Source organism: Fomitopsis serialis (genome assembly GCF_022376445.1).
Source record: "Fomitopsis serialis strain Sig1Antser10 chromosome Unknown B0H18scaffold_213, whole genome shotgun sequence".
Taxonomy (NCBI): domain Eukaryota; kingdom Fungi; phylum Basidiomycota; class Agaricomycetes; order Polyporales; family Fomitopsidaceae; genus Fomitopsis; species Fomitopsis serialis.
This window is the reverse complement of record NW_025955173.1, coordinates 3,004-64,741: the sequence shown is the minus strand read 5'-3', so window position 1 is coordinate 64,741 and position 61,738 is coordinate 3,004. Positions and strand designations below refer to the sequence as shown.

Genomic DNA, 61,738 nt, shown 5'->3' with positions numbered 1-61,738 from the left:
CACGAGGGACAGGCCGACAGTCCGCACAGTGGTAGCGACCTCACAACCCATCAAACCGAAGCCGAGAGCACCGCCACGCCAGTCGCTCAACCCGCTGTCGGCGCACCACCACACGCGCTTGATAGTGGAGATGAAGGACGGCCCGACGGAGAAGGAGAGGCCGAGCGAAGTGGAGATCGTAAAGTACATCAACGAAGTACTCAGAGGAAGCAACGAGAGTAAACATTTGTGGGTGGTGACGTGAAGTTCAACGCCCACAATAACTGTATCATCTTCACGCGTTCTGACCTGTCGGCAGGGGAGCTCGCTCCTTTCGCGCCCAGTTTTGTAGGCTTCTTCGCGGGCGACCGAGAGACAAGGATACGGGCGGACGAGAAATGGTTCAAGGTACAGCTAAACGGGTCCGCACGCATAACGATAGTACAGGAGACATTGCAACTCCGGAGGAGGTAGAGGCGGAACTCCGGAGCTTGAACCCGGACTACGCTAAGATGGCAGTATGGGACCTTCCACGCTGGATGAGGCACAGGGGAGACTTACTGACCAGAGCCTTCTCGTCCGTCGTCCTCGCCCTCAAGACCCAAGCCGACGCCGACATTTGGTGAACCGAGTAAAGAACATGGCCATAGCAGGCCAGTTCGCAGACGTTAAACGCTACGCTGACAAACCTCCAGTGTTACAGTGCGGGAGGTGCTGGGACTTCGGACATACACGATCGCGCTGCCATGGAGCCGAGAAATGCCGGATATGCGGAGAATCGGAGCACAGTGAGGAGAACCATGTCTGCAAAGAGTGCGCAAGTGAGAAACCAGACGGGGACACAAACATGGAGGAGTGTAAGCATGATTTCAAATGCGCTAACTGCAACGGACCGCACTCAGCAAACTGGCGAGAGTGCGCCAGCCGGTCCAGAGCAGCAGGCACCACAAAATCCAGACCGTCGCGCGTACCAGAGGGCGTAAAAACCAGCTCCGCGGGCCCAGGGTGGAAAGAGGCACGAGGCCCAAAGTCGTCGTCCAACGCCAACAAGGCCCAGGAGAGGGAGAAGCAGGGCCAAGCCAAGCAAAACGCAAGGAGGACGCGCGGACCAAGAACCGCTACGAGGCCCTCAACCAAGAGAAGGCGAAGAACGACCTGGCATCGCTAGAGAAGCGATTCCCCAGTTTGAAACATCGTTCTGCCAAACCGCTCTAACAATCTCTGACGACGATTTCTCAACAGCAGTTGCGTACTTGGAGAGCAGGCTCTCGCCAAGCCAAATCGCAGCGAGAACCAGGGACCAAGAAAGAGAACAAGTCGAGAGCCTCGCAGCAGCCTCAGTATGATGAACACAACCAAACCAATCCGGGTGCTCCAACTCAACGCCAACAAGCAGAACTCAGCGATCCACGCGCTGCTCAACACGGCGACAGACGAGGACTCAGCTGACATAATCCTCGTCACTGAACCGTGGTGGGGCAACATAGGCAACGACACCAAAGGACCGGTATCGGAAGCGGCGGCGGGCTGGACGCCGATACTTCCGGTATCAGCAGTGAAAAAGGGAAAGCGTCCCAGAGCCATGGCGTATACACGCCGGCGAGGGGACTTCTCTGTGACCCTCCGATCAGACATAGCTAACGATCTCGATATGCAGGTGCTCGAAATCGCCCAGGCCCCGCACCCTCCTACCATCATCATCAACATCTACAACGATGACAAGAAGGAGGGAACACGGTCAGCAGCGAAGCGACTCCAGAGGCTCGACATCCCAGCACAGCTACCCGTAATCATCTCGGGGGACTGGAACCTCCACCACCCGCTCTGGTCACGCATCGCGGACCCGGCCACAGAGAGGACGGACCAGACGGTGGACTGGCTAACGGAAAGGGGCTATGTGATCAAAAACGAGAAAGGCGAACCTACCTACTTCTCACATGACCACAGGACGCAATCGACGCTCGACCTGACGTTCACCAACCCGAAGGCGACAGAACTCGACACGGCTCGACACTGGCGCATAGACCAGGACATGTCGTTCGGGTCGGACCACTTCGCTCTGAGATGGGAGATCGACCACGGAGCCGCGGAAATCGAAAACATCGCAGGAGAGCGATACAACTTCAAGGACACGGACCCGAAGGAGTGGGGAAAAGCCTTCAGGACAGCGCTCCAGGGACATAGTCGGGCACTAGGCCGACTGCAGGACCGGCGGACTATACTTACGCCAGACCAGGTGGACGAGGCGGCTGACGCGATAACAGCTGCCATGCAGGAAGCGAACACCACGGCAGCAAAAGTCAGGAAACCGAGTGATAGAGCACGGCCGTGGTGGAACGCGGAGTTGCACGGCGCAGCAAAAAGGATCGCAGACTTACGTTCACAGAGCCTAGCGCACATCCAGCGCTGGGGGTCCCAGGCAACAGCGACAAACGTGAAGATAAAGAAGTCTCGGAACTACTTCAAGCGGCTATACAGGAAGGCACGCCAGAAGTGGATCACGGACACGCTCGAGGAAGCGACGTCAGCGGATATCTGGAGCTTCACGAAGTGGGGAAAAGGCGTGCGATCGTACCAGTCCCCAGCCATCTCGAGAGGACCAGGCCAAGAGCCCGCGGTCGCGCACAAAGACAAGTGCGACGCGCTGCGGGACGAGCTCTTCCAACCACCACCACCACTAGACGGCATCCCCGACAATGACCTGGAGAACGCGCACGAGGAGGACTTCCCAGACGAAGACATCACAGCCGATGAGGTGAGGCGTTCCATATTCGAACAAGGCGCAGACAAAGCCCCCGGCTGTCGCAATGCCAGTTTCGTGTCATACGATGGGCCTGGAAGGAGGCCCCGGACTTAATCACTACGCTGATGCATCACTGCCTACAGACTGGATACCACCCACGCGCCTGGCGAAAGGCGATTGCCATCGCCCTGCCGAAACCCGGTAAACCAGACTACAGCAACCCACGGGCGTACCGACTGATACAACTCCTCGAGTGTCTAGGGAAGACACTCGAGCGCATCGTCGCAAACCGCCTGGCGTATCTGGTGTCAACACACAACCTTGTCCCAGCAAACCAATTCGGGGGTCGCCCCGCAAGCTCTACGGACGACGCGATCCTCACCTTCGTACACGACGTCGAGGCAGCCCATAACCACGGCAAAGTCACGTCCGCACTCACCTTCGACATCAAAGGATTCTTCGACTTCGTCAACCACAAGCGCCTGCTCAACGTCATGCGAGCAAAACATCTGCCACTCCAACTCGTCCGATGGACCGCGACGTTCTTATCAGACCGCGAAGCCGCCATCTGCCTAGACGGGATACGCGGAGACATGAAACCAGTCACGAATGGCATACCCCAAGGCTCCCCCATATCCCCCATCCTATCCATCCTCTACGCCGCCGAACTCCTGGAAATGTTCCAAGAGAAAGCCCGCACCCATGTCGAAGCAATGACCGCCAAGCTCAAGCTCCCCGACAACCCCTGCGAAACCAGCCTGATCATGTTCATCGACGACGGGAAGATCTACGTCTCGTCAGAGTCCCTCGACACAAACATCCGGATACTCACCCTGGCATACAACGACGTAGAGGCCTGGCTGACGAGCGTCGGGCTGTCGCCCGACCTCGTTAAACGAGAACTCATGCATTACTCGATGAAACAACGCAAACCAAACGACTCACCGTCAATCACCCTACCAGGAGCAAACGGCATACGCATAACCATCCAGGCAACACACACGACCAAGTGGCTCGGAGTCCACCTGGACCGCCGCCTAAACTTTGACCACCACGTTAAACAGATGGCTGGACGAGCGGAGAAGACCGTAAACGGCATGGGGATGCTCGCAAACACGGTACGAGGGCTCTCCCAAGAACACCTGAGGACGCTATACACCGCATGCGTACGTCCAATACTGACATACGCGTGCCCGGCCTGGTGGAGAGGCAAGAAGGCACACGAACACGCACTGGAGAAGGTACAGAACCGAGCACTGAGACTCATCTGTGCCGCCTTCAAGACGACGAAAATCGTGGCGATGGAAATCGAGGCCGCTATCCTACCCATCCGACACCACTTAGAACTCACGAAAGACCGCGCCGCCATAAGATTCAACAAACTCAGCGCCCACAGCCCGATCATCCGACGCCTCCCAGAGGGATGGAACATACTACCAACCTCGACACCAGCTCCCCCGCGTCCCACTCACCGCAAAGTGACAGCCCGCCGCAAGACACCCCCTGCCTCCACTCGACTCTGCAACCTTGCGAAGAGATCGGACCCCAGCGACGAGCGCATAGTGCCGCTCGCCGTACCGCCATGGAAGAAGACCCCGGCCGACTTTGGAGGCCGACTGGTGATCACGCCGGCAGTCAAAGGAGTGACGAAGAACGAGGCAATGAAGATGCACAACGGAAAGTTAAGCAAACTTAAACGGTCACGAGAAAATGTGATGATCTACTCTGATGGCTCCCTACTCACAGAGAACGGCCAACGCCGTGCCGGCGCAGGCTTTGTCGTTGCCCAGCAGAACAAGATTCTATTCAAGAGGATAATAGCCATGAGCAGGAAATCGGAGGTCTACGACGCGGAGATGCTAGGACTAGCAGAGGCGGCCGTCGACATGGAAGAATACCTCCAGTGCGACGACGCTCGAGACATCAGCCACCTACACTTCTTCGCCGACAACACCGCCGCGATCTCAGCCATCTTCGAGGCGAAACCAGGCCCCTCGCAGATCCACTCGATAACCTTCAGGAATTTCGCCATACGATTCCTGGAAGCAAGCCCCAAACATCGAATCACAGTGGCGTGGAAGCCAGGCCACAAGGGCATCGTCGGAAACGAAATTGCAGACGTACTAGCAAAGAAAGCTACGGAGGAAGAAGGCCCGAACCAGTACGCGACACGAGCCAACGCATTGCGCAGAGCGAAAGAACGTGCAACGAACGCGTGGATAGACGAGTGGAAAAAGACACACCCAACAGGCCACTTCGCAACAGCGAACCGTCTACCACCACAAACCAAACCAAGAAAACCCTTCCTAACTCTTCCACGAGAGTTATTCGGACGTACGCTCCAATGCCGAACGGGACACTGCTTCATAGGCGAGTACTACAAGTCGTTTGTACCTACTGAACCGGTCGACTGCCCATGCGGCGACCCATACCAGTCACGCCGCCACATCCTCCAGGACTGCCCACGATACGAGAAGCACCGACACATCCTACGCGCGGTGAGCACGACGATCGACTTGCCGACCATCCTCGGCACAGAGGAGGGGATAGACGCCCTTGCGAAGTTCATCGGAAAAAGCAACGCGTTTACGAAGACGGGAGACCCGCCAGGCGGATGGCGCGAAGAAGACCAGGACCAGGAAGCGAGAGAAGAAGACGCGGAAGACGAAGACGACGAAGACCCGAGCGGAGAGGAAGACCAGGACCAGGACGGAGGAGAGGCGGAGAACGACGAGGGCGACGAAGACTAAACGGTACTAGCTGCACGGCGAAGTACCGTCCCCACACCCTACCCAACACCACCATCGACACATCGTGCACTAGGGGGGCAATCCCGGCTTGCGCCCCTAGGAGAAAGACACCGGAGTGCCGAGATATGGACCGTATGCTTTCCCCTCATTTCTCGCTTCTTCATTATTCTCTATCTTTATTACCATGCGCGTTACGTCCCGACCTCAGACCACACCATTAGACCCCGTCTCACAACCCGATTAGATTGCCTGCCCATTACTATACACACATCACGTCTATAGACTACTATACCACCTCGAACGGGACGCAGGTCTGGGTGGCGCGTTTTAACGCCCACATTTGTACAGGCCGGCGTCCGCCGCGTCTTAGCACGTTGTTTGCTTGTTGCGGTTAATAAATGCTGAGTTCATCATCATCATCATAGATCCCCAAGTCCAGCACAGGTAAACGCCTGCCGCTTATTCAGAACGGCCGTGGTCTAGGGCAAAAACTATGGCTGATGGGGCTTGGCCAGAACACTGTTGCCTACGCGATGAGAGGTACGTCACCGTTATCCGAGGACTCGCTCCTCGTGTGTCGTCTGTAGTCAGCGTATGCGGCACAGAGACGATGCCGATGCCGATGCCTTCACCGGAGACATGTGCCGGAATGGGAACGCCCTAAATGGGGCTCAAATGCTTTCCCAAATTGTGACCGATAGGACGCAATTTGGGGTCAGCGGATATTCGAGCCTAAAGTATCCATATAAGGCAGGATATTGGCCCGCCGAAAATCTCGGGCGTAAACGTAGAACACGGGACGGGCGTGTATTCAAGTTAAGAGACGACGGATAAGGGGTGAGACAATATGCAAGACCAAAGTTCAAAAACGGGATTACCATACGAGGCCACCGTAAACTCGGCCGAGAATGCTATCAGTAGGTTCGTCGTAAATGGTGTCTGAAATGCAAAATATACGACACTCGTAAATTTTGAATTTGGGCTCGTCGCGTATTCGAGCGCAAATGCTGGGCTTAGGACGAGATTTGGGCAACTCGCAAATCTCGGGCAGAAATGCTGGATTTTCGGCGGCCCTATATGAGCGTGTCGATCATAGCCCCCTGAGTGGCCCGCTGAGCGGCGTCGTGATCGTCTATTGCAATACCTTAGTGTAGAGGAGTCTCTCAATTTCACATCAGTTTGTCATAAAACACGCGGAATGACATTACGGGTCCAGAACAGTATCTATAATGCATGAACACGAGCACAACCACGATCAATCAGTCCAAGCATGTCAACCAATCCAAGCACAATCAACCAGTCCAACCATTCGTCCATCTCGAGTGCACACATTGGCGTGCAATGAAGTTCAATTTGACAACTACAACAACGTGGTCAGTGATTCACATTATGACAGTGAAGAAAATGAACATACCAGGTTACACTGCGTGCACCCAGTCTTCCGTTGAACTCCACATCAACGTTACGAACGACGGCTTCGGAGCAGGCGGGCGATGATAGTACGGACGGAGTGGTGAGACGTCGGCATATTGGACATCGGTGTGGAACTGGAAGATGGCTAGCCACTTCGAGGGCATAAACCACTTCCGCATCTTCGCGGCTAGAGGTAGCTCGCACGCTGCCTCCTCACATACGAGGAGGTAGGAGTCACCGAGGTCGGACACAACGCGGAAGAGAACTTTCGACGCGCCTACGGCACAGATTTGAGCGAGGCGACCGTAATATGTGCGGTTATTGTCTGCCACCACGAGACAGATGGGCTGGCCCAGGCCGAGCGGCTGGCTGAGGCTGGTTGCGACTGCACCAAAAATGTAGCTTCCGCCGAAGCGCGGGGAGATGGCGGCGATGCGATATGCGCCGATCGACGGGCAAGAAAGAGGATCGAAAGAAAGGTCTAACGAGCGAAGGGGCGGCGTGCAGCCAGCTAACGACGACAGGGAGCGGAGAGGCATTGTGGGGGGTGCGTCGTTGAGAGGACAAGCGACGCACCCTTGACTATATAGAAAAATACTTACGGCATGCGCTCAAGCGCCATCCCATGAGAGGCTCGCTAATTTGTATGGGGCGATCATGACTACGGTACGAAGCGATCAGAAGCGTACATATGGACACTAGTGGGCGCCACTTACATACTGATGGACCGCCTAGCCTTCGTAGTCGAGCTGGTCGCCGATGGGTGCGCTTGTGTCTGCAGCGCCTGACCCCGCCAAGAACTCTCACGGTTGTTTGACAAAAGACGCATTGTATATTGTCTACAAGTTACGCGACGACAGCTTTGTCCGTACTAGTAATTACGACGCCCCTGACTATATGAAGGTCAGAATTTTTCTGTTATACAAGAAAAACGCACACTTACATGGAGTGGGAGGCCCGGAATATAGACTGGCCTGCCTACAGCAAGTGTATGCTTCACCGCCTGACCTTGGGCTGCATACCAATGACGGTCGTAGAAATTAATGGGCAACTTGGGGATCACCTTGCGACCCGAAATCGGCGCCTTGAGAAGATCGAACGTCCTGAGGTAGGGCTTGTTGCCCGCTGCCGAACCCCCCACCGGATAGCTTTCCAATGCTTGCATCAGGTCTGCTACTTCCGCTGCACGCCAAGGGGTTCGCGCGCGCGTAACGGTTTTCCTCTTGGGGGTAGAGCCATCGTCCGTATGATCGGAACTCATCGCGCCGACATTGAGGAGGTCGACGACCTTCGCAACCTCCTTCCATAAATCGGGGTCGGTCTCGAAGTTGAGGCGAACGATGCGCTGCCGACGCTCGTATGTCTGAAATATTGTGTAAGTAAAGCCAAGAAAACACGAATGCAGGCTTACCCCATTTCGCCGGACATTGCGCCTAGTCTCCGCCTTGAGTTTGCTTTTCTCTTCAACGTAAGCTTCGGCAGTAAGCAGCCGGTGCTTGTTGTAATCCGTCTGCACCTTCTGTAGCTTCTTGGTTAGGTTGACATATACAGCCGGACGGGCTGGGCAGTCCCTGACTGTGAGCGGAAGGTGCATGTTCACCGCGATCTCCCCGAGGAAGGCGTTAGAAAGTACGACAATCGTCTCACTGTTCCACGCTTCACTCATTGGAGTATCCCAATCGAGGAGCGGGTGAGACGTATCAGGCCCTGGCCCATGACCATTCAGCCACGATTGGACCGTGAATAGGGTTGCCGAGATTGGTTTGACTCGTTCGTATTTCAGCGGCACATTCTTGGCTTTCAGCCAGTCACGGAAATACCGCTGACAGATCATTAGCATTCGTAAGTAATGAAAGGCTCCCGGAACTCACGTTGAACATATTGTGATCACGCGGACCCCGCTTCACACCCTTAGTACGAACCACTTCGTCATCTTCCTCATCATCGCCGTCCTGGTCAACGGGATCGCCATTGTTGGCAGACGTAGTCTTCACTGCAGCAGATGGTGATACCTGGGTCCCGCTCTGTATACTTCTGGTCAATATCTGCATTGAAGTTACAACAGAATGAATACCTGATCCTTCGCTCCCTCGGGCAACGTCTGCTGGACTTGCTCGATCAAGGATCTCTGTATTTTCGGTCAAATACGCCGCCGGACCGCCAACTCATTACTCACCGCCTTATCAGGATGGTCCATAGCTAGGTTGTTTAATAGATCCCTCTTGGTGGCGATCAGCATGGGAGTGCAAAACGAGGTATACTACAGGCACACCAATTTATCCACACGCTGGTCTGGTGTCAATGGGGCCAACCGGGGCGGCGACGATGCCGCCAGCTAAAGGAGTGTACACATTAGCGTTAGACTAAATGCTACGTTCTTCAATACTCGCCATTGGCTTGCGAACGGGCGTGGCCAGCACAGAACTATCCTGATCGATAGTTTGGAACCGCGCGTCCTGGACAGCGCCTTCGACCTCCCGTTCTTCCATGTCGTCGTTGTCTGGACACGAGATGCTCAGCTACAGTAGTTTTTTAAAGAAACAGGTTGAGCATACCTGTATCAGCCGACCGTCCAGCACCACCGTCCATGGGTTCATCGCCTTCGGGCACACCAGCCGCTGCTGCATCGGCATGCTTCCAGTAAACAGTTAGTGAGTGTAGAACGCGACATAATGAACTGATCTGAGTACCTTGTTCATCCCCAAGAAGTACCATCCATTGGTACCCCTTAACAGCTCCCTCGGTTGCTGGCGATCATCGCTCATGGTGAACTGGGGCGAAGACGGCGGGACCTGAGATATAAATACGTCCTAAGGACGGGTAACTTAGTACAGCTGCACGACGATAGACAATGGGACTGTCGTGCCGCAGACCGTGGTGGGATCGGTTACAAGCGGCGGATCATCAGCAAGGACAAAAGGACACGCTTACCAGTCATCTTTTGACGATTGGTGCGGCCCTTCCCCGAAGGGTAGACAAAGATTAAATATATGGGAAGCGATCACAATGACTCATACAATGTACACGGGTCTTAAAACGGCAACAGCCACCATATCCGGTCCGTACTGAGAACGACTACAACTACGCTAACAGTACTACATGCTCCAGTAGATCCTCAAATGGAGAGTCGTTACCGTCAAAAGGCTTCACTATAACTTGTTTTCCGGCGACGCGTGTCACCTGGCCTGCTCGTCCTTTATGCTGGCCGCGGACAACCAGCACCTTTTTGCCTTTACCTCCGGGTATAGTATGTAAGTAACGGATCGGAAACTCGGCGATCCGGGCAGGCGGAGCTAAGCTTCGTATAACGACCGCAGGCTGAGACTTCACGGTACACAGCTCTGCGGTCTTGTCCGTCTTCACCATTTTCGACTCCCACTCTCCACCGAGAAAGACTTCCGGGCTCTTGGTTCCACGGATGATAACGCGGACTTCGTGACTTCGAAGCGCAGATCGCATGTCGGGATCATACAACCACGCACAGGATAGATCTAACATCGCGTGAGACGATTGAAAGGTCAATAAGCTCATAACATACCTGGGTCCACTCTAGGCCCTGCGCCAAGTCCCCAACCCAACTCCTCTGCCCTCTCCAAATAATCCGGCGCCGATGGATCAAGGTCTGACATCTGGGGCTCTGGCGTCCGCTCGCGCCTAAGCCGTGATCCCTCCACTTCCCCTGGTATAGTGAAGGGTGTTGACTCCTTACTCGGGTCTAGCGGCACGAGGAGGCCGTCCCTAAAAACCTTGAGAACCAGTAGATACCACGTTGTACGTCACTTACCATATCAAGGCGAGATGTCGCCAATGCACAGGGTATGTGCGCCCTCTGGGCGCGTCCAGCTCTACGATGAAATGGTCTTCTTGACCGAGGGCCTTGACTATCCCCTGTAGGATTTGAAGGGGCCGTGGGTAATGGCAACGCGTTTGCTGATGCACAGATGTCGCCGTGATCGCAAGTCCGCCACCGTCTGCACCTCCAGAAGGGACGGATGCAGGGTGGACGCATCAAGGTTGGGCGCAATGGAAAATTGGTTCCAGCCGGCCCGTTTACCCCTTGCAGCATGACGGGGGGGATCGTAGAACTGTACGAACCGTGCATCCACAGTCACCTGTCGCATAGTAAGTACTTGATGCGTATATGGAACAGAGATACGTACGTCAGCCTCACCGTTAGGGGAAACAATGCTGAGCAATCCACCATCTATCTGAGTGACACTGCCCCATTTCCCGTTGTTTACGCCCACGACCACTGCGACTGTATCGCCGACGACGATGTGTCTGCGCAAATGACGAAGCGGGACATGCACGGATAGATCGTAGATGTCGAGCTTGACGACGGCCGACTCGCCATCCACGTTTTCGATCCACGCCGTGCTACCTCGCTGCTCCCCTCCACAATCTTGACACGTTCATCGATTTGAAGTCCCTTCGCGTAGTGGTGGGCAAAGTACACCTCGACCTGGTCTTGTTGAAGTGAAAGAGGTTTAGAAGGGCTTGTTAGGCCAGTGGAAGTGAAGGACAGTAGAGTGGAGTGAACAGACCTATCCCAGAGGGAAGACTCTGATGCTAGGCAGGCAGAAGAGAGGAGAGATCGTTATCCATTAGGGGGGAATCACCCCAGTATATATACATGTCTGGGACTGATCACATGCTACATCAGTAAGCAGATCAGTAATCACTAAGTCCGAGTTTTAGGGAAATGAGTAAGCCTTAACTCCAGAGATAGGGATATGCATAAGCGTCCATGTGATCAAGGAATGTACTGGAAGGTCATGGAACATGCCGGAAGGGAGTGGAATGATCCAGAATAAGTCTGGAACAGTGTAGATCGGTCTGGAGCGAGTCACAAGATGAGTCCAGACAGAGTCCATCAAAAGAATGTATGTAATACTACATCGCAGAACACAAGTCCATATATGTACGTAACTGATAAGATAAGATAACACTGGAAAGTCGGAAGTTCAACACTCCCACTTGTTCAAGATGTCAAGTATCTCATCATGCCAACTGAAGACCTGAATTTCTCAATTCCACTGAATGGAACATTCTTGGTCAAGGCATCAGCAAGTTGGTCTTCACTTGCGACGTAGTAGATCTCCATTTCTCCACGTTCGTAGAACTCCCGAATATAGTGATAACGGATTTCTATATGCTTGGTGCGGCGATCCACAGCAGGGTTCACCGCAAGGAAAATGTTGCCTTGGTTGTCAAGACAAAGCGGAGTTGGATGAGACATATTATCTCCCAGTTCTTCTCCAAAATGACGTAGCCACGCCATCTGACGACAGCAGTCAGAGCTGGCCTTATACTCTGCTTCAGTTGAAGACAAAGATACCGTCGGTTGACGTCTTGACACCCAAGAAACGACACAATTGGCCATAAGGAAAGTAAAGCCACTTGTAGAGTGCCTATCATCGCGATCTTCACCCCAGTCAGAGTCTGAATAGGCAATCAGACCAGAATTCGAGCCTCCGTCATAACAGAGAGCGAGTTCCTTAGTCCCTTGAAGATATCTTAGGACATAGTAGGCTAACCGCATATGCTCTTTGGATGGGTTTGAAGAATACTTTGCCAGACGTGTGACCGCGAAAGAAATGTCTGGACGAGTACCGAGCATAGCATACATGATGCTGCCAATAATGCTCTGGTAGCGGGTACGGAAAACCTCAGATGCTGTGTCTGGATTCTTCTCTAGGTCTGCTCCAGCGGGAAGAGGTGTCCGTGCAGGCTTGCAGTTGGACATCTGAAACCTCTCCAAAACTGACTCAATATAGTCTTCCTGATCAACGTAGATGAGACGTGTAGTACGCTCTCGACGTATTCTAAGACCAAGGAATCGCTGAACAGCACCCAGATCTGTCATCTGATACTCTAAGGACAACTTCTGCTTGATGTTGTCGATAAACAATTTCGAGTCACCCATGATGAGCAAGTCGTCGACATACAATATGATTAGGCAGGTGTGTCCGTCAGAGTCCCGGGAGAAGACATAAATTCCAGCATCCGAATAAGTCCGTTTAAACCCTAAGTCTAGGAGAGACTTGTGGATCTTAGCATTCCATTGACGAGAAGCTTGCTTTAATCCATAAATTGCCTTCTTGAGAAGACAGACAAAGTTCTCCTTGCCAGGTACAACCCATCCTTCGGGTTGTTCCATGTAGATTTCCTCGTCAAGGTCACCGTTAAGGAATGCCGTCTTGACATCCATAGACTCTATCTCCCAATCTTCAAGGGCTGCATGTGCCAACAAGTAGCGTACAGATTCAAACCGTGCAACCGGAGAGAAAGTCTCAGTATAATCTTGACCCCATACTTGGGTAAATCCCTTTGCGACAACACGTGCTTTATAGCGACCATCGTGCTTAATCGCATAAACCCAACGGCACTTGACAACCTTCCGGTTTTTAGGCCGTGGAACTAGAACCCAAGTCTTATTGTCCATGAGTGACTTGTACTCAGAACCTTCAGCAGCAAGCCATTTATCATGGTCGTGAGATTCCATGGCTTCCTTATGACTTTGGGGAAGACCATGGTTCGCTTCCGCCAGCATCCGTATAAATTGAGCAGTTTCAGCCTCAGGTTGTTGACGGCCTTGACTATCAGTACGACGGTCAATACTTGCTGGTGGCTCGTCACCATAGGCATTGTCTCTATTCCTCTGAGGGTTCTGTCCAGCACCTTGACGGCGAGGACGCTCATACTGAGGTTGCGGAGGAGCTACTGGATCAGGTTGCTGTTGCGGATTATCTCCCACTGGCTCCTGATGTTCTTCAGGTTCATGTTCCGGCGGGACAGGAACAGGGATAGGAATATCCTCAAAATCTAGATCCTCTGAGTTGGCATCCTCAGGAGGTTCATCAAACGGCTCATCCAGGGATTTCGGATTATTGCCTAAGTCCTTTCGTGCAGGAAATGTCTCTTCATCGAAGGTCACATCACGAGACACAACAATACTTCGAGTAGCCGGGTTCCAGAAACGATACCCTTTGGAACCAACTTCATAGCCTACAAAGATCATCTCAACAGCCTTCTTGTCGAGCTTCCCAGATCTCTGTTCTTTCTGCACATGCACAAATGCCTTGCACCCAAAAATCCTAAAGTATGAAATATCCGGAATTGTGCCATTCCAGAGAGTAATGGGGCATTGCCAGTTAAGGCGTCGCATAGGTTGCCGATTATAAATATGAACCGCAGTGTCCACAGCCAATTGCCAAAAACCATGGCTTAGTCCAGCATGGTGCAGCATAGACATAGCCTTCTCAACAATGGTCCGATTCCAGCGCTCAGCTCTCCCATTCTGTTGAGGAGAGTACGGCATTGTGAACTGATGTTCAATACCAAATTTGCGCAAATGTTCGGTAAAAGCAGCAGACGTATATTCCCCCCCACGATCCGAGCGTACAGCCTTGATTTTTTCATCTGTTTGGTTCTCAGCCCATGCCTTGAAGTCATCGAACGCTTGGATCGAATCGTTCTTGTGCTTGAGATAATAGGCACGACCAAGACCAGTATAGTCGTCGAGAAAGCTGATGAAATAACGCCATCCACCTATTGCAGTGGTACGCATAGGACCGTCCTCATCAGTATGAATGAGCTCAAGGGGCTTTGTAGCACGTTTAGCCGATGGGGGAAATGGAGCGCGATGAGACTTGCCCCACTGACACCCTGCACAAGGAGAAGAAGTATCCTTGGCACCAATGGAATCCACACCCTTAGTGTGCTTGGGAATCTGACGAATAACATCTTCAGACGAATGTCCGAAGCGTTCATGCCAGAGACGAAAATTCGACTTGTCTGTAGACTTTGCCGATTGCGGTGTCAAAATGTCTAGGTACAACATATAGAGATTATTGAAGGGCTTATGGTGTGCCTCCATGATCATGTTACCACAGACTCGACCTTGCGAAATAGGTTGGTCATAGATGACCATACGACCTCCTCCCTGAACTAGGGTAAAACCTGATTGCTCAATAACACCAGTAGAAAACAGGCGACCAGATGCGGCAGGGATGTAAGCAACATTTGTAATAGTTGCTTTAACATGTTTCCCTTCAACGTGCACAACACCTTTGATGGTCCCTTCTCCATAAGCTGCAATCTTAGACTTGCCGGCTGTACCAAAAATCATGGGTTCCTCGTAAGGAGTATAGTCCCAAAAATCAGCCATGTCGTTGGTGATTGTCTTCGACGCACCAGAATCCATAATCCAGTCAGTCATTCTTCCAGAAGCAGAGTGACCCGCAGTATACCAGGAAGCAGTCATAGTATTAGCTGAAGACGACACGGAGGATTCTACAGTTACAACATTTGTGGAGTCTGAAGTAGTAGCAGCGTTGGAGGAACCAGAACCAGATTGTCCGTTACCATTGCCCTTGCCCTTATTCTTCCCTTTGCCTTTGCCCTTGTTGTCCTTTTTCCCCTTGCCGCCACCCTTATTTTGGGGGCGCAAATGCGGGTACTTTGTCCAACAATTCTCACTGCCGTGATTTCCACCGCAGTGACCACAGGGACCCGATGACTTGTGCTTGACCTGGGATGTCTTGGACGCAGATTGTCCCATACCAGACCGGCGGAGAGATTCTTCGGCAAGAATCTTCGACTGAACAGAGTCGACCTTGAGATCCTTGATGTTCTGCGTCGCCATGAGCGCAGAGATCATCGATTGATAGGATTCAGGCACCTTCGACAGAAGGAGAAGAGCCTGGGTCGATTCACCGAGAGTTATGCCACCAGCCGTAATCTCCTTAAGCCGAGTAACCAGCTTGTTGATCTGATCCTGCAGAGGTTTGGAATCAGACATCTCCGGAGACTTGATCACCGACTGGAAGAGACTCCAGACGAATGCCGTGTCGGGTGTACCAAAGGCTGTCTTAAGGGCCGCCCACATTTCCTTAGCGGTCTTGAGTTCACCACTAGATCCCTCGAGCAAATGATGCATCGAGCGATCAGTCCGCATAAATAGAACACCCTGAGCACGGGCATTCTGTTTCTTGTACTCTGTGTCGGTAGTTACTGTTGCAATAACAGCGGGCCAGGCCTCTATGAATATTAAATAACCGCGCATAGCGGCAGACCAGTCAGCGTATTGGGACGCTGAAGAGAGCTTAGGGATATTGTCTGGCTTGACGTCACCCATGGTTGCGGATAAGAGGATAAATTCGCCTTGTGTGTCGGGCGAAGAAGGAGGTTCTGGTGTAAATAACTCGAAGGGTAATTCCTCCGGTTCAGGTGTTTGAGATCTCGACTCAGGGAGCGAGATTAAATGTTCAGGTTTTGGAGGTGACTCCGAAAATTCGTTGGCGAATAGGAAATTGTCTTGCCAAGCTTCGACAGCGATACCAGCTTTGAAGCCTCGAGGAAAATCACCAGATGGTGTGTGGTAACGGTTTGGACAATGAGTGTTGTCACAGTTCCACCAGGTTTGATCGTCGTCTCTATAATGAGCGTCGCAAACCTCCTCGTAGTCGTATAGATGGTAGTGGTTTGAACAATCGTATGAGTCGTCTGACTCTTCGCCTGAAGAGACCTGAGTCTCTGCAAATGTCTCCTCTTGAGACGTTGCCACAGTTGTGATGCTTCACTGAAAAATATTCCAGGAACAAAGATAAAATTTGTGACGCGACTACAAATACTTGTCTACCCAAGCCAAGTGATTGCCCTTGTGCAAGTCCCCAACTTCCCTAGTAACCTTAGAAAGGTTCTTGCTAAGCTCCTTGAAGGAGATCTTCCCAATCAGCTCGCAGACAAGCTTGACGTCGTTGAGCGCGTCGTGCGACCACGAATGACCCTCTGTCTCAAAGTGAGAACAGACCCAATTGAACCGACGTCCAAAAGCGTTGAGGTTGTCGGTGAGCGACCAGCGAACAGTGTCGCGCAGCTTGTGGGTGAAGAGAGGGTGAAGGCACTTCTGAACGGCGAAGAGACGCTTCGTGAGGATGGCGGCCTTCTCCGTCTGAGACTTTTTCTTGAAGTCGGCGTCAAACGGCTTAAGGGCTGTGATAGGAAGGGGAAGAGGTACGCCTTCGATGCGTGCGATAAGGGAAGCCTTGGCAGCTTCTTTGGCGGTGGTTTCAGCGGCAAGCGTAGCAGCGTACTCCGCACGTCGAGCTTCAAGGAGTGCCCTAGAGTCGTCTGCCTTCAACTGGAGCTCCTCAAGCTGCTGCTCAAGGGTCTTGCGACAGGACGCCTTCGGGGGACGAGAGGTGTCAGGGCGACGATAGGTGGGACGGCGAGGGCGCGGGGTAGGAGTGAGGATGATATCGATCTGGCGATCAATGGGTAGATGACCGTATAAACGCTGATGACGCTCAGCAACAGCGCTAGTGTCGGCGTCGCCTACGTCGTATCTCTCACGACGAGACGGTGGAAAAACTTCGTAATTGCTCTTGCGAGCTACCCTGGAAATGCGCTTGGACAAGGCTTTGGGCACTTGTCACAGAGCGGCTAAACAGTAGTCCAAATAAGGACAAAATATGCCAACTCACTCTTTCAAGAGTTGGGCTTTGGTTGCGCAAAAGGTACAGGTGATATAAACGATCAGAGCGCGGGGCTCATAACCTGTTGAAGTGAAAGAGGTTTAGAAGGGCTTGTTAGGCCAGTGGAAGTGAAGGACAGTAGAGTGGAGTGAACAGACCTATCCCAGAGGGAAGACTCTGATGCTAGGCAGGCAGAAGAGAGGAGAGATCGTTATCCATTAGGGGGGAATCACCCCAGTATATATACATGTCTGGGACTGATCACATGCTACATCAGTAAGCAGATCAGTAATCACTAAGTCCGAGTTTTAGGGAAATGAGTAAGCCTTAACTCCAGAGATAGGGATATGCATAAGCGTCCATGTGATCAAGGAATGTACTGGAAGGTCATGGAACATGCCGGAAGGGAGTGGAATGATCCAGAATAAGTCTGGAACAGTGTAGATCGGTCTGGAGCGAGTCACAAGATGAGTCCAGACAGAGTCCATCAAAAGAATGTATGTAATACTACATCGCAGAACACAAGTCCATATATGTACGTAACTGATAAGATAAGATAACACTGGAAAGTCGGAAGTTCAACAGGTCTTGTGGGATTTGCGGAGCCGTCGAGCAGACGCGATACAGCGTATAGCTGAAGACATGGCTCATGGACAAATTGGCCACCTCCACTTCCTGTCGCACCAGGCCACCTTGATAATGCTGGCCACGGAACACGAACGTGTCACCATCGGCGCGAACGGCGCTCTTCCCGTAGAGACTGGCGACCTGTTCAGGCCTGAAAGGAGCCTTCGCGTGCCGTTGACGACCCTGCGACCTCGCCTCTGGCCGTTCCTCGACCTGCTTCCCATCCTTCACCTTCTCACTCTGTTCCTCGTCTCGACGCCGAGATCCTTCCACCGATCCTCCCTCCTCTCGCGTCGCATGCTCCTGTCCCCGCTCCGCCGCCTCTCCGCTCTCATCTTCATCCTCGTATCCCTCCTTCGACCCTCCCGGCTGGGGGCCAAGGTCAATGCGCGGCACACACCAGACGACAGCCATTTTGCTGTTATCCACGCATTCCACAAATCCGACGTCGCCCCGATACGGACCGCGTTTGAATGCGACCCACGAGTGTGCAGCGACTCCACGCCATGCCCGAGGGAGTAAACGGACGTAGTCTGCTTTCTCGATAGAGTAGGCGCGATAGCGATAGCCCCGGTCGTGTGCGGCGTCCAGTGCGTGTATCACGGATGCTTGATCTTGAGCCTCGACGTAAAATGAGTCCAACAAACGCCTTGCCTCAAAGGGAGTAGAGGCTGAACGATCGGCGTCGGACGAGGGTAGGAATACGGAGTAGATACCTCCGTTTTGGGGGTTGAACGCTGATTCGCAAATAATCTCGAAGAAGGTGTTTGCATTGCCCATCGTCTGACGTTACTTGAGTACCTGGTAAACCCAAAGACCATGACCACGTACCGTCTCTACGCGCATGATCGTCCCCGTGAAGGTATCAGGCAACAGGTCGGCTTCTTGTAGCCTCGAGACCTCGGCCAAGCCCTCGATTGCGTCAAGCCTCCGACGCGACGCGTATTTCCGAGCCTTCTCCATGAGCTTCCCGATGTCAAACTCTTCCCGGACTCGAGTAGGAACCGGAAGGCGTTGACGAGCCACGGAGTTGGTGTCGTCGCCGTCATCGATGAAGTCTGAGATGTTAGTAAGGTACATATAGTGCTTCGAAGGCCACCGACGACGTACCATTGTCCCTCTCATCGTCATCTTCCTCGTCGTCCTCGTCGTCCTCATCCACCTCTGCCTCGATATCGAGAAACCGATGACCCGCAGGTCGCCTGCGGCGTCGTCTTTTCCGTGGAGGAGAACCATCCCGATCCGCTGCCGATGATGGTTCGTCCCGCTGTGCCACACCCTCAGGAGTTGGTGGATCATGCGGCACCACCGTCAGACCATTAGTTGGTCCGACCACTACCCTGCCCACACGATCCCCATTAGGACCATATGCCGTCGCCCATAGTGCACCAGGGACAAGCTCCTCGGCACGATTCGACGGTATGGCTGCAACCTAAGTCGCCAAATCCAATCAGTGTACGGCCTCTCGATCACGTTGATTAACTTACGAGCCGATCGCCAGACCCCTCTCGATTGTTATCTGACATTGACAATACAGTAAGACGCTTGAAAAGGGACGCGATGTACGAAATGTGTAGTGTGAGGAAGATAACCGGGAGCGGCAGCCACAACCACACCATGAGCACGTGCATACGGAACCGCATTACCATATATGTACCATGATTTCACCGCACGACCACATCGCCCCATGTAGGGCATGAAAGGCGCGTATTGTACGGTATAGGAAGAGTAAACACCACACGAACACATCTACAAATAAATAACGCCCTCATCACGCGGAGACCCACTCAGCCAAGTTTGAAAGAACAGTCTGAACCATCTCACTGTCCAACCGGCCACCCCACCCTCAACTAGAGTGTTCAACATGTTGAAAAGTATGGTGACGGCGGAGACGGCCAACAGGACCATCGGAAGTGACAACCCATCTTTGGCTGAACCAAGACGTTGAGACGCATCGGTCTTTGAGACCTGGCAATACTGCATGAGCTTCTGCACCCTGCAGTGCAAGGAGACTTGCCTTGGGTTCAGCCCACACGAACACCACACCTCCGGATTGTGATCCCGTCGCCGTGACCACCATTGCGCCCTGCTCATTCCTGCCAGTCTATTGACGACATGTCAGTGAATGTCTAACTCCAAGCGCAGCGATTTGACATACCGTAAGAGTTTGAATGGGACCTTCCACTGCGGAGCGTCAGATAAACCGATCATGCAAGCGACTTGGCCACTCACCGTTGGCGTGTCTCAACGTGTCCTGAACTTGCCCGGTCAACGCGTCGAAGATCCGCACCGCACCGCATTCACCGCCCACCACAATCTGCGTTCCTTCGACACTCAGCATGAAGATCTTGTACGGCAACGACATCGTGTACTCGAACGTGTCGGCGTAGTCCAGCGTGGGGAAATGGTAGCGGTCCACTCCATTCACGAGATTCGATACCAGAAAAAACCTCCCATCGGCAGACAAAGTCGCATGGCCGCTAAAACATGATCAGCACAACCCAACCACGCAAGGTAATGATGCTCACATCCTGTTCTTGATCGTCGTCGACCACTTGAGCGTCCAGGGTTCTATCGTATAACACGCTCTGATATCCACCATCAGTTGCAGACTCATATCCTTGAATGATTCTACGCACATTTCATGAGTCTCCAAGAACGTCGCCAGAATGCTTGCGCCGTCGTCGCAGAAATGCACGGTGCGCCCCATGAACGCACGGCGGGGCGCATCCTTCACCATCGTGGATAAAATACCTGGTTTCATGTCAGATACGCATCACAAACGAGCACGACGCACGTACCCCTGTCGTCAATACGCCACACGCATGGGCTACCGTCGCCGATGCTTGCAATGCGACGGTATTTAGAATTGAAGCGGATGTCCTGGACTTGCCTCCCTCGGTGTGCGTCGGTAAGTGACACAAACACGTATTGACCCTACAAATCGTTAACGCATCGTAGAGTAACATAATAATCGGTACTCACACGGATGGGACTCCATTTGTAGACGTGAATTGTACCGTTCGAGCAGCCGTAAGCAAATCCATCGTCCCCTCGCCCCTCGAAGTCAACCCAGCACACCGATCCGATGGCCCCATGAAACACGTCGCATATTTCCTGTTGAAGCTCTCCAGTGACGACGTTCCAAATCATGAGTTTTGCGTCGCCGCCTGTTCAATTGGACTGATAAGCAAGTAGATCACATGCTAATGAGGGATATACTTACCACCAGTAAGAAGCACTTGGCCGTCGGAGCGTAAGCAAACAGCATAGACGGGACCAGTGTGCCCGATGAGCGTGGTGCGTTTTTCAAGCCTTGATCGCTAATCAGCTTGACATACGACACTATAGAAAGACGACGCACATGTTCTTCCGTGTATGTGAAGATGCTTCGCCAGCTCCTAGGGCAGTTTATATACAGGCACATCGTCACCGCGTGTTATCACGGCGTGCAACGATGCACCCTGATTGAGAGGGACAATGAGTGACTCATGGATCGCGTAGGCTGGACAATAGGACTTACGGGACGCGAGTGCGAGCAATTGCTGCGCCGCCAGGGCACCGAGGGCCACAACCGACAACGGGATCCGCGCGATGTTTCCCTGTACGGATGATCAATAAGTGACTCATGGGTCGCGTAGGCTGGACAATAGGACTTACGCAGCGCTAGTGCGAACAGCTACGGCACCACCAGGGCGACACCCGACAGCAGGATTCGCACGACGTTTCCCCTTACGGGTGATCCGACGAGCGCAATAAACAATAGGGCGGGGCAATGAATAGCCCGTTGTACAATAAGATGTGACTCGATGTACCCGGGAACCTCTAAACGAGTTTGTTAACCGCTGTTCAACACCGAGAAGGGATGCGAAACGGACGGTTCTAATCTCTCTAGTCTAGTTTCTATAACCGATACAATAGAAGCGATACGTGCGGTTCATATCTCTAAAGTCTAATATCTATGTAGGCGACAAAACAGATGCGAAACGGATCGTTCAATTCATTACAGAGAGGTGAAACAGATCGTTCAACTCTTTACAGACCGTTAACTACGGAAGCGTCCCTTTCAAACCGTTAACTACGAGAGCATCCCTTTCAAACACTACTTGTATCAGACCGTTTATTAACCCATTGCTACGCTAACTATTGACCGAAGTGTACACTACGTGAGAGGAGGGAGTGGGAGGAAAGAGAGAGAAGAGGCGCCGACACCGCCATATAACGTAGCGGGTGTTTAGGGCAAGCCACATTGGTTTAGGGCAGGTTACCCGGCCCGGCGATCGCCCGTGCCCGCTCGTCCCGATCCGGCCAGTGGATGAGCGCTCGCGGAAGACTGATTAGATAACAAAGCGGAGCATACAAATTCTAGTACTTGTGTAACAGACGTAATAAAGGTCTACAATACAGAGGCTACAAAACCGGCTCCCACTTCACGCACTGCGAACCCGACTTGATCTCAATAGACATCAGAACAGAGCCCGCATTTACGATAGCGTTGATCGTATCCTGACGATTCACGCTCCCTTCAGCCTCCGTGTCGATCGCGCCTTCTTCAACTTCCAGTTGTTCGATCCTGGAGAATGTACGTAGCAGGCTTGGAAGCGTCATCTTCGAAGCAAGTAAGTAAAGTTCATAGCAACAACGATATAACCTCGTACCATGAAGTGTTCGCTGAAAAGATAGTGAGCGTCCTTGACGCCGCTCTGAGAGATTACCAAGCGAGTGAGCGAGTGGTAGGGATCCGGACCTGCAGGGGCAGGCACTGCGCACCACGGGGCAGTGCACTGCCCGACAGCCTGAGGGACTTCGATGGAAACCCACGAGAGGTGTTCCATATCCGCAATTTTCTGAAGGACGTGTTCGACACACGGCTGGAAGGGAAAGCCGTTGCGTACATCGGGAAGGATTCGGAGGTCCGTCAAACGGGACGACGTGCCCCAGGGCGCCGCACCAACCAGATGAACCACGTACGACAACGGGGCCTCTAGGGTCCGCAGACAGCGGAGGACCTGGTGACGAGCGGGTAGCTTGGGAGGTACGAATGTCTTGAGCTCCGAGTCAGAGTCCGCTCCGATGTAGAGGGACTCGAGAGCTGGATGGTTCAGGAGGAAGGTAGAAAGTGACAGCATAGAGAGAGTACCCCCTCGACAGTGAAAACCCGTAGAGAAGGTAGCTTGAAGTGCGAGAGGAGGGAGGACCAAGACGCCTTCTCGGATTGCTTAGAGAGGCTGAGTTCTCTGAGCGCGGAGGCGTTGATCACCTGTAACGTCCACCGAATGGTCTCCTCGTCGAAGAGGACCGGCGCATGAGGCCGGAAGGACTTCAGGTTCGGATAGAGCTGCGCCGGTGTCGCATGCCGCTTCAAAGATTTGAAGGGCCCTACGTTGCGTAACACGTCGTCTTGCTGTATTCGCAGTTCGGAGACACCGGATTCGATGACGCCTTCAAAGAGGGCCCTCCAGCACTCCAGTTTGGCATCGCTGCAGAAGCTGAGGAAGACGGTTTCAACGGCGACGGTTTTGGATCGCATGACGCTAAAGAAGTCGAGAACCGCACGGCATTGCACCTCTGCGCGGTCCGCGATAGGTGAAAACACGAGTAACATGAACGACGGGGGATGGAACTCGAGCCACCTGCATAGGATACAAAGGCCGGTGAACGCATCCTCGTCAGAGAGCGTTAAAACACGTTCCCCGTTCGCCTTGAGACCCTTCCGCTTGAGCAGAATCGGTGTGACGATGACGTGGAGCCGTTTGTTCACGAGAGACAAGGAGTGCAGGTCGTCGTCGTCGAAGAGCGGCTTCGCGACAGCCTGCACAGTTTCCACCGGCAGATGCGCGATGTAATCGCCTGTAATCGAGGCGAGCCTGCCGCCCCTCGGTGCCGCCGATGTCGTTGCGACCGTAAACGAGTGGCCTTGTTCCTGGGTTGAGACCAGTTCAGCGAAGTCGCTCGGCGAATATAACGAAGCACATGCCTCCTCGTCTGTGGCGGAGACTCTGAGGCGTTTAGAAGGACGCTTCGAAAGCGCCTTTACGAACGCCTCTTGCGCAAGATGAATTCTTTGCATCGACACGTCCGAAGGCTGCTCCGTGCCTTCGTCAGCCCTCCGACGCAATACACTCATTCTCGGTACTTACGAGTCTAGTCACCCATGTCTTCGGTCTATATGCTCCCTGGATAGAAGCTTAGCGACGAGGTACGTGTGGTGTTACCTTGACTTACCGGTACCGGTCCGAGGATAGAATCTACCGAATCTTGCAGGTCAAGTCCGAAATGGGGCGGGTTCTCTCCTAGCCCGTCTTGCGTCCTCGGTTTGTATGCTCCCTGGAATGGCTTTCAGTGGATTAATATGTGAGCGGGGTGTCTGGACATACCGGGACGAGGTCGGATACGGTACTCTCCCTGCGCATCAAGGAGGTGCGTACCAAGGAGGAGCTGGCGACGTCGGTATCGGTACTGAGGAGGTTTCCCATAGCGTAGTTTGCGATGCGGGGTAGCGTTTGCGGAGATCTTTGCATCTGCCCAATAGTCTGAGTATATATAATCCTGGCGTGCGTTCACCGTCCATCCGGCCTGTCAGCCCCGACGAAGCACGGACACGTACCGAACAAAAGCAATGAACAAAAGCGTACTCGGCGCATCAGCCGGGGAAACGACGAAGGTCGCTTACCATGGCGCTGCTTCCACATCAGCGACGAGTTGATGCGCCTTCCCTTTTGTTCTTGCTTGGATGGCGTTTACAAGCGGGCCTCGGTGACAACCGTTCCGGAGTCACATTGTTGAGTGATCGGCAGGTCTGGTACGCGCACCGTATGTAGCAGGCTCCGACGACCGCAGCATGCGTCGCGATTCAGAACAATGGACAATAACCGTCAATAGGGAATGTCTGACTCATGATGGGAATGGAGATACTGACCGCCTTTGCAAAGCACTCACTCACTCGTCGCTGTCGTCCCTTCCACTATGGCGCCCCAAACAGTGATGTGCAACTGTTCTACATGCAAGGGTTCTCCCCTCGCGTATAACGAATATCGGCATCACCAGACAGAAGAAAAGCGTCGAGAAGAAGTACGTCGAGAGGAGAAACGTCGCACAGACCAGTTGATTGAGGAGAAGCGCAAAGAAGAAGAGCGTGCAGTGAGTATAGCCCATCCGATAAGGCAAGAGATCGTGCTCACACCATCCCAAAGATCGCCGAGGCCAAATTCGACGCCATGCTTGACGAATTGACGTATATGACGTTGACGGATGACGGGCTTGAGACGGGTAACACCCAGCACAACACAATGTGGGGACGAGGCGTGGACGACTCGCCGTTGAGTATGTTTTCAGCTCTCTAACGCGCTGGCACAATTACTCACCGGCGATTCAGCAACCCGCTCCACGAGCACCATACGCAATAACCCTCCTCCCATCCCCAATCCTGAGCCGCTGCACACACCGCCAGTAGAGCCCTGGCCCGAACTGGCGCTCCTAGACTACGAACTCGACGATCACATCAGGCTCTGCGACGAGGCGTTCTCGAAGGGCCTACAGGCCCCTATGAAGAGCGCTGCCGCGACCGACGCTGTGAAGGCGTTAGATGACGAATTGCATTGGTTCATGGAGGCGCAACGTACCGTGCACTTCCTGGCACAGGGAAGTTCTGACCCAAAAGTCGTACTCCAGCGCGAGGGCATGACCGAACGGCTGGAAACGCAGATCGCGACCGTGGCAGCAATGCTCCGGGAGGTGTCCCTGATTCCGACCCCTACGAGCACAGAAGGTCCTGTCCGTGTAGTTGATACGAGTGAGTGCTCTGGACAATCTGAATGCTGCCCAGCGTACTGACGCGACGTAAAGCGGTGTTGTATGAACATCCGTTGAAGCAATCGAACCCACTTGTGGTAGTCGCGATCTTCCTCGCCCTCGTTCTGCAACTTCTCGGAGGCGTCACGCGCCAAATGTGCAACTTCACGCTTCACGTTCTCAAAATGTTCAGCGAGATGGCCATCGGACTGAATGGACCACCTAGTCCCATGGATCAGAAGGTCCTTAGAGAGTTTCCTACCGACATCCGCACAGTGCGACGGCTGTTCGACCTGGATCCCATCGTTACCGACTGGGCAGCATGCCCCGTCTGCTCCATGACTTACGAGCCTACATACGTGTAGCGTCCCTTAATCCTCGGGCCCGGTATGCGCTGTACCCAGTCTCTATTCAGAGGGACTGTCTACACGTAGCATACATGGGGCGATGAGGATGGTAAAGGACTGAGGTCTCGTAAGTGCGCTGGTGCGCCATACGAGCCCTCGAGCAAACAAGAACAAACATGCAAGATAAGATATACCGTAACGGGAATATCCGTTACACCCTCCCCCACTGGACACGACCACGGGTCCCAGCAATAACCAGAGAAACAAAAAGAAAGAGGAAATGAAAAGGAAAGTACATGCTACCACACAACGGTGGTAGCAATAGGCCAGACCGAGGTGGTGTCATACTGTAGACAACGACAAGCTACTTCGTGTCAGTGAGCAGCATGGCCGTCCACTCTCGTCATACATAACTCAATGGAGTTATGCAGCCCGGAATGATGATAGCAACCCAGGTCGGAGAACTGTGAAGTTCTCCAGATACATCATGGATGATGGTGATGGGACCAGTGAGGGTGGTCGCAACCCGAGCTGTAATGTACTCGCATTCGCCAGCGAGCTCAGCACTCCCTGAGTCCGATGCGCGACCATACTGGATGTGACCAATCGGTGGTGGTATCGGAATGCAGGGTAATGATACTGGCACGAGTACCACGAGGTACTCGCTTCTCGAATCACCGTCAACTTCCTCATCGTGGACGTCGACGGGGAAGCCCAACGTCTGCACGTGGGCTGCAGAACGATCAGGCACATCGGTCGAGCAAGTAAGCTCACCGATTGTACCGCGATGCATCGTCATGCCGGGTGCAGCTCGTAATACATTCCATAGGCCATTGGTACCACCGTCATACGTGGTGACTGCCACGACAACCACGTTGATTGTCGTGATCGTCACAGGTGGTGGTAGTGGGATAGGAGGTGGTGAATGCGCAGCGAGTACCTTGAGGCACTCGTTGTTTGATCCACTGCTAAGCACCTCAGCGTAGATGTCGAGCGAGGAACTCGTCGTCTGCGCGTGAGCTGTGAAGATGTCGGATACATCGGACGAGCAGACTCGCTCGCCGATCGTACCGCAATGCCTAGCCGTGCCGGGAGCAACCTGTAGGTCGCCCCGTGGTCTGCCCGTACCACCATTGTGCACGGTGATTGCCACGACAACCAGTGTGGTTGTCGTGGCCGTCGATAGTGGTGATGACGGTGTAAGGGGTGGCGATATAAGCGGGGGAGGTACGTCCAGTACGGGCGTACTTTTGTCTTCCGAGCACGGAAGCTTGTCTTCCTTGCCTACGCCGTGCCCTTCCCCCTCTCTTCCTTCTGTCTGACCTTCCTCCTCTGCCTCTCCTGCCTCTGCAATCTCCTCCACCTCCACCTCGACCCCGCCCTGATCCTCCGTCCGTCCTGCACTCGATCTTCGGGGTGCGTGCACGAGCTCCGACTCGTGACGCCTCTCGTAGTCGCCACCGATGTCGGGGGCCGCGAAGGAGGTGATGGGGAGTTTGGTAGGGGTCCCTAGGATCGAACCCTCGATGAGAACTGTGAAGTTCTCGTCGGGTTGACGGTCGGACAGCCGTTCTGGTCGGTCGGAGTCCGTAAGCGCCGGCTGCTGCACTGTCGGTAGTGCAGTAGTCGCCTCGCAATCCCGAACTCGCGTGTTCGTTGGGGCTACGCAAGCGTCGGGCTGCGCACTCGCAGAGGCGCCGGGGTCGCGAAGACGGTGGTGACTGCTCAACAAGTCGGGATTGAGGTCCAACACTTCGTCGAGCAGGTCAAGGTCGTATTGCGGGCCTGTCAGTTGAACAGCGAGGTGTTCAGCTGTCTTGACGCTACCGGGGGCTCGCACTTCCGGTTGGGAGTACAATTCTTCCCGGAATGCGGCCGCGCGCGATTGGGGGCTGCTGGATCTGTCGTCGAGGTGAACCCACGACTCTGCCAGCTGAACCAAAGGAGGTTCAGCTGCACTGGGCCAGTCAGGGCCCTGCACTTCCGTGAGGACGTGCAGGCCGTGTTGCGTTGCGGGTGGACGAGCGATATAGCTGCCAGACAAGAAGTCAGGGGCAATCGACGAGGGGTGGTCATAAGCCCCGTGTACGTCTAGCGGCAGGCTAGACGTACGCGCTGCACAACGGACGGTCGACGCTGGATGGGGCATCTCGGACCTGCATCGCTGCTGATCCATCGTGCCGCCTTGCGCATTGAAATGTACGACCTCGCGGTCGTCCTCTAATACTGGCGCGCGGCCTTGCGTATCGGAAAGCACGACCAATAGGTCGTCCGGCAGCGTGAACATGCCGTCCTCTTGGCCAGCCATGCGTACGACGAACTTCACGTTCGTCGCTACGCTTGTTGGTATGGGCGCGGGCAAGGGATGAAGTGTCGAGGTGGGTACGTCCATCTGGGGCGTACCCGCTACTCGACATCCGGTCGTGGGATGGTGAGGCACGTCGGACGTGCAGTACTGCACGTCCGCCATGTCGTATTGCGAGATGAGTGGGACGACCGCGAGGTCGTCCCGCAGCACGGATGCACTGCCGTGCGGGACATTGGGTACGACTTCGCAGTCGTCCCTGGGGGCGGAGGTGCCATCTTCATGGTCCGTAGTGCGCACGACGAACTCCATGTTCGTCGACACGCACGCTGGCGCGGGCACTGACACAGGCGGAGGCGAGTTGAGTACGTCCAGTAAGGGCGTACCTGTATTTTGCGAGCCTTCCTGCTCGCTTTCTCTACTCGCCCCGCACCCTTCCTCCCCTGACCCTTCGTCCGTTCCTCGCACCCTTCTTGTTCCTTCGGGATCTCCTTGCAGCCTCCACTATCCGCGTTCCTCGTGGTCCGCTCGGCCTTGCAGCTCGGCGCTGGGCTTGAACGCGCGGTGTTCAAGTCCTGAGTCGCGCTGCTGGGTAGCATGTCGCCAAAGCCGCGGTAGCGGTCGCCAGAGTGAATGCGCGAACCGAAAGTGGTGAGGTGAGGAGCCGGGGAGGGAGGAAGTGGCGATTTGGTACCGCGAGGTACCAGGTCGTCGGCTGCCACTGACTGGGCTGGCATTAAGTCAACCAGCCAGTTGCGAACGCGAGTTCGCACTCGCGTGGCGGCGCGCGCGTCTGGCTCGCCAGACGGGCGCTCGAGGTGGCTGCCCAGAGAGTGGAAGAGGTCAAGAACGAGGGTTCGGTGGTGGCGGTCGAGTGTAGTGCGGTGGGCGCTAGCGCTCGGGTCGCTCGCCACGGGCTCGTGACACCCAACGCCTGTAGCGTTGAGCGCGTCGCGCGTCGCGTCGAGCAGGCTGCTCGTCGTGGCAGGCACGTCGTCCGATAATAATAATACATTTTTTGTGTCGCGGCTCATCTCTGAGCGCGCGACGGGTGTATCTACACGTACGGGTTCGTCCCCGCTGTACACAGTACTATTATGGTACTGTGTGCCTATGCCCTCCCGAGTGCGGAGATGCGTCGACTCAACGCACCACTCGTTCAGCTCGGATGCGAGCTCGATGACGGACGTGTCGAGCTCGGCGCGTGCATCATCCTTCGGGGTGATGCCTGGCTTCATCGCTTGGGCCGGGGCACCTTGGGATGGTGCCTCCAGGTGGCATTGAGCAGACCCGACGGCGATCTCGGGCTGCTGAGAGCACTGTGCGTACCCGACTTCGCCGTGGCGAATGACGGGTCCCGGTACGGCCTGAAGGTCGTCCCGAGATGTGAGCGTAATGTCATCTCCATGATCACAAGTGATCATGAAGGCGGAGATGAAGAGACGGTGGCCCGACGAGCCGTGGGTGTTGCGCGCGACAGGTTCTTCGTTCACCGTGACGCTCGCTAGCGTGGGCACGGACACGAGCATGGGTGCAGCAGGCGTCGAGGTAAGTACGTCCGCCGAGAGCGTACTTGTACTTCTCGACCCTCTGTGCCAGTGCTTGCCGGTAGCGTGTATATCGAGCCATGAATTCGACGTACCCTCTACGTCGCGACTGTCGTTCGTGACCGAGCAGGGTACGTAGATTGTGGGATGGCGCTCGGTCGTCGTCTCGCTTTGCCAATTGAAGAGTACGACCGCGAGGTCGTACCGTAATGGGAGTGGAGACGGTAGCGAGGAACTCGAACGCTCGGGTACGACCTCAAGGTCGTTCTGGGGCATGATTGTATTGTGTTCGTGGCCAGCGGTGCGCACGACAATCTCCGTGTTCGTCGATACGCACGCTGGCTCAGGCGATGGCAATATAACTGGTGGGGCATTGGGTACGTCCAGTATGGGCGTACCTTCAAGTTTCGAACCCGCTACTCGACAGCTAATGAAAGCTGTCTGGGAAACGTCGGACGTGCAGCACTGCGCGTCCGCCGTGTCGCCTTGCAGATTGGATGGTACGACCGCGAGGTCGTCCCGTATCGCAAGTGTACTGCCTCGAGAAGTGGCGGGTATGACCCTTAGGTCATACATGCCATTGTCGTGGCCTACAGTGCGCACGACGAGGTTGTTGTTCATCGCTACGCCCGTTCGCGAGGGTACTGACGATAGCATATGCGGAGAGTTGAATACGTCCAGCATGGACGTATCTTCGAGGTCACGGTCTGAGTCTGCTACCCGATGGCGGGTGGAGGCTGTACGGGGCACGTCGGACATGTATTGTGGCGTGTCCGCCGTGTCACCTTGTAGCATAGACGGTACGACCGTGAGGTCGTCCCGTAGTGCCAGTGTGCTACCTTGCGAAACGAAGGGTACGACCATCAGGTCGTCCCGCAACACGAAAGTGCCGTCTTCATGGCCTGCGGCACGCACAACGACCTCTTCACTGATCGATCCTGCGTGTGGGTCGGTCATGACAGGTCGGGACAAGGCGGGCACGCAGCACCGTGCATCCGCCGTGTCGTCTTGCGAAGTGGACGGAACGACCGCGAGGTTGTCCCGCAACGTGTACCTGCCGTTTCCGTGACCAGTAGTGCGCACGACAGCCTTCTCGTTCGTCGACATGCACACTGGCTCGGGTACTAGCGAGAGAACCGGGGAAGGACTGGGTACGTCCAGTATGGACATACCATCGAGCTTCGAGTTCGCTACGCGACGGCTGGTGAATGCTCGATGGGGCACTTCGGACGTGCAATGCTGCGCGTCCGCCGTGCCGCCTAGCGGAATAGACGGTACGACCGCGAGGTCGTCCCGTGTTACAGGCATACCGCCTCGAGGGGCGGGGGTACGACCCTTAGGTCGTCCCGCAACACATACATGCCATCTTCGTGGCCAGCAGTGCGTACGACGGACTTCTCGTTCGTCGATACGCCTGCTGGCGCGGGCATTGGGGATGGAGGTATCGAGACAGGTACGTCCATCGAGGACGTACCTTCACTGGTCGGTACAGTGTGCTGGTCGGTCAGCAAAGGTCGGGACGTGTCCGATATGCGGGACTGAACGTCCACTGTGTCGCTTTGCGACGTTGGTGGTACGACCATAAGGTCGTCCCGTAGCACAACCGGGGCGATGGGCACGACCATTAGGTCGTCCCGCAACGCGTACATGCCGTCTCCATGGCCTGCGACACGCACGACGACCTCTGTGGTCGTCGATACGTGTGCCGGTGTGGGCATTGGAGAAGGAGGCGGTGGCGAGTGGGATACGCTCAACACGGGCGTACCTGCGTCCATTGAGCCTCTGTGCTCGTTCTTCTTGCTCGCCCCACACCCTTCCCCTCCTCTCTCTTCCTCATCTCCCTGGTTCCTGTTCGCTCCCCGTTCTGCACGTTCTTCTCGACCTTGTTGCTCGGCGCTGGACTTGCACGCGCGTCGTGCGAGTCCTGGGCCGCGCGGCTCTGTTGCGTGTCGCCAGAACCTTCGAGGGTCGAACAGATGGTGCCGGGGTCGAGGACAGAGCTTCTCGAGTCCGAAGCGAGGTTCCGAGAGTCGAGGATCGTGGTCATATAGGAAGTAGATCGCGGTCTGGCACCGTGAGGTGCCAGATCATTGGGCGCCGCCAGTTGAACTGTCAGTAGTTCAGCTGGCCATCCGGATCCGCGAACGCAAGTTTGTACGTCCATTGGAACAGCGTGTGCGTCTGGCCCGCCAGACGGACGCTCGTGCCTATCCTGAGGTTGAGCGCAGTCGACCTGTTCTGGGGACCGGTCGAGGCGTGCCAACGATACCGAGTGCGGTTCAACCGTCTTGGAGAGTCCGAAGTCTTGCACTTCCGGTAGGAAGTGCAAGTCTTCCTGGGTAGCGGCCGCGCGCGAGTAGTCGTCACCAAAGGGGGTGTCGACCGCGAGATGGCAGTCGATACTGACCGGTCGGTCCTTTAGCTGAACCGCGAAGGGTTCAGCTGTCCAAGGACAGTCCGCGGCTCGCACTTCCGTTGGGAAGTGCGAACCGGGTTGGAACGCGGTTGCACGCGGGCGGTGGCTGCCAGTGTGGAGGTCGAAGTGGCGGTTAGCATTGAGAGGAGTACTTCCGGCGCTACCGCTGGGAGTGCTCGCTCTCGGCGCGTGCGCATGACGCTCGACGCATTGAGCGTCGAGCTCGATGCTGGCCGCGTCGGGCACGTCGTCCGGCGCGATAATTGTATATTTTGAGTCGCGGCTCATTTCTGAGCACGCGATATGTGGATCTACGAGCAGAAGCTCGTCTACATCCGGGGATGCGACGTGGGGTCGCGTCCCTATGCCTTCCCGGGCGCAGGACCGAGTCATCTTGTCGGACAACTGGGACTCGGGCTCGGCGACGGCGGCGTCGACGAACCTGGCGCGTGCACCACTCTTGAGTGTGGTGCCGAGCTTCGTCGGCTCACTGGGAGCAGGCGGAGACGGGGTCTCCGGGCAGCTCTGAGCAGGCTCGACGTCGGGCTCGATCTGCTCAATTGGTGGTCCCTTGGACTCAGACACGGGCTCGGCAGCGGCAGCGCTGTCGATCTCGGTGCGTGCACCACTCGTCGGGGAGCTTTCCAGCTCCTGCGGCTCGGCTGGAGCAGGCGGAGTCGTGTTCTCCTGGCAGCTCTGAATGAGCTCGACCTTGGCCCGCAGCGGTTCTGCGCGTGCTGTGTGTTCGACCTCGCGGTCGGACGACGCCTGCTCTGCGAGTGCTCCGGTTGAGTCCTCGCGGTCGGAGGACTCAGTCCGGCGGGTCGTTCGACGGTGACGTCTGGACTCGTTGTCCTGCTCCACGGAGCGTCTGAGCGATGCGATAGCATCCTCTAGATGCTTCATCGAGTCATCGAGTGTCCGGAACCGCCTAGTATCGGGGGTGGCTCGTGTCTCAGCCAGGTTACTCTTCAAAACTTCGCAAAACTGCCAAGAAGTCCATCGACCTTCGCATCGACCTTCGCGCGGCGGGCCTCCCGAGTACTACGCGAGTGCTTGGGAGAGTGGGTTGTCGATCCAGCCATCTTCTTGAGTGGTTGCGAAGTCGACTAGATTTTGATGTAAAGCATAGAAATTCAATGTTTCCAGGTTGTTGCCTAGAGTAGATAGTCCCCAGAACAGAAGCTGTTCTGGAGCGCAAAAAAGTGTAGCGTCCCTTAATCCTCGGGCCCGGTATGCGCTGTACCCAGTCTCTATTCAGAGGGACTGTCTACACGTAGCATACATGGGGCGATGAGGATGGTAAAGGACTGAGGTCTCGTAAGTGCGCTGGTGCGCCATACGAGCCCTCGAGCAAACAAGAACAAACATGCAAGATAAGATATACCGTAACGGGAATATCCGTTACAATACGCCCCCGGCACTCCTAAACTACCTATCTATCCACGCCGCTGCAGCTATCGCCCGTGGCCGACCAGCGAACCATGCAATGCTCGCCTCACGAAGAGCGGAGTGAGGAACGGCGAAAGTATACGCGTCCCCATTCGCCCGTTCCCAGTCCAAGACTTCGATAGCTTCGTCGGGCGGATGCTCAGCCAACCAGGCGTCGAGGACGCGATCCGTAGCAGCCTCGCTATGGTCAGGACGGGAGCGCTGTGCGACATATCACAGGCGAAAGGTGTCAGAGAGATGTGCGATCGGTGGAAGGCAGAGACACCTACTGCTGGTGACGACGATCTCTTGCTGCTGTGGTCACTCTCCGTGGACTGGTTCAACCCATATCTCAACAAAATCTCAGGAAAATCAGTCTCGTCTGGCTCCATCGCGATGATCTGCTTGCTCTTACCTCCGAGTCTGCGCATCAAGCCAACTTTCGTGTACGTGAACGGCATCATGCCTCACCCGGAACCCTCAAACGACCAGATGAACCACTTCCTGCGCCCCCTCGTCAACACTTTGGACACGGCGTGGAGTCGGGGCGTGTGGTACTCACGTACATATCAACATCCGAGGGGCCGCAGAGTCCATTCCGGTGTTGCTACAGGCGTGAACGACCTCCCTGCTAGCCGGAAGGTCTCCGGACAAGCGTCACATGCGGCGCACTGCTTCTGCGCTTTGTGCAAACTCACGAAAGAAGATATCAATAACGTGAACCCCGAGACCTGGACGATGAAGACTAGGGAGGAGCTGCTTGAGCACGCGATAGCTTGGCGTGACGCACCTAATAAGACGACGCAGAAGAAGCTCTACAAGAAGCACGGAGTCCGCTGGTCAGAACTCTGGCGACTGTCATATTGGGATCCTACGAAGCTTGTGGTTATCGACGGCATGCACACTCTCTTCCTTCGTGTCGTACAGCACCACTTCCGCGTCATCTTAGGCATGGATGTTCCCGTTGACGAGGAGGACGGTGACGGTGCCGTGGCGGAACCTGATGTCGACGCGTCAACGGAGAAAGCGCTGGCCAAGTTGGATGGCAAACTCACCAAGTCCTGCACCTCGAAAGCGTTGGAAAGCTTCGCTAAGGCAGTACTGTGGGAAGCCTGTCGCCGGTACGGTGTTGACATCTCGAAGATTTCATACAGGAAGGTGAAGAAACGGACGCTTTCCGAAGCCCTGCTCGTGAGTGGACGCTGAATCATTGTTAACGACAGCTAATGGAGTATATATCAGGAACATACACATTATTTAGTGTGTCTAACCCGTTCGGAACGGTAGACCCGGAGTGAGATTTGCCCGTTTGGAACGTTGACCCGGAGGCCGGCCGGAGCAGCCCCAGGGTCCGGCCGGAACGTTTGCAACGGTGCCATTGCAACGCTCCGGCCGGAGGGCATGGCCGGCTGGTCATCCACCATCTCCAGCGTTGCGGCCGGCCTCCCCTGGAACCTTCCCGAGACGTTGCAATGGTCCGGCCGGAGGGTATGTGGGCCGGTCATCCTCTTTCCAACAGTCCGGCCGGAGCAGGCAGATTTCTGAGCTAAACGGAGTGGCCGGGCAGTTTACATTGCAAACGCTCCGGCCGGTCAATAAATACAATAAACATGGTGCCATTAGCAACGGCCCGGCCGGAGTTCCTGCCAGAGCAATGTACACATTGCAACGGTCCGGCCGGAGCACATGGAATCAATTCCCAGCAATGCAAATGGTCCGGCCTGCCAGTAGAAATGTCAGTGTCAATGGTCCGGCCGGCCGGAATTTTTCACCTTTTGCCGGCCGAAAATACAATGTCTCGGGCCGGGGGTACAGCCAAAACTCGGCCAAAGCAGCCAGCCATTTTGCCGGCCGAGCCTTTGCTTTGCCGACCGGGCATGGATTGTCCCGGGCCGAGATTGTTCAGATTGTCTCGGGCCGAAGATTTTCAGATTGTCTCGGGCCGAGGGTACAGCCAAAACTTGGCCAAAGCAGCCAGACATTTTGCCGGCCGAGCTTTTGCTTCACCGACTGGGCAAGCATTGTCTCGGGCCGAAAAATTGACCATTTTCTCGGGCCGAAGATTTGAGTACTGCCTCGGGCCGAAGAGTTGGGCATTTTCTCGGGCCGAAGATTTGGCCGAAGCTCGGTGAAAACAGCCGGGCTGTTGGATTGCCATATAAGGAAATTTGGTATTGACTGGTAGTACTTCATTGATAGACTATAGTATCAATTCCCTAGTGACCAAAGATGTCTAGTTAGGCCAGGATGTGCAAAACAAGATTTACTCACAGGCTTCTTTGCACAGCAAGTTAATCAATTTCTGAAGCCAGTTTTCTTTTCCCACACTGTTTGACTATCTAGGATGTGTTGTTTCAATGCATAGAGTATATCCCCAACAGGAATAGTCTTATTCTTTGAAGCTGAATGCAGAACATGAGATAAGGGGCATACAGGTATGGTACCGTGCTGAACAATGTTGACTCCTGCAGCCAATGTACATTCAAAACAATGTTTCACCATCTAGAATAGTTCATTTCCTCACAAGGAATCTGTTCTCCAAAGGAATAGTCTTATTCACACAAGCTGAATGTGGTACAGAGTTAAGGCAAGGGTGTATGGGTATACATGTCATACTGTGTTCACTTCCTGAAGCCAATATGCTTTCCCCACAATGTTCCACAATCTAGAGTAGCACATTTCAATGCAACAAGCAAGTCTCCCAAAGGAATAGTCTTATTCTTTGAAGCTGAACTCGGGGATGAAGATAAGGTGAATATGCATTATATTGTGAGAGACATACTTTGGATTATTGTCTGTCTGGGTGTCACACTGAAATGTTGTACCAGCATGCACATTGCACTTGCCACAGAAACATTTACATTGGTAACAGTCCGGCCAGCCAATCCTCATCCTCATAGGAGATGGTCTGGCCGGAGTGCATGATCCCCTTAACTCTGTACCACATTCAGCTTGTGTGAATAAGACTATTCCTTTGGAGAACAGATTCCTTGTGAGGAAATGAACTATTCTAGATGGTGAAACATTGTTTTGAATGTACATTGGCTGCAGGAGTCAACATTGTTCAGCACGGTACCATACCTGTATGCCCCTTATCTCATGTTCTGCATTCAGCTTCAAAGAATAAGACTATTCCTGTTGGGGATATACTCTATGCATTGAAACAACACATCCTAGATAGTCAAACAGTGTGGGAAAAGAAAACTGGCTTCAGAAATTGATTAACTTGCTGTGCAAAGAAGCCTGTGAGTAAATCTTGTTTTGCACATCCTGGCCTAACTAGACATCTTTGGTCACTAGGGAATTGATACTATAGTCTATCAATGAAGTACTACCAGTCAATACCAAATTTCCTTATATGGCAATCCAACAGCCCGGCTGTTTTCACCGAGCTTCGGCCAAATCTTCGGCCCGAGAAAATGCCCAACTCTTCGGCCCGAGGCAGTACTCAAATCTTCGGCCCGAGAAAATGGTCAATTTTTCGGCCCGAGACAATGCTTGCCCAGTCGGTGAAGCAAAAGCTCGGCCGGCAAAATGTCTGGCTGCTTTGGCCGAGTTTTGGCTGTACCCTCGGCCCGAGACATTGTGTTTTCGGCCGGCAAAAAGTCCGGCCGGACCATTTGTAGTGGTAGGGCCTGAGGCTGGCCGGCTCGTTTGCAATGCTATATCTGTTGACCGGCCGGACTGTTTGCAGCGTGGACTGCCTGGCCACTTTGAATTCTGCCTGCTCCGGCCGCAACGTTGAGAACGAGGGATGACCGGCCGGCATACCCTCCGGCCGGAGCATTGCAACGTTGGGTGAAAGAGGCCGGGCGGATCGTTGAGAAGTGGGGGGCGGCCGGGGTGTAGTCCGGCCGGAGCGTTGCAACGTCCGGTGAAAACAGGCCGGCCGCAACATTGAGGAGGGGGGTGGGGCTGGCATGCACTCCGGCCGGAGTGTTGCAACGTACCATGAAAACAGGCCGGGTGGATCGTTGGGGACAGTATTCAGGGATGGCAAGGCCGGCCGCAACGTTGGAGACGAGGCAGAGCCGGCCGGCATGCACTCTGGCCGGACCGCTGGCAACGTGCTGGCAATGACAACGTCTGCAACGTTGACCCGGACCCCTCCGGCTGGCGCCGGCCGCACCGTTTCAGACGGCCAGATCTCACTCCGGGTTTACCGTTCGGAACGTCAAATCTTACTCAGTAGGCTCGAACATACCAGGGCAGCGACACCAGGAACACATAAGCCGCCTCAAGATGGCCCGAATGTTCTGCCGCTCTCCGAGATCGTTGGGGATGACTTCGTCGCTGAGGTCGCGGCGTCGAACAGTACCAACGGACCACGTTCACTGTTCACCAAAGACGACCTCCTGCGCGTGCAGTCCGAAATAGCGTGCACGATGCGCCCTAGCCATTCGACGGGCCCGCCTGCACGAATCGGGACGAAAGTGCACGGCAAATTGAAGGCTGACCAGTGGAAGGCGGGGATCGACTTCGAACTTCCCGTTTACCTGATGAAACATTGGTACGCGTCAGACACTGCAGGACTGAACGAAACGGAGAAGACGAGACACGACCTTGCCGTGAACACGATGCGACTTGCGTGTGCCATCCGACAGGGAGTATCATACCGCACGTCTGAGCAGCACAAGAACGCATACGCCGCACATATGCTTGCGTATCTCACTGGCATTCGGCGCATTAGACCTGATCTATCATTGCTGCCCAGTCATCATAACGCGATGCACATACCAGAATTTCTCATGCACTTCGGACCCATGCCGGGTTGGTGGATGTTCCCCTTTGAACGGGTGATCGGTTTGCTGCAACAGGTGAACACTAATGGAAAGATAGGTGAGGAGTACGTCCTATCTGCGGAGTCATACATTGGTACTCACCGATAATGTCAGGTCAAATGGATCGCACCATGCTGGATACGTTCTGTGCGGCCGCGAATATCAAGTCGTTCGTGCAGCAAGAGGCGTGTCCGGACGCCTTGCAACGACTCCGGCCGCTGATGGAATCCCTTCTCAAAGCGGACACTCGAGGTACGCTGATGTCGCAACTTCTACCAAACAATGGCGTCGGAGCCACGGTTGCGGGAGACGAGATCAGCAACTACCTCAAATTCAAAGAACTCGACAAACACTACTACGAGGCCATGGTGAGCCAGCAGACGGCGATAAAGGTCGACTTACCTGACTGGACGCCTGGACGGAGAGCGATCATGCATAATCGCTATACCTTCTCTGGTCTAACGTACTCAAAGTACGTCGAGGGGAAGGCGGGCGGCATCATCTTCTTCCAGCCACGCACCGGCGACGCCTTCATTCCTGGTGTTATACGTGAGATATTCGCGGTTGCAGCTTTGGACAACTCACGGCCGCATCTTGTTGGACATATGCTCCTCGCAGTCCAACGCTTCCAGCCCCGCCCACCGTCGGTCGTCGATCCGTTCCTCGCGTACCCTGATTTCGGAGCCAGTATTTGGTCTCGCACGACGTCAAGGACCATGGAGATAATTCCTGTAGTACGGGAGTTACATCACGCAATCGTTCAGCCTTGGGACGACGGGACATATGTCCTGAAGTCTACAGCGACGGTGAGTTTTCAGCATACTACGATTAGTGATTTCTTACCGCGGGGGAAATGCAGGCCTACTAAGCACTGAATGGCTTCGGGCATCGGTATGTACGCCGTCCATTACGCAGCTATTACAGTCATCAGGCATACAAGCCTTCTGTGACTGGTGTTCTACCGACATACCATCACTATACGACAGCCCATTCATACTTCTGTTATGAGCCTATACAGGCTCACAATCGCTTATTGATCGACTACTTCGAATGTAACTACGTTGAAGTACTACGCTACCCATCCCGTGTAAGTAAGATGACTCGGGACGATGAGAGTGCGAAAGAGGAAACGGTAGCGGTGCTGAGCGCCCTATCAGTCACCGCCCGTTTAGGGCAGGCGAGAACTCGGAGCGCCCGGGCCAACCGGTCCTAGGACCGGCTGCCATACGGCCCGCCGGAGATTGCCACGGCTTTGCACCTGCCCTAAACGCACCCAGGATCGTCTGAGCGGTCCCAAGGTACTTCTCTTCCTTTCGATCCACCACGTCGCGAATGCCCTCCTTAGTGTAGCGTATGTAGCATGGTAGCATACTATCAATGTAATAGTTAATATATCACTTACTATTGATGTCGTAGTCGGGACTGCGTTCCAGTAGTGTAGATCTTTAATGCGATCACAGCAGTGCCGACTCGAGTCAGCAGTGTCGGTTCCAGCGAACAATAAGAGTTCGTGTCGCATGGACGGCTGATTGATCAATCAATGTTGACCGGAGATGATCCTGATGAATCGTCCCAAGGTGAGTCTTTCTCCGTGCACCTGTTTTGGCAGAGGCGACATGCGGTTTCAGGAAGCGATATTACAAGCGGTGCAACGCCCGGAGACAGACAAAGTGCGTTTTTGTCCATTGTTCTCATTGTTCTCGTACTGTCGTCTGAGTGACGGCTGCGCTCAGAGTCTATATCATTTGGTGCATACGAAGATCGCCTCCATCCCGAGTCGCATAGCCATGGCTCACCTCTCGCATCGTCCCGCCCACCAGCTCGTTCGGCGCCAGTACTCGACGTTCCCTCTACAAATCGACTTCACTGCAGAACACCTGCTCACTCACCCCCTGAATGCTCTGGAAATGGATTTCGAGCCTGAAAATCCACCCCCGCACAGAATGTTCGACCCTGCCACCGAGACGGTTGTTCTCAGTGATCGGCCCAAGATTCGCAAGCCGGACGGTGAAGTCGCTCGCCCTGGCAGAGGTGGCTATACGCTTGCCTCTGATTTGAAGTGGCCCGACGGTTTGTACGGCAAAGTTCAGGTGTGATATGCCACCAGCCCGCGTTAGGCGATATATTCACTAGCTTCTAGCATAGGGTCGCCGCCTTGGCCACGAAACACATGAAACCAATCAGTCTCAGCAATCAACCTCTAGAGGCCATCAAGACCGTGTGCGATGAGGTATGTACATGCCACTACCCATATTTGCGCCGGCTCAAGGACGATAATAGGCCGCGAAGTCTTTCCCTGTCTTGCTGGACTACGAGGATCATTGGGTGACTCGCGACATGCTCAAGACTCACTTGAAGAACAAGGCGCAGCGTGCGAAGTAACCGGATCCGCATCTAAGCCCCATGTACGTTCGTTGCGCCCCAAGGTTTAGTGATTGTCACTTACGACTCGCGTTCTCATGTGTCTGTTTCTTGAAAGGTGTTCGTACAGTTACATAGACGTTCGTACTTAAATTTTGTATCCAACACGGAAAGAATCCATGGGTTAGCAATCGGCTATATCGCGGTGCCGCCGAGAGTTCTTGTGATGGTCGTACTCTCTATTGTGCTCCGCACAACAATAAAGTGAGTATCGTGGTATCGTGGTACATAGACAGTGAGGCAAGTGATCAGCCGATCTAAGTATACCGCACCTCCCACTGACGATGTCATGCCAGTGACAGCGACTGAGGATGAGCTCGACACCGTACACGAAATCCTCTTGTCGTCTGCATGCACCACGACATACGTTAGATCTCTGCGACTTACCATCGCACACCCCCTCTGTGAACGTTTACAACTGTCAGTGAATGGCACGGGACGCTCGGGTAGAGCCCTCCGGATTGACTACTGCCGTGCACTTGACCTTTATGTTCGTATTCTACTGCTTTAATAGCTGATCTCCCGCTAATAGTTCGCCAGAGACGACATGACGTTGCGAAGCCAACGGATGGCAAACGGAGGGCTAACGATGTCGCAGGACCAGAATCCGTGAAGCGCAAGAAGGGCTCGCACTCGGAAAGCAGAACACGTCTTAAGAGGTCTGCCATAGATGAAGAAGCCCAGGACGTCTCGAACGACCCGCGTGTCATAAAGCGTATGCGCGTCCAGGATGGTCGCACAATTGTACTCGTTCGTTCCAAGGGTACGAGTGCGGGGCCTCCGGAGAGCTCTACCTCTCAGGCTTTGACTAGTGTGCCATCTTCCGCGCCATCTCAGCCCATTACGACCACTCAGCCGACGTCTGCTGAAGATGTTGCTGAGGTCAATTCCCCAAAGCCTCGCGAGCGCAATACTCAACAGCAACGCAAGCGACTGCCCATACCAGTACAGGACAAGGTTAGAAGCTACGTTCCGTACCTTTATTCAACATGCTCATTATCGCGTAGACAGCGTCATTCACTGTCAAGTTATTCGCTTGTGCGGGTGACTGGGACGTCATTGCGGCGCTCGTCTTCCAACCTCCTGCACCCGGTGATTTAGACATACCATCTCTAAAGAAGCTACTTGGTGTCGCGGGTTGTCTACAGGTATTCTCTCGCTGTTTCGTGGTGTGGTGAACGACTGAACAAGAGGGTAGGTCATCGATCCAATTAATCTCAAGCCTTTCCACTATTATCGGCCTCATATTGTCGAACATGACGATCTCGAAGAATTACTCGTGAACGGATACTTGAGAGTTGTGGTGAGCAAGTCCGTCAAAGTGTTCGGTATGTCTTGACATTGTTGCCTTGCTCTGCAGGAGACACATGCATGCAAGTATTGCGCTGGGGCGAGTGCTGCCTCGTAGGAACTGCAGGGATAGTGATATTCTAGACAGTGTTAATGCATTGGGTTGTCGTTGATCACTGAGAAGTGGGCCAGAGTGAACGGTACACCGAATGGCCTCGATGAGCATGCAATTTCGGTAAGCATGGTGGTAAGTAAGTAAAGATTTGTAAGTTTGTAAGTAACGACAATGGACGATCACGACGCCGCTCAGCGGGCCACTCAGGGGGCTATGATCGACACGCTCATATAGGGCCGCCGAAAATCCAGCATTTCTGCCCGAGATTTGCGAGTTGCCCAAATCTCGTCCTAAGCCCAGCATTTGCGCTCGAATACGCGACGAGCCCAAATTCAAAATTTACGAGTGTCGTATATTTTGCATTTCAGACACCATTTACGACGAACCTACTGATAGCATTCTCGGCCGAGTTTACGGTGGCCTCGTATGGTAATCCCGTTTTTGAACTTTGGTCTTGCATATTGTCTCACCCCTTATCCGTCGTCTCTTAACTTGAATACACGCCCGTCCCGTGTTCTACGTTTACGCCCGAGATTTTCGGCGGGCCAATATCCTGCCTTATATGGATACTTTAGGCTCGAATATCCGCTGACCCCAAATTGCGTCCTATCGGTCACAATTTGGGAAAGCATTTGAGCCCCATTTAGGGCGTTCCCATTCCGGCACATGTCTCCGGTGCTTTCACTGTGGGCGATATGTATCAGACAACCGACGCCCGGTCAATAGTAGGTCCGTCTACCCACCGTCGTAAATAGTAAGGTGGTCTGGCACATCTAGCACCAGTTTCTGTCAAGCATTTTTGCGGCATCGCTATTTCATGTTGGTGGCTGTACGGTGGGGGTGGGTCTCCTAGGGTGATCGACTTATTGCCAAACATGGATGTAATTGCGATGGAATCTCCCATCATGATCATCAAAGCTCGACTAACTTACCGTGGATGATTCAGTACTTGCTCTCACCACTGCAACAGTATAGAGCGACGCTGACGTCATTCTCCAGTCTAGCATCCTCGATGTTTTGCGCTGGCGGTGGCTAGTAGTCGAGTGCTCATTTGACCGTAAAACCTGCCAGTCTGCTCTCCTCTGCAGCAGCACGCCACTTGTACTCGAAGACGCGTAAGTGGCTCACATATGCACCAGGGTGCGGCGCAAGATTTCTGATTCCATGATCCGCCACCATTCGACGGTCTGTCAAGCCTGTCAAAGGCTGTCAACTTGAAGCAAGTCAAGAGCTCAAGCACGCTGGCGATGCCAGTGCACGGCGATCTTCTGGGATCCCGAGTTCGTGCATACCAGCGTATAAAGGGCTCGAAGGGATGTCTACCGTATTCCTCAGTCCCTCTTCTCCCTTCGAAGTTCGAAGCCACCGAGTAGGTTGCCGGCAAGTAAGTGTTCAACGATGGTGGTAGCCTGTTTGAATGTTGCACTGACCCTTGCACCGCTCCAGCCTCGCTCGTTTTTTTTTACTCACGTCCCTTCCACCAAAATCCTTCGTAACGACCCTTGTTGATTCACGACATAATGCGTTACTCTACACTCGCGTCTGCCGTCATTTTGGCGGCGGCAACTGCTCCCGCGCTCGCTCACCCAGTCACCACGTGAGCCCCTTCCTTATTATTCCTATGTCATAGCTGACCATGCAATAACAGTCGAGCGACCGAGGACGCCTCCGTGGTTGAGCGTGAGCTCCAAGACGGACTGGTGGAGCGCGGCTACTACGACGAGATAGTCGAGCGTGATCTAGAAGCACGCAGGCAGCCCCCTCGTCCTCCTCGTCCCCCTACCCCGCCCCCGCCCCGCCCCAGGCCTTGGGCACCCCCTCGTCCTCCTACTCCTTACTACCCGCGACCCCGAAGCGACTACTACGATATGGTTGCGCGTGACCTGGAGGCACGCAGGCAGCCCCCTCGTCCCCCTCGTCCCCCTACCCCTCCCCGCCCCGGCCCAGGCCTTGGGCGCCCCCTCGTCCTCCTACCCCTTACTACCCGCGACCCCGGAGCGACACTGAGTGGTTTGCCCGGGAGTACGACGTCGACGGCGAGCTGTTCGAGCGCGGCTTCGAGATAGACGAGCTTGACTAAGCGGACATCTTATCATTATCATGGGACTCATAGATGTACCTCTGCTTGCTGTACGCATCGTGTTCGCCATATCAATAATATGTAACGTGAAGACTCAGTCATGCGCGCTTGGAAATTTGAGCACCAGTCGAGTGTTGCTATTAATGCATGTAATGCCATTATGCGAGCCAAATGAATCGCGCACTAACGATATATAGCCGAGTGGCAGTAATCATATACATGGAGCTGGCCGAAGGATGGGAACGACGAAATGGATCGAGCCTTCTCCTGGATCCGATGGCCACAGGTTGCGACGTGTCGGTGGAGCGGGATCTGCCTGTCCCAACCCAATCCTCCACGAACAGGCACAGTCACACGACCGCTACATTTCACGCGAGAGGACTCCCCCGCGCAAGGCGCAGCAGTCGAATGGCCACCCCATCCATCCATCACCATACCGCGCGCAATGTTGGCCGTAGTCATGGGAAATTGGGAATCCATACGTGGCCCTCGTCACAGGCGATAGCGGCGAAGCGTAGGCAGCTCCGTGTGTGTACGGGTTGTTGAGAGCCAGTCTTGAATGGAGTACTCTCGGAGTGGCTCCAGCGCGAGTCGGGAGTTCGACGACGAATGGCCGTTGCTGCTAGCGTCTTCGGTGGTAAGCTGGTGACGGGCGTTCTTTGGCTGGACGATGACGCTGAGCGGGTCTGAAAGTGCGTACAAATCCGCGATTTGAGGAACGACGTCAGGGTGCGCGTTTATCGGAGCCGGCCAGGGACTGACGCATGCGCTTGCTGCGCTGACTCAGATGTACGCGGCCGTGATATGTCGGTCTACAGCAACCGCAAGTCAATCCCGGCAGAGCGCTCTACGGGAAGCGACTCAGAAGAGGACGTACCGATGTCAGGGTGTTGCGCAGATGGTGTACGACCTCCAGAGAGGGGCCCCGGTATGGCACTATGCACGCTACCCGGCGCGGATACCACCTCGTGAGGTTCTGTGAAAGGTGGTTAGGAGGAATGGTGACGCCTGTCGAGAGCGCCACACGCATGACGGAGAGGATCAAGGGCCGCGCTGCGCTGCGACCGCCCCCGAGTCGGAAGCGGGACGACATGGCAAAGGCTGCAGGAAGAGAGTGGCGGAGAGGGGGATATGCAGTTTCTGCGGGTGAGTAGCGGTGTAGGATGGGTATTTATACGCTGGGGACGTTGAGTGCACAATGCAGGCGCGAGAGGGACAATAAAAGGAGTGGCGTTTATTAGGGCAATGCTTGCCTCGCATGCACGCGCCCTAAGTAAAAAAGACGGCGAACACGTGTTGCGCATAAGCTGGGAGATGCGGCCAAATGGATCATAGTAGAACTCACCGCCATTGCCAGCATGGTCCCAGCTCGCTGCTCCTGCCAACTCGGCTGTGTACTAGGGATCGCGTGCATATAGTCAAGGCTTGTACTTTCAGCGACTCCAGTATTTTGGTCCATGGCTAACGCGAGAAAACCCGACAAGACGTGGTGTAACAGCGAGCAAGGGCTAGAGTTCAAGCTCAAGATGGACGACGACAGCCAACACGAATCTCAGCCACAACCGCAAAGGGACACGATCGGGGAAGCGATCTCTCAGCCACAGACGCGTCGACGGGCCCGCCGCGTCGACAGCGCGCTGCGCTCCGAGTCGGTCACTGGCAGCTGTGAGCCATACGTACGCACCACGACAACCCTCTCATTCTTGCCGCGGTAGCATAGACATTCGCTCCGTCAACTGCCAAGCAGCTCTCCCGGCGTCCGTCCCGTTCGCAGTCGTCAACCCGCGGCAGACCCGCAGTGCAATCATCGAAGCGCTTCGCGACTCACATGCCCATCGCAGGAGGACTCTCCCGGAGGGACCATGCAACTCGGGAGACCCTGCTTCTCCACGTCGTCCTAGTGAATCCTCTGGCGGAGAGGCCTGCACAGGCTGGCCCCCATCCCGCCAGGTCCTATTGCGATGTTTGTCTGCCGTGCCATCCCCAAGGAGCATGCGCGAGTGACAGAGATCCCAGAACCTCGTGAGAGTCCAGGTCAGAAGCGGTACGTCCGCATGTCCTCGCTAGTGTTCTCGGTGGGTGACGTGGATACAGCTATACAAATTTAATGCGTCGCGCTCGGGGTCTGTTGTACCGGGGATGCAGCGATGGATCGTCATCCTCGCGAGTCGCGGGTGAGTAGTGAAGCTCCAGCGTCCGTTTTGCGGAGGGGGCGCGCGGTGGGTGCGGGGCGTACTTGTATGGGTGTGGCTTTTTATTGCCACTAACTCCGCTTGTTGAGGCCGGGAAGGGTCATTCGGGCGCGTCTTCGGTGACGTGACTGCGGGAGTCTGCGCAAGGGAACACGTCGTGAGTCACTGAATTTTCCATACGGGGCTTAACGAGGGTGAGGACACTCACGTACGAGAGTAGCGCCACCGACGCTTCGCTGGGTCATCAGAAACCCCCGTAGTGCGTAATGCGCGGAATCAAAGTCTGCGCGAAGGGCGCGGAGGTCGCTCTGCAGAGTGGTTAGGAGGAATGGTGACGTGCGGGAGGAACGCCGCCTGGGGTGCGGCAAGTCGATGGGCGACGGGCGGTCGCATGATGGTGGATATGCTCAGCGAGGTGAACTCAGTCGAAGTGCGAAGGTGTGTGGGGAAACGATAGAGAGCGAGGCCGTATTTATACGTTTAGCGCGCCACGCAGGGGCCAGAGAACAAGGACGCTTGGCAACCTGGACCACAGGTCGCTACCTCTAAGCGTCACATTCGGCGCGCCACTTGTCAAAGCGTACGCCACTTCTGCCTCCTGGATCCGTAACAATGACACAACTGCATTCCATTTTCGGACGAACAATCGTGGACGTGGCGCATTAGATCTCGCCGCGTATGGCCCTAGGGACGATCACTGGTCAACGTGAGTTTCGCTACCACAGCAAACACTCTTCAGTCTTTGTACGTCCAGTTCGAACATCCTCCGTGCAGCTGCGAACTCAAATAGCCGAAGTTGAGCAGTTGGTTGACCCCTATAATGATCAGCGCAGTCGGGCTGACAATGCCACGTAGTATTGCGGGCCCTGACAACCGAAGGCGATCCAATCCGTTTCAGGTCGTCGCCCCACAAAGCCACCCGTTGTCACCATATCGCGCTTTGACCCGAGGAACAATGCCCGCGGACTGCCAGCTCGGGTATAAATACCCTGGACGCTCCCACCGAGCTTATATCTCATACACAGCTCGACGATGCCACGCCTCAGACAATTGAACCGCACCCCTCCATCCTGCTGTTACCATTCCTCCTACACCAACAGGCAACGGCCACCTCAACGAGAGCGCAGGGGATAAGAGCCTCCTCCGCCACGGGTGTACTCTCACCGTTACACCTCGAATTCGTATGTTCCCTTCCCCAGTCCCCATGATCCTCAAGCCTGACCCAACGCTCCGTCCCACAGGCTTCCGAATGCCCGCGTAGCGACCGGCCACGGCCCCACCTCCGCCTGCGCGCGGACCGAAAATGCGCGAAACGAGCGCGCGCCGTAAGCGACAAGGGTCGGGAGGTTGACATGCACCTGCAGCCGACGTTCATCGCGGCCGCGCGGCCGTGCGAGCAGATGTGCGTAGATGGGTCGTAGACCATCGGGGATCCTCCCGAGCCCGACCCCGCATCCTTCCAGGCATCCGCACGTGCCGCGGCACGATCCTTCGATGGTCCTGTGCACTCCATTCTTGCGATGGTGGCAGGGTGCGTGTTCGCTCTGTGGAGGACTAAGATTGCGCAGCTTGAGGCAAGCTTCGGTCGTACTCGATCGAGAGGTTCTCACTGACGCGGCGCCGGTTCGAAGGGAGCCACAGGTGCTACGCACCGGTGCAGTCGCACAGTGGCATTCAAACAGGGGTGCGAAGACCATGGTGGTGAAGGCTGCCCTATCCCTTCCATCTATTTCATTCATCGCATGCGAGGGTCGCTCGACCTGATGCGCGTCGGGCGCGCATAGTCCGTCGGGCATCCCCGTAGCCGGAACTCCCGCCCATTTCAGGCATCCGGGCGATCTGCGACACGCCCGTCGATGTCGGTTGATATTCGTTTCTGCGATGGTGGCACGGCCGGCGGGTTCGCGGACTCAAAACATGCAGCTTGAGGTAAGCTTTGGACGTACTCGGCTGGCCGGTGCTCGGCTGATGCGGCGACGCTCGGAAGGCCAAGGGTGCTGCGCAACAGTGCAGTCACACCGTATGATGCAAACGGAGTTACAATGGCGCGGGCGAATGGCTACCCCCCGCTGGGATGCTTCTGGAGCGGGACAGTCGTCTTGCTCGTAAGCACTTCCAGCTGAGAGTGGCCTGCAACTCGACAGTCGTTCGCGGTTTTCAATTGTCGAACGGGGTGTTGCGTCCGGCGGCGAGCCCTCAGTGATCCTTCCACTTCAGTTACCAACATCGTCCGCGACATTTGTTACACTGCACCCAAGTACGCGTTTAACTTCGGCAGTCGTATCATCTTTGCTATCCTCTCTCTGTAGATGTACTAGGAATACGAGCTAACAATGAATCAGTCGTTGCCGTAGCAGGCGACGTGCCAGTGGCCGAGGCGAATGGCAGAAAGCGCCGGCGACGCGTCTGTGGCTGAGGAGATCCTTGCCCGATCGGTGACTCACCGTCTGTCCGTCATCTTGTCCACGACCATTTGCCTCTGTCGATGGTGTCTCCTCGGCTCTGCACGTAACCAGCCACTGGCAAGGACGCTCACGTGAGCCTTACATCAAGGTGATACACATGTAGCTTCTGCGACGGTCATCGTGGCCCTTGTCAGGTCACACTAGCACTGTTGGTGAGGCGATGAGAGGTACGTCACCCCCCGTCCATCCTACCGTGCCTCGCCTGAGACGACTGCAGCAGACTGCATCAAGCTACGTCTCTACCAAGCCTTTGCGGCACCGTTTTCTGATCGTTATATATCCCAGTATATCCTGCACAGTCGTGATACGGTGGCTGTGCAGTGGGTGGTGATCGACAGATCGCCAAAGGTGAAGGTGATTGCGATGCAATCTCCGCATCACGGCACAGCGACGCCGACGTCATTCCCCAGTCTACATCCCCGATGCTTTGTGCCGGCAGTGGCTAGTCGAGTTATCGTCCCGCCAGTCTGCAGCAGCAGGCCACGCATACTCGACGACGAGTGAATGGCTCACGTGCACCAGGCTGCGGCGCACGTTGGAGCGCCACCATGCGACGCAAGTCGAAGCGTCTGCGCCACCATCAGGAAGCGACGATCTGTCAAGCCTGTCAAAGCCTGTCAACTTGAAGCCAAAAACTGTCAAGCACGATGATCCGAGCGGGTGAAAAATTGAATAAACGGCACAAGACAAGCTTGTCTTCGCTGCTGTTATTCCAAGTCCGGAAATGCTGGCGTATAAAGGGAGAGCTGCGCCTCACAGATCCCTCAGCTCTTCTTCTCCTTCGAGCCCACCGAGTAGGTTGCCGGCAGGTGAGTGTTCCGCGACAACGGTAGTTCGAATGTGCACTTACCCCATGACCCCCTCCAGCCTCGCTCTTTTTTTTCTTTGACGACTCACGTTCCTTCCACCGAAGTCCATCGTAACGACCCCAGTGCATACACGACATCATGCGTTACTCTACGCTCGCCTCCGCTGTCCTTTTGGCGGCGGCAGCTGCTCCCGCGCTCGCTCACCCGGTCACCATGTGAGCCCCACGCTATTGATTCTTATGTCATAGCTGACCATACAATACCAGTCGTGCGACCGAGGATACCTCCATAGTTGAGCGTGAACTCCAAGATGAACTGGTGGAGCGCGGCTACTATGACGACCTCGTCTCTCGGGACCTGGAGGCACGCAAAGACTCTGCCCGTGGGCCTACGCATCTCGCCGGGATGATAAAGAAGGATGCGGCGAATCTGCACCGCCAACGTCCCGACGTGAATTCGCCGAGCGGGTCAGCTCGACACGCCTATTCTGGGTCTCATCCGTCTCATTCGCATCCCAACCGCGTCCGGAGCGACGACGAGATAGTCGAGCGTGCCCTGCCCGGACGCAAGGGGCCTGTGCGGCAGACTGGTCCTCCTCCCCTCCATCCAGGCCCTGACCCTCGTCCGCGACCCCGAAGCGACTACTACGACATAGTCGCGCGTGACCTGGAGGCACGCAGGCAGCCCCCTCGTCCCCCTCGTCCCGTTACCCCTCCCCCTCCCGCGCCCAGGCCTTGGGCGCCCCCTCGTCCCGCTACTCCTTACTACCCGCGACCCCGGGGCGACAATGAGTGGTTTGCCCGGGAGTACGACGTCGACGGCGAGCTGTTCGAGCGCGGTTTTGAGATAGATGAGCTTGACTGAGCGGACGTACGAGCATGATCGTGGAGCTGTTCCGATGTATTTCGCGCCTGTTGTACGCATCGTGTACATTCGAGTTGCGTACCACTTGTAATGTGAAGCGTAACGTGATGACTCACTGACGTGTGCTTGGTGATTTGAGGATCAGTTGAGTGTTGCTCATGCATGTAACGCCATGATTGTATAAGCCAGCATCTCGAGCAGTCGGAGTGTTTTGAATATGGAGCTGGTGGGAGGATGAGGACGTCGCGAGTGGCTACAGACTGATTACAGGCCGCGGCGCATCTGCTAGGGCTGTAGCGTGCCTGGATTCAGTGTACGTCATGCGCATCCATCAGTCTCTAGAGGTCGCTGACTTGTTATCCAATGTCTAGTGACGCATCCACGAACTGCCAGTGCTATCCGAGTCGCTGAGGTGATGAGAGGTGCGTCCCGCTCTGTGCGCCCCTGCTCTCGAGTCGGCTGTTAACATACATCCCGCAGACCAGAGACCTCTCGTATGTCGTCTGGAGCCCATTAAAGCCACACGGTGTCGACGGCGATTCCTGGCCAAATTTCTCTGGGAAAAGGACGAAATCGACCTCCGAGGAGGAGGAGGAGGAGGAGGAGGAGGAGGGGATTCCATTGAGTCCTCACCTCTGCGTGCCATAAGGGTTTGATCTTTCTCGTCGATGTGAGTACCGTTCCACGAACTCGACGATGCAATGCAGGTAAAACGAGAGGCTCTAGAACTTGTCACATTCCAGACGGCTAGCGATACAAGGACTCCGTGGTGTGCCTGTATGCTTTCATACGACACGGCCGCGAGCGTTCCATCCACACTGCGCACGACAACGTCGTGGCCACGCGCAAGCCTCTCATGATGGTCAAGTCCACGCTGCCCGATGCAGTGGGCGCATCTGTGTGCCCATGCTGATCGAAGTTGGAGGGTGATTGAAATTTGATGGGATGCCAGTGTAGTCACCATCATCTAGGACACTACAGATTCTACCGCTTTGGCGTCTTCGCCGCGTACCCGGCGGACCCTTTGACCTCCGACGACATTGTCGTATCCGCTCTCAAGGCGTCCGCGCGCAAGTCAATAATCTGTCTCCATGTTCCGCACGTGTTCATGTTGTTGTGTCTTCCAGACTCGGACATCGTCGTGGACCACTGCTTGGGCCGTCCCACCTTCGAGAAGGTTGTACTCAGTACGTGTCTATGTTATGGGAGGACGCAGATTGGTCGTCTATGCGCTGAGCGAGCGAGGACGGAAGGTAGCATGCTGATCATGAGCGGAGGCTTCTGTGCGATACAACTGTCTCTTCTAATCTTGGACTGTCTCGAAGCAACCGTGTCAACATCCCGGAATGACGATCGTGCTGATGGGCCCATTTGTGATCATCAGTTTCTTCTGCTGCCGCCTTCGTGCGTACACAACAGTAACACAAGGCTAGCACTGCAATAGCTGATCTAATCATTGTATCCGGCTCAAGACCGCGAGTCCGTAGGCGAATGGTTATCATCACGATCAGGGGGATCATAGACAGTAGTACTAAGAGGATCATCAGTCGCGATAGGAGGGATCAAGGGCCACGTCCGAGTGTATATCGTTACCTTTGTACTAGTACGCGAGGGCCTCGAATATCATGCTACCGTATGTCCCCGCTCCTTCGGAATCGGAATATGCGCGATCCAGCCAAGGTCTCTTCCTCATCGTGTCCTTTTACCGTGAGCACGCCCTAGGCACTGCCTTCTCGAGGGATGAGACGGCGGTTGTTCAGGCTTCCTGAAGGACACGACGATCTCAGAACATGAGGAGCATGAAGACAGCTACAGACGCACTTGGGAATGTAAGCCATCATGGCGTCAATCAATGCTGCGACGCTCCGTCCGTTCCTGTACTGCGTATACTGTCCGCTGCGATAGATCCGTAGTGTCTTAGACGAGAACCAACTGTTATCATCCAAGAACTTGCAAGTCTCGAGTGTTAAAGCTACGTACGGGAAGCGCTCGATACCGTTCGCCTTGCAGGCTTCTGACTCCGGAGCATCGTCACAGTTGATTCTTTGCAAACTTCGCAGAGCCCTGGAGATTTGTCGCGACCCTCTCATAGTTGGGAGCCAAAATCTGGCAAAATCGACACCTGAGCACAGATTAGAAGAGTCAGAGGATGTCCTCGCGCAGAGTGATTCACATACCATGGGGCGAAGAACACGACCATGATCAATGGCTCGTGTTTGACGAACGGAATCAAGGTTGGCTGCAGTCAGAGTGATAACATCCGAAGCCTCGGCGGCGGAAAGAAAAAGCAAAAAGCGCGCCGAGAGGGACAAAAGGACTGAATCGCATGGTGTAGGTGTTGAAAGCAGAGGACAAAGGTAGACCTCCGTATCCCCATAGGTATGTATGTCGATGTCTGTCCAGCAGATCGATACGCCAGTGAGTGGTCCTTGGAATGGCGCAGCTGAGATATGACTGCAGTTTATGTGAGTATGTATGCGTGTATGTCACCTTTAACGCGCCCACATACCTCAGCACCATATCGTTATCTATCCAAGGCCTGCAGGCTTCGGGTGTCAGAGTATGATAGCTTCATCTCGAACATCATCCGCCACGGCGTAGGGACTCGGGGCAAAGTCGGTAAGCGCCCGGTCTGTTGTCTGAACACGATTCTGAGCGCCGTCAATCTCAATTTGACGTACCAGTAGTGAGTGCCGCGACGGTCGCTCGGCATCGCGGAAGCGCACTGATGCTAAGATTGTCGAAACACATCGACGCAACTCGGCATCAAGCCACCCAATTCAACGGAAGATGCTGAGACGGTGAAGAGCCTGTGGCCGGCAAGGTAGCATGGTTGACTATCGGATCAAACATTCCGCCTTTCCTGTCTGCGAGACGCTAGGACTTATCGTAAGAAGCAAGGGTAAACCAGTGAGCTATGCTCGTGGTCAAATGAACACTTCGGCGCAGAGAATGAGATGCAGGAAACAGCGCTGCACGGTAAAAGCCAATAACGGCTGTTATGTCATTCTCTGGTAGTGCTCTCAACCAACCTGCATGTATGCGTGCTACAACACTACCGTCGCCCGCTTCCGCCGTTCACTGTCGAACACATAACAGCCTCGCAGGACTTGTTGCTCGAGCTACTGGAGGAAACACGCGAACTGTCGACGCACGTCAATCAAGAGAGCAACCAAGACTGTCTTTGAGCATCGGTACTCCGAATAGTTCAGCCAGTAGAATCGGCCCTGCGAGAGGATGAACGCTGCAAGATACGACGACGCGAACGCAATTGGCTCGTTAAGAATCAGGTGTAAGTTTGGCACAGCCACAAACGCGTCGCCGTCGTGCAGCGTCGTGCTCGCTGCCCAGATGCAGTGTCCGAAGCAAACCCAAATGATACGTGTGAAGACCACCCGCACTCGCCGCCCTCGAGCCTGCCCGATGCTCATTTTAATGCGAGTACGCGCTCCAAGGCTCGGGCACAGTGCGCACGATCGGGATTGGGGGTGAACGAGACGTAATACGAGGCGCGCGATACAGAAGCTCCCGAATTGTACTGTCGCGAACGCGAGACGGACACGGTGCGAGCACTCACTCGCCAGTCCACTCGCATGTCATCCAGCATGCATGCTTTCTCCGCGCCCTCACTCACACGAAGCACTGCACGCCCCTGGAGGCGCCCTTCAATTTTGCGCGGCTGCATGACTTCACGCCGTTCTCGGGGACTATCAGCGTGCAGTAGATTCTGGAGGACGTCGCCGCGGGGAGATCGACTGGGCCATAAGGAAGGTCGTGATTTGCAGGACGGCGTGTGGCTAATAAAAGGGAGCTCGGTGGGAGCTCAGGGAGTCGTGTATACGGCGGTCGATGCGAGACGACTCGGGACTCGATCCATTGGTAGGTCAGCATGACTGGAGGAGGAGGAGGAGGAGGAGGAGGAGATTTACGTGAAGGACTGCGGAACGACCGCATAAGACCATACAACGGTCCTTTCCCACACTCAGAAACTACACTGATGTGCCTTCTTACTGTAGATCGCGTCATGGTCTCCTACTACCACGACGACACTGTGAACGATGGCCCTCTCCTCCCCGTCGAGCTGTGTGAACATATTCTCGACTTCGTCTGGCCCGATCGCATAACCCTTCTCTCCTGTGCACTCGTTTGTCGAGCGTGGCTCCCGCGCGGTCGCCTCAATCTGCTCCACCAAGTCCGCCTTCGCGACAGGACGCAGGCATGGTCCCTCTCCAGTTTCCTCTCTCGACACGCCGTCTGCTGCTCATCCGTACGGGTGCTTCAGATATCGCCCCGCTACTCAGGGTGGACCCTCACGCGCGCCTTCCCGCTCCTTTTTGTTGGCAAACTCTCGCACGTCGAGCACATCCGCCTCGAGAACCGCTGTGGCTTCAACTTCTTCGCCCAGCCGCGGTCTCTGACCGCGCTCGGTCAGTTTGTTTCCGTGAGGAAGTTGGAAATCAGAGGCTATATGCTCCCGTCGCTGCATTCGTTTGGCCGCCTCATAACGGCCCTACCCAACATAACCACTCTGATTTGCCGGACCATCCGGTGGTCCACGGTGGATTACTCGCCCGAGTCCTTCAGGCCTGTCTCCGCACGCCTAAAGCTCACCACCATGGCCATGTCGGACATTAGATGGTATGATGAGTTGGTCGACATGCTCGCTGACATCGTCGATCTGAGGTCCTTGCCCACCCTGAACATTCAATCCGTCCAGATGCAGGAGCTACAGCCAGTGAACAGACTAATCGATGCTGTTGGTTCCGCGCTCCGGCATCTCGTCCTAAGCCCCAGTCCTACGTCTTGGCCGGCCAGGAATGCCAGTGCGTACACAATATATTCTGGGTCTCATTCACCGTTGATCTCCGGGACAAAGGTGCATTTCCTACACTCACCAGTAACGTCAATCTACGAACTCTCCGTCTGCATTTCCACGACCGAGGCGAATGGATCGTCCCCATGCTCTCCGAGCTCGCGTCTGAACCGCGGCCTTTCTTGGCACTGAGGATCTCGAACCAGGAGATCTTGGACGAAGAGAGTCTGCGTCTACTGCGACTAGATCGTCTTGCCGAGATCGTCGCGCAGCATCGTTTGAACCCCAGGGAACTCGTCTTCTGTCACAAGCGGTCCATATTTGGCGTAGACGAGTATCATGCAGAAGTGCGACGGTGCTTACCAGACGCGGCAGCCCGTGGACTTCTGCGCATCGAACCGAGTGAGTTTGTCTGCATTGTACGACCTCATGTACGTGAGTCGACTCACTCCCGCGATAGGTGATGCTCCTTGGTGGGAGACCTGGGCTTGATCCTTGACCACGTACTGTCGAGCACTGAGGTGTAACAAGGTCGGGCAGACTCGCCAGCAAGTAGGCCGTACACGTGTTGGCACAGCGCGAGTAAGCGCGTGGATGGTTTGTAGAATACAATGATGAAGCGTCGACATCAGTCGACCAATTCTTCGACACATCCCCTGGCGACCTCCACATACAGGCACAATCACACGACCGCTACGCGTTGCACGAGAGAACTCTCCCGTCGACGACGCACCAGTCGAATGGATGTCCTAACCCTCGCTAGGTGGTGCGAGAAGCCAACGGGCTCGCGACCCGCCCATGAGCTGCTACCGCGCGTGTGAGCACCTCACGACCATTACACGTTGAGGGGTTCGTCGAAAGGATCCTGGATGTCTTCGGTGCCAGTCCATCCTTGATGGATACCGGTGATTGAAGCATCCGCAGGGATCCTCTACATCATCCCTAAGTTAGCATGGCCACGGCGAGCTCCAACGGAGCTCAGCGTGTTCTGAAACAGCCCGCGTCGAGTCGCGTCCGCTAGACACCACTGTCGGCTCGCGTACAACTGGTGCAGTGAAACCATGCGACCATGCCCGCGTCTACAGCAACTGCACGTCAGTCTCGCGATAGCCAGACGGCGACGGGGGACTTACGACCAGGCGAGTGCTGCAGTACCTGTGCCCTCTCGCGCAGTGATACGAGGCCATCGGCCTACCTGAGATCGAAATCAGGCTGGACCGACGCTCATCGAAGCGCAGGTGCGGGCGTGAGTCCCGGGCTACCACTTGCGCTCCGATGCACCGTATGCGTTAGTCCTCGTCTTGCGCCATGGCGAGTTTTGGTGTGCAGAAGCAGGGATTGCAGTCCGCATTATCGCAAGAAGACTTTGCGATGTCCTAGATCTGCCGCTCAGGGCTGTATCCTGTCGGCGGACATCAGCAGACCGAGCAATGCGAATGCGAATGCAGTAACTACCTGGTCTCCGCCGACTCGGGGGCATAGCTCCGGGAAAGGCATTCTGCTGGCCGACATCCAATCGCCGGTATGTTCGGCCTTGGCGCAGTGCGTAAACGTGGCCTAGAGCCGGTAGCCGAAGTGGGGAGCGGAATCCAACCCGCTGCAAATCTGAAGCAACGTCCAGTTGAGGTCCGCGGTTAGCTCACTGATGATCTCCGCGATCGTGCGCGAGTGCTCCCACCTTACTGCGCCGGCATGGAAGAGTGGCTACACCCGTGTCTTCGATGTTCGAGGTCTTCTGTATCCTCGTCTGAGTCGAGATGTGGCTTCGAAATGACTCGGACCCCCCAGGGTATCTCGCGCGGATGGCAGGTTCGTCGTTACAGTGTACGAGTGCACGCGACATGGATGTGCCGACGGCCAGGGTATGCGTTCGAAGGGCACACCTGTACTGCGGTCCGCAGAAGAGTTGTCGGTCCATGACGAGCACTCTCCGCTGCGATAAGTGGCGATGGGGTATAAGGTCAGCCACAGCCCACAGCTGTCTTTGGGCGAAGAAGGACGGCGTCTGCCGACTTCATCGCAAGCTCTACAGCGGCCTGCTGCGAGACCTGTCAGAGACAAGCGAGGGAGTGATGTTCGTATGACCCACCTGTCCGGAACGTGTACCGGAGCCCTGGTTTTGGCCATTCGCCGATCCACCACCAGGGGGACGACGAGCATTGGTCGGGAGACTTCGCCACTGACTCTTTTGTTTTCTTAGGCACCCCTTTTCGTCAAGGGAGTAAGGGTGCGCATCGACTATATCGTATTCAGTCGGTTGTTAGTGACGAGGTTACGACCACGACCGACAAAAACAGACACTTTGTTCTGCGAGCGTGTTGATTATCTCTTTGACCGTCGTCATGCCGATCGCTCTCGAATCCATGCTGTAGTCGGCAAGTTGAGGGGTCTGGATGCGACGGGATGACTGGGGGCGGCAGAGAGGGTACACAGGAGCATCTGGATAATCGAGCATTCAATAATGAGACGCAAAGCACCCGATTTCCGAACACTCACCATGACTGATAGACGATGCAAATGAGCCATAGAGGTAGGCCTCGGGCGACGATCGGGCCAGGTAAGAAATCCCGCGTGTCAGTGAACGCGGACTGCCGGTGCTTGTACCATAGGTCATTCAAGGTAAAAGAGCCGTCCTACGGGTTGCCGCGTCCACCTTTGGGCCGCCCGAGTCCTTGAGGCCCTCACTACCAGCTTGCAGTGAGTGCAAGTTAGCATGTGAGTAACGGATGTCTAGTCAGTCAGTACTCACTGAAGACGTCCCTGAATATCCCGCCCACGCCCGCTGAGATATAATGGTCCCATGCATGTTGTTCCTCAAGATTGAACGAGACCCCGCGAAGCATCAGCGCCGCTCCAGGGTTGGCCCGAGTCCCTAATGCGATCACCAGTGCGTCAGTACATGGTCAAACGGGGATGTAGGGTACTCACGGGTGTACGAAACGTGGCTCCGCGCAAGTCTCAGACAGTCTTTCAGGTCTCCTCAGGCTCCCCGTCGCTCGCCGGTGTCATCAACGCCTCCTAGACGGGATGATTGCGCAAAAAATTGCAGCCTCTTGGGAGATACGGTGCCGGGCTCAGTTTGCTCCGCGAGCGGGCCTTTCTTTCAAGACAGGTTGCCTGAGGAGCTTCCATCACCGCCTCCTTGTGTCGACGGCCGGTGAGCCCGTCGAGGGATTGAGCGTTGGCGTATGTGGCGGTTAGGAGGAATGGTATCGCGCGCAGACAGCGCCACGACGCAGAAGCAAGAGGAGGAGGCTCCGTCAATAGACGACAGAGCAAGTGAGGCGACATGTTGGGTGGCTCAAGAGTGGGGAGGCGGCTTTGATGAGAGGAAATGGAGAGCGGTGGAGGGGGTATTTATACCTGAAGTAGGAACACGCAAGTTAACTAGAGACAAAGGTCTCTAATGGAGGAAGTGGACATCGTCAAAACAATGCATGGTACGTACAAGTCATTATCTGGCGAGGTCGCATGTCGCGATCGACTTCATGCATTATTGCTGTGACACTGGATGTCTTTCAGTAGACATTGGTCGACGAGAATGCTCACCATTGGCCACGTAGCCGCGGCGTTACTCGCGTACTTATTGAAGCGCATTGTCTGCCGTGGTCCGGGTGAGCGATAGGGTCAGTCAGGATGTCGTCGCAACAGTGTCCGTGCCAACTTGAATGAGCGGCGCGTCGTTGGTGACTTTTCATCCTGTCAGGAAACGCATACAGAGGTGACATAACGGCGATGAAAAGTTTATAAGAGGTCTCAGCGAAATATGCACCAGTACTTGCACAAGTTGAGTGACTTGGAAGAGAAGGTCGACTTTGCGGGCGTCAGCCAGATTGCTGCCCGATGTTCCCGCCACAGACGCGTCGTCCTCCATCGCCGCTCACAAGTGCTTACGCGTCGACGAGCACGAGCAGCCAGCTCATCACTACCATTCACGGGTCCTCAACCATTCAACACAGCTGGAGCGCACCTCGCGGTTCACATGCCTATCGTGGGAGGACTCTCTTGTAGGGACCATGCAAGTCCGAGTCTGAAGACCGTTTGCAAGACCGAACGCCGTGAGTCAACGAGGGAGGCCTTTTATCATCTGCCGTAGTCCCGCTCAGTACCATTCTGAAGACTGGAGCTGCAAGACATGCCCCATCAGTACATACCCAATGATTTCTCCACGCCGGTTGGGCCTTTCAGATCGTGTGAGTACGTCTAGCCTTTTCGTGATGAGACTGCAGAAGAAACTCACCTGTCTTGTTCGCGTCTTGAATTTCTTGCCAATCCTTTGCAGAGGGAACGTTCGTATTTGAGACGAAGGCGGAGGAAAGAGCTACTCACTCGGGGTTTGCTGATGCTGACAATGCCCCCTTCGCAGTCTGACTACCAAGCCCAATCGCCAGCCTCGCTGCGCGTGGCTGGCTTTCTCCGCGTTGCATATCAAAGATCTGGTGGTGAGTGCTGGTAGTGGACTCCATGCAGTTTCGACGGGCCGTGTACGTGCACGACGCAGCTCTAGTGGTTTACATCGCGTGAGTATGGTGCTGAGAGAAGACGGACGAGACTGCATACTCACATACACATCGTGCCAGTAACGCCTCCGCTGTCTTGTGGCGTCAGAAACCCCTGTGACCAGATCAGATCGTCGTCGCTGCGGTAGTCGCGGGTAGTGCTCCGTGGAGTGGTTAGGAAGATTGGTGCCGTGCGGGACAAAAGCCTATGGGCATTCGGGTAGTCGGCGAAGGACGTGCTGCCAACGTGCTGCCGCATGATTTGTATCGACGCAATGGGGGTACGATCGATCCACAACATCGAGCTATCGCGTGTAGCGTTTCTGTCTTTGTGCGCGGGAGGTGTTCAGGGTCAAGGCTACATAGCAACGGAGGCCACAGGTAGTCGTATTCAGGTACGTCATATGTCAAAGCGTTTGCTATTCTCATCTCGTGGTTCCTAGAAAGCGCATAGCATGGATGTTCCGTCAGCCTTTCGAGTTGGAATACAACATCGTGAATTGCGAAAAGCTTACGCACTGTCGACGGTCCATGTTGGGGCGTCCGGCTCTTCGCTCTTCAATTGAGATGAGGACGACCGATCAAAGCACCAGACTCATGATGCTCAGGAACGTGTTAGAAGTGGCCCATCTAGATCGCCGTACCACAAAGCCACATACATAGTCGTCGCCCACGCGACGCCGCCTCAGGAACAATAGACTACGCGATCAGCACCAGGTATAAATACCCTGCGCTGCCTCGGTTAGTCCGTCAAACTCAGCGACACCCTCCGATGCATCCCTTCAGACTAGGACTACTGCCCCGCTCCTTCGCACCGTTACCATTCCTCCTAAACCAGCCATCTACCTCCCACTGACAGGAAAACGACTGGTCAGCGGTGCTAGCTGACAGGTGTTCAGGTCGCCAACACCTCCCCGCACTCGTGAGCCTATCTTGGGTCCTGACTTGCACGGCCTCGGGCCTAACGTCTCCTCCCACCTGTAGCTTGGCATACTGACTGGATCGACTGCCCATAGTCCACGCAGCTACGATGCAACCGCCCTGCGCCGCGTTGCAAAGTCCGCCAGGTGTCTGGCCAAGGAGGATCGGCGAGTTGGAACGAACCCACCCCGCCCGGCCACCTTCCGCGCGGCGACGCCTCCTACGCCTCATGAGACCCAGGTCGTCCGGGTCAACGGATATACAAGGGAACGTGCATCGATACAATCCAGCCTCCTCGCGCCAACGAGGACGTCTTCGATGGATGTGGCCGTCGCGCCTTAGTCCGGGGATAGGCCCCCGGTTCTCACTCACCGACGTGACGCCACGCTCTCGCCAACAGCCGGCGCGACCTGGCGCGACAGGCCGTTGGACCGACTGTATACGAAGATGCAGGCCCGGTTCCCGTCTCTCTGCCTCCGATGTATAATCCTGAGTGGAACAGCAGCTCTGCGAGGGACTCGTGAATAACGCGCCAGCATGGCGACCGGACATATGCCTGAGAGCCACCAGTACACGCTGCAAGACTACATCCATCAGTGAGTTCCGTTACATGCATGAAACTCAAGGCTCGCTGACAGAGCAACGTCCGGAAAGGCCTCGA

At 55.1% G+C, this 61,738-nt stretch overlaps 14 protein-coding genes across 14 annotated transcripts; 6 read left to right on the top strand and 8 right to left on the bottom strand.

Annotated features, from left to right (window-relative positions):
* Positions 1-6,890: 6,890 nt before the first annotated feature.
* Positions 6,891-9,650, bottom strand: B0H18DRAFT_960743 (uncharacterized protein; the record flags this gene model as incomplete). The annotated part of the gene is made up of 11 exons (XM_048042995.1): positions 6,891-7,270; positions 7,488-7,546; positions 7,602-7,669; positions 7,829-8,248; positions 8,297-8,707; positions 8,757-8,930; positions 8,960-9,013; positions 9,158-9,220; positions 9,291-9,385; positions 9,441-9,519; positions 9,576-9,650. 11 exons carry the CDS (start codon positions 9,648-9,650, stop codon positions 6,891-6,893), a joined length of 1,878 nt encoding a protein of 625 aa, XP_047885685.1.
* A 10,978-nt stretch (positions 9,651-20,628) lies between these two features.
* Positions 20,629-21,295, bottom strand: B0H18DRAFT_836980 (WD40-repeat-containing domain protein; the record flags this gene model as incomplete). The annotated part of the gene is made up of 4 exons (XM_048039457.1): positions 20,629-20,744; positions 20,792-20,927; positions 20,976-21,160; positions 21,217-21,295. Coding segments are annotated over 4 exons (516 nt in total), but the record flags the coding sequence as incomplete, so codon positions are not given.
* A 949-nt stretch (positions 21,296-22,244) lies between these two features.
* On the bottom strand, positions 22,245-24,117 carry B0H18DRAFT_960741 (uncharacterized protein; the record flags this gene model as incomplete). The annotated part of the gene is made up of 6 exons (XM_048042994.1): positions 22,245-22,323; positions 22,429-22,598; positions 22,649-22,737; positions 22,761-22,837; positions 22,962-23,082; positions 23,115-24,117. The coding sequence occupies 6 exons, from the start codon at positions 24,115-24,117 to the stop codon at positions 22,245-22,247; spliced, it is 1,539 nt and encodes a 512-aa protein (XP_047885683.1).
* An 839-nt stretch (positions 24,118-24,956) lies between these two features.
* On the top strand, positions 24,957-26,146 carry B0H18DRAFT_1126727 (uncharacterized protein; the record flags this gene model as incomplete). The annotated part of the gene is made up of 4 exons (XM_048035209.1): positions 24,957-25,130; positions 25,184-25,313; positions 25,366-25,782; positions 25,836-26,146. 4 exons carry the CDS (start codon positions 24,957-24,959, stop codon positions 26,144-26,146), a joined length of 1,032 nt encoding a protein of 343 aa, XP_047885682.1.
* Positions 26,147-26,420: 274 nt separating this feature from the next.
* B0H18DRAFT_1051473 (uncharacterized protein) lies at positions 26,421-28,843 on the bottom strand. Its single transcript, XM_048030966.1, has one exon. The coding sequence runs from the start codon at positions 28,743-28,745 to the stop codon at positions 26,532-26,534; it is 2,214 nt and encodes a 737-aa protein (XP_047885681.1). The 5' UTR covers positions 28,746-28,843; the 3' UTR covers positions 26,421-26,531.
* Positions 28,844-29,589: 746 nt separating this feature from the next.
* On the bottom strand, positions 29,590-29,857 carry B0H18DRAFT_1051472 (uncharacterized protein). Its single transcript, XM_048030965.1, has one exon. It carries the CDS (start codon positions 29,839-29,841, stop codon positions 29,668-29,670), a length of 174 nt encoding a protein of 57 aa, XP_047885680.1. The 5' UTR covers positions 29,842-29,857; the 3' UTR covers positions 29,590-29,667.
* Positions 29,858-32,179: 2,322 nt separating this feature from the next.
* Positions 32,180-33,698, bottom strand: B0H18DRAFT_1051467 (uncharacterized protein; the record flags this gene model as incomplete). The annotated part of the gene is made up of 4 exons (XM_048030964.1): positions 33,375-33,698; positions 32,597-33,327; positions 32,471-32,575; positions 32,180-32,449 (listed from the first exon to the last, which is right to left on the bottom strand). Coding segments are annotated over exons 1-4 (1,213 nt in total), but the record flags the coding sequence as incomplete, so codon positions are not given.
* A 750-nt stretch (positions 33,699-34,448) lies between these two features.
* On the top strand, positions 34,449-34,742 carry B0H18DRAFT_842146 (uncharacterized protein; the record flags this gene model as incomplete). Its single annotated transcript, XM_048039506.1, has 1 exon — positions 34,449-34,742. A coding segment is annotated over one exon (294 nt), but the record flags the coding sequence as incomplete, so codon positions are not given.
* Positions 34,743-37,867: 3,125 nt separating this feature from the next.
* Positions 37,868-40,990, top strand: B0H18DRAFT_960738 (uncharacterized protein; the record flags this gene model as incomplete). Its single annotated transcript, XM_048042993.1, has 10 exons — positions 37,868-38,337; positions 38,542-38,666; positions 38,723-38,860; positions 38,903-39,414; positions 39,627-39,695; positions 39,781-39,959; positions 40,237-40,278; positions 40,551-40,698; positions 40,749-40,838; positions 40,889-40,990. The coding sequence occupies 10 exons, from the start codon at positions 37,868-37,870 to the stop codon at positions 40,988-40,990; spliced, it is 1,875 nt and encodes a 624-aa protein (XP_047885677.1).
* A 2,964-nt stretch (positions 40,991-43,954) lies between these two features.
* On the top strand, positions 43,955-44,500 carry B0H18DRAFT_1126723 (uncharacterized protein; the record flags this gene model as incomplete). Its single annotated transcript, XM_048035208.1, has 2 exons — positions 43,955-44,031; positions 44,083-44,500. 2 exons carry the CDS (start codon positions 43,955-43,957, stop codon positions 44,498-44,500), a joined length of 495 nt encoding a protein of 164 aa, XP_047885676.1.
* A 506-nt stretch (positions 44,501-45,006) lies between these two features.
* B0H18DRAFT_1154924 (uncharacterized protein) lies at positions 45,007-45,607 on the bottom strand (the record flags this gene model as incomplete). Its single annotated transcript, XM_048035761.1, has 3 exons — positions 45,007-45,200; positions 45,277-45,361; positions 45,392-45,607. 3 exons carry the CDS (start codon positions 45,605-45,607, stop codon positions 45,007-45,009), a joined length of 495 nt encoding a protein of 164 aa, XP_047885675.1.
* Positions 45,608-50,118: 4,511 nt separating this feature from the next.
* On the top strand, positions 50,119-50,844 carry B0H18DRAFT_1126722 (uncharacterized protein; the record flags this gene model as incomplete). Its single annotated transcript, XM_048035207.1, has 2 exons — positions 50,119-50,195; positions 50,247-50,844. 2 exons carry the CDS (start codon positions 50,119-50,121, stop codon positions 50,842-50,844), a joined length of 675 nt encoding a protein of 224 aa, XP_047885674.1.
* Positions 50,845-53,908: 3,064 nt separating this feature from the next.
* Positions 53,909-54,456, bottom strand: B0H18DRAFT_1051456 (uncharacterized protein). The gene has a single exon (XM_048030963.1). It carries the CDS (start codon positions 54,273-54,275, stop codon positions 53,967-53,969), a length of 309 nt encoding a protein of 102 aa, XP_047885673.1. The 5' UTR covers positions 54,276-54,456; the 3' UTR covers positions 53,909-53,966.
* Positions 54,457-54,868: 412 nt separating this feature from the next.
* Positions 54,869-56,121, top strand: B0H18DRAFT_889132 (uncharacterized protein; the record flags this gene model as incomplete). The annotated part of the gene is made up of 2 exons (XM_048041262.1): positions 54,869-55,667; positions 55,721-56,121. 2 exons carry the CDS (start codon positions 54,869-54,871, stop codon positions 56,119-56,121), a joined length of 1,200 nt encoding a protein of 399 aa, XP_047885672.1.
* Positions 56,122-61,738: the final 5,617 nt, after the last annotated feature.

What these genes read in the sequence shown, in the direction of transcription:
- B0H18DRAFT_1051456 (XM_048030963.1), bottom strand. Translation starts at nt 54,275, where the DNA reads ATGAGCATCGGGCAGGCTCGAGGGCGGCGAGTGCGGGTGGTCTTCACA.
- B0H18DRAFT_1051473 (XM_048030966.1), bottom strand. Translation starts at nt 28,745, where the DNA reads ATGGAGTTCGTCGTGCGCACTACGGACCATGAAGATGGCACCTCCGCC.
- B0H18DRAFT_1051472 (XM_048030965.1), bottom strand. Translation starts at nt 29,841, where the DNA reads ATGGAGATGACATTACGCTCACATCTCGGGACGACCTTCAGGCCGTAC.